At 40.3% G+C, this 66,886-nt stretch overlaps 1 protein-coding gene across 4 annotated transcripts; it reads left to right on the forward strand.

Moving 5' to 3' along the window:
• The first annotated feature begins 14,051 nt into the window (after nt 1-14,051).
• arfip1 (ARF interacting protein 1) lies at nt 14,052-45,415 on the forward strand. Of its 4 annotated transcripts, XM_021619095.3 has the most exons (10): nt 14,089-14,269; nt 16,606-17,015; nt 21,014-21,112; nt 30,329-30,428; nt 36,226-36,333; nt 37,157-37,269; nt 38,113-38,334; nt 41,104-41,261; nt 41,638-41,812; nt 43,172-45,415. In XM_021619095.3, exons 2-10 carry the CDS (start codon nt 16,608-16,610, stop codon nt 43,325-43,327), a joined length of 1,539 nt encoding a protein of 512 aa, XP_021474770.2. In that variant the 5' UTR covers nt 14,089-14,269; nt 16,606-16,607; the 3' UTR covers nt 43,328-45,415. The 4 variants fall into 4 exon arrangements, with proteins under 4 accessions (XP_021474772.2, XP_021474773.2, XP_021474770.2 ...); XM_021619097.3 differs by lacking the exon at nt 16,606-17,015 and having other exon boundaries at nt 14,052-14,269; XM_021619096.3 differs by lacking the exon at nt 36,226-36,333 and having other exon boundaries at nt 14,090-14,269.
• The last annotated feature ends 21,471 nt before the right edge of the window (nt 45,416-66,886 follow it).

Raw genomic sequence — 66,886 nt, forward strand, 5'->3', positions numbered from 1 at the left:
GGTAAATAGACAGATACGAAAAATATAGATGAAAACTCTCTTGATAAATAGTGTGGTCTACAGCTTATCATGAGATACTTTACCTCAGGCGAGCAAAACCTTGAGACTTCCTTAATATTAGATTTTGTGCACCAGCGTAAACCCCGCCAGCTGCATGTTATCCGTGTCGTCGTTCAACCACAACTCGGTGAAACGTAAGATATTACAATTTTTAATATCCCATTGGTAGGATATTCGTGATCGTAGCTTGTCTATTTTGTCATCCAATGATTGTACGTTGGCTAATAGGACTGATGGTAGAGGCAGATTACCCATTCGCCGTTGGATCCTTACAAGGCATCCCGACCTACGTCCCAGATATCTCCGTCTCTTTCTCATGCGAATGACGGGGATTTGGGCATTGTCGGGTGTCTGAAGTAAATCCTTGGCATCCGACTCCTTAAAGAAAACATCTTCATCCAGTACGAGGTGAGTAAATGCAGTCCTGATATCCAGAAGCTCTTTTTGGTCATAAAAGACGGTGGCAGAAACATTATGTACAAAATAAGTTACAAATAATGTGGGAAAAATAACACAATAGCACAATTTGTTAGGAGTCCGTAAAACGGCAGGCATCTCCTCCGGCGCCGTTCATTGCAATCGAGTGAGCTGTACTAGGTAATGACAGATTCTTCATTTCCTTAACTAGGCTTCACCCTTTAGATCCTCGTTCGTCTTCTGTGTGAATCATTTCCTGGAGGGTATCTTTTTCCGTCTCTGCCCTTGCATTCTCAGCCTTGGTATGCTTGGAGGCACGTTTAAGATCTTCTGCATCCTGAAGCTCTTACCCACATCTCAGCTTTCTCTTTCTAAACTTTCTCATGAGTATCCTGGATATCTCTGGTGGTGAGCACTGAGCAGCAGATCTTCCTCACCATCTCTCCCTGCTCCCTCTTCCAGAGCCTCTCCTGCTGGGCCCACTGGTCTGATAACCTGGCCTTGTGCTGAGTCCAGTCCAGCTCTAAGGATTTGTTCTGTTCCCATTTCACTTTCTGCCCAAACACCAGAATATTGGTTATTAGGTCCTCGTGCTTAGGTCTTCATGCTCCTTTCTCCTCTCCTCTCCTCGTCCATTGCAGTGCCTTCGGAAAGTATTTAGACCCCTTTACTTTGTCCACATTTTGTTACGTTACAGCCTTAATCTACAATTGATTAAATAAAACAAATCCTCAGCAAACTACACACAATTCCCCATAATTTATACTAAATAAAAACAGAAATACCTTTTTTACATAAGTATTCAGACCCTTTGTATGAGACTTGAAATTGAGCATGCAGGTGCATCCATCATTGAGATGAGTCCTTAACTGACAGTCCTCAACTGGCCCCGGTGCACAACTGAGCAAGAGGACAAGTACATTAGAGTGTCTAGTTTGAGAAACAGACGCCTCACAAGTCCTCAACTGGCAGCTTTATTAAATAGTACCCGCAAAACACCAGTCTCAACGTCAACAGTGAAGAGGCGACTCCGGGATGCTGGCCTTCTAGGCAGAGTTGCAAAGAAAAATACATATCTCAGACTGGCCAATAAAAATAAAATATTAAGATGGGCAAAAGAATACAGACACTGGACATTAGGAACTCATCACGGAGCATCACGGAGTCACCTCTTCACTTTTGACGTTGAGACTGGTGTTTTGCGGGTACTATTTAATGAAGCTGCCAGTTGAGGACTTGTGAGGCGTCTTTAATGAAGCTGTCAGTTGAGGACTTGTGAGGCGTCTGTTTCTCAAACTAGACACTAGACACTAGGACAAGATGAGATTTCGTCCCAGATGGTCCTGATGGCCAAAATTTGGTGGTCTGGTGAATGGACTCTTATTATTGGGCTACTTGTGGGAGGATTAGGCATATAATGCAAGGCTGATGTCGAATGAGTTTGATCATTTAGGGCAGAGGACACGCCTTGCCCCCTAGCACTGCATCACATCACAATCACATTTTTTATTTATTTAACCTTTATTATACAGAGACCCCCAAATGAGACCAGGGTCTCTTTTTCAATGGTGCGCTGTGTTACAGGAAACAAGAATTCAAACAGCTTAAAGAGATACAATTACTGTTAGGTGTGCTTTGTGCCAGCGTCCTGCATTTGCCGGGGGGAAGTGGGCATCCAGCCAGAACGGGTAGTGCCAGCTCTGCGCTCGAGACCTCCAGTGCGCCTCCACGGCCCAGTATATCCGGTGCCAGCGCCAAGAACCAAGCCTCCAGCATGTCTCCCCCAGCATGGTGAGCCCTGTGGCAGCTCCACATACCAGACTGCCCATACGTCTCCTCACTCCAGTGATGATCCATGGCAAGAAGCCTCCATTGATGATCCATGGCAAGAAGCCTCCAGTGATGATCCATGGCACGAAGCCTCCAGTGATGATCCATGGCACGAAGCCTGCAGTGATGATCCATGTCAAGAAGCCTCTAGTGATGATCCATGTCAAGAAGCCTCTAGTGATGATCCATGGCATGAAGCCTCCAGTGATGATCCATGGCAAGAGGGGGGGGGGGGGGGGGGTACTGTCACGCCCTGACCTTAGAGAGCCTTTTATGTCTCTATTTGGTTTGGTCAGGGTGTGATTTGTTTATTCCATGTGTAACTCTGTGTTGTTGTTTGTGTCACACTGCTTTGCTTTATCTCGGCAAGGTCGCAGTTTAAATGAGAACTTTTTCTCAACTAGTTACTCTGGATAAGAGCCAATCTCACTAAAGGGCCCCTGAACCTATCTATATGGTCTATAATCAATTAGCTAAGAAAATTGTATATTGGCAACAAAATTATTTTACTGTATCAGCAGGGTGTGTTCTGCAATCCAACAGTAGGAGGAGCCTTGCACAAGTGTAGAGCATGCATGCATGCTCAGTAGTATCCAGATGCAGCCTGTGAATAAAACTATGTCTCTATTTGGTTTGGTCAGGGTGTGATTTGGGATGGGCATTCTATGTTTTGTTTTCTATGATTTTGTGTTTCTATGTTTTGGCCGGGTATGGTTCTCAATCAGGGACAGCTGTCTATCGTTGTCTCTGATTTGGAATCATACTTAGGTAGCCCTTTCCCTCCTTTCGTTGTGGGTAGTTGTTTTTGCCACTATAGCCCTTAATCTTCACGGTCGTTTTTGTATGGTTTACTGTTTTGTTGGCGTCATTTTAAATAAAGGGAAAATGTACACTCACTACGCTGCACCTTGGTCTTCTTCCAGCATCGGCCGAGACACTCTTTCATATCGTCTGAGATCCCCAAAGATTGGAAAGCTGCCGCTCTAGACCCACACTGCTACAGACCTATATCTATTCTACCCTGCCTTTCTAAGGTCTTCGAAAGCCAAGTTAACAAACAGGTCACCGACCATTTCGAATCCCACCATACCTTCTCCCTTATGCAATCTGGTTTTCGAGCTGGTCATGGGTGCACCTCAGCGATGCTCAAGGTCCTAAACGATATCATAGCCGCCATCGATAAGAGACAATACTGTGCAGCTGTATTCATCGACCTGGCCAAGGCTTTTGACTCTGTTAATCACCACATTCTTATCGGCAGACTCAACAGCCTTGGTTTCTCAAATGACTGCTTTGTCTGGTTCACCAACTACTTCTCAGACAGAGTTCAGTGTGTCAAATCGGAGGGCCTGTTGTCTGGACCTCTGGCAGTCTCTATGGGGGTGCCCATTAATCTTCTGCACCTCTAGCACTCCAGGGTTTAATTGCTAAATTGAAATTATTTCGCCACTATGGCCTATTTATTGCCTTACCTCCCTTATCTTACCTCGTTTGCATACACTGTATATAGACTTTTTAGATTGTGTTATTCGACTGTACATTTATCCTATTTGATCATCGGCTGTATCCTACCTCATTTGCACACACTGTATATAGACTTTTTCTCCTGTATTATTGACTGTATGTTTGTTTATTCCATGTGTAACTCTGTGTTGTTGTTTGTGTCACACTGCTTTGCTTTATCTCGGCCAGGTCGCAGTTTAAATGATAACTTTTTCTCAACTAGTTACTCTGGATAAGAGCCAATCTCACTTAGGGCCCCTGAACCTATCTATATGGTCTTTGGAAAATATAATCAATTAGCTAAGAAAATTGTATATTGGCAACAAAATTATTTTACTGTATCAGCAGGGTGTGTTCTGCAATCCAACAGTAGGAGGAGCCTTGCACAAGTGTAGAGCATGCATGCATGCTCAGTAGTATCCAGATGCAGCCTGTGAATAAAACTAGCCTGTCACTAAAACCAATACTATCGCCATCTACTGGCTGTGGTTAATCCCTACCACATACATGTGAACTCTTCCTTTATTTCCTATATTCCTTTCCTCGCTCTCTTTCCTTTCCTCCTACCCTAGCTTCATTTTCTTTGCTCCTTTCCTAACTTCCTTTTCTTCTTCTTTTCCTTTCCTCTCTACTGGCTGTGGTTAATCCCTACCACATACATTTTCTCTCCTACATAATTTTTCTCCTTTCCTCTCTCCCTTTCTTTTCCTCCTTTTCTAGCTTATTTTCCTCCTTTTCTAGCTTCCTTTCCTTCCCTACCTCAATTTATCCTCTTTCACTATCTACCTTTCCTTATCTTCTTAACTTTCCTAGCTACCTTTTCCTGACTTCCTTCCCTTCTTCCTTTCATTTACTACTTTTCTTCCATCCCTATCACCCTTTCCCTAACCCCTTTTCTTTCCTAGCTTTCACCTCCCTTTCCTTGCTTCCTTTCCTAACTCCCTTTCTATTATTGGCTTCCTTTCCTCACTTCCTTTCCTCACCTCCTTCCCTAGCTACTTTCCTTTCTCCCTTTTCCTATGGAAGGGAGCTAATAGATAGAGAAGGTGGAGAGGAAAGGGAGGAAAATTAGCTAAGAAAGGAGGAAAGGAAAGGGAGCAAGGAAAGGAATCTAGGAAATAAAATGTGTAAAGGAAAGGAAGAAGGAAAGGAAGCTAGGGAAGTGAGCTGGGAAAGGCGGAAAAGAGGTGAGGGTAGGAGGAGAAGAAAGGGAGGTAAGAAAGGAAATGAAGATCTGTATCTCCTAGCCCCATTCTCTAGCTAGTAAAGGAGGAAAGTAAAGGAAGCTAGGGTAGTAAGTTTGGTAAGTAAGTTAATGGTAGTAAGTAGTAAATTAGGAGTAAGTTAGTAGTCTGTTGTTATCCCCTTGGTGGTGTGCTGGCTGTGCTTTGGCGAAGTGGTTGGGGTTATATCCTGCCTGGTTGGCCCTATTCAGTGGTAACACAGTGTCCTTTTCTGGATCTGGTTTGAGCTCAAACAGTGTTTCCACTAGCTTCTTTAGCCACAAAGTCATAAAACCCGCCCATCTTCTTAAAATTTGATTTGAACCCTAATAATAACCGCAACCTTAACCACACTGCTAACCTTAAACCTTAACCTTAAATTAAGACCAAAAAGCACATTTTTGTAGTCAATTTTGATATTGTGACTGTGGAATCTGACTTTGTGGCTATATAAAAGCTACTGTAGAAACCCTGAAGCAGGGTTGACACCTGTGTGAAACTAGTAGTGATGGGTTGTTCGCGAATGAGTCGGCTCTAAGAGCCAGCTCTTGTAGGTGAACGTTGGGAGCCGGTTCGCATAAGAAGAGCTGAATCTATTTATAAAAATAAATACAAAAATTAAGATATGAATTATCAAAAGTGAATGAAAAAAGTGAATGAATTGAATTAATTAACTAATTCAAAGAACGAAAAAAGAAATAAAATAATATAGGCCTAAATGCTCAAGCGCACACACTACACATTTGTTCTGACTGTCTGCTCAGACTTAACATCCTCACCTGTTCCTGTCAATCAGACACGCATTGTCAACCAATGAACCAAAGATGCGTGAGGGAGAGCCGAGCCAGCTCACTCACAGTCACACACTTAGCAGCTGAGGAGAGAGAGGAAGGACAGCTGTGAAAACAACAGCTGGAAAATGTGTCGGAAGCACAGTAGCATTTGGATGCATTTTAATAATGTTAACATAAATACCACCCTGCACACCACTGCTGGCTTTTTTCTGAAGCTAAGCAGAGTTGGTCCTGGTCAGTTCCTGGATGGGAGACCAGATGCTGCTGGAAGTGGTGTTGGAGGGCCAGTAGGAGGCACTCTTTCCTCTGGTCTAAAAAAAATGTGCCGTTTTTCGGATGGGACGTTAAACGGGTGTCCTGACTCTCTGAGGTCATTAAAGATCCCATGGCACTTATTGTAAGAGTAGGGGTGTTAACCCCGGTGTCCTGGGTAAACTCCCAATCTGGCCCTCAAACCATCACGGTCACCTAAACCCAGTTTACAATTGGCTCATTCATCCCTGTAACTATTCCCCAGGTCGTTGCTGCAAATGAGACCGTGTTCTCAGTCAACTTACCTGGTAAAATAATGGATCAATTAAAAAAAACTATGTTAGAGCACAGTGTAGAATTTGCCAAAACAAAATCTCATATAAAGCCGATTCTATGAACAACCTACACCGGCATATGCGAACTGTGCACCCAACTGTGAAGCTAGCTGTAGCTGAGCTTCGAGAAACTAGCGGGCCTGCGTGGAGATGTATCCACACAGTTTAAGTAGGCCTACTCTGCGACCCACAGCAACGCAGTCTTCTATGGACCAGTTTATGCCAAAGTCTATGTAGCAAAACAAGGCCAAATTGATATTGCATTGGCTAAAATGATTGCCACCAAATTCCAGCCATTTCGATCGTGGAGGACAGAGGTTTTAGAAAATATAGCAATAGTCTAAATCCAATGCACACTATTCCAAGCAGGAAAACCCTTTCAAAAGCACTTATTCTACAACTGTATGAGAGCACACAGGCTTCAGTGCGGGAAAGAGTCCAAAAAGCTACAGCAGTTTGCCTTACCACTGACTGCTGAACATCAAGGGTAACCACTTCTTACATGTCGGTTACATGTCACTTCATTGAAGATTTTTCGATGTCTAGCTGTCTTCTGGACTGCTTTGACTTCAGCGACAGACACACCTCAGAGAACTTGGCAGAGGAACTGGCCAGAGAATGGCAAGTAGATGGAAAAGTGGTCTGTTGTGTTAGCGACAATGCAGCTAACATTACCAAAGCCATGAAAATGTTTAAATGGATGTCACGCCCTGACCTTAGAGATCCTTTTTCTGTCTCTATTTTGGTTTGGTCAGGGCGTGAGTTGGGGTGGGCATTCTATGTTTTGTGTTCTATATTTTCTATTTTTTTGTTTGGCCGGGTATGATTCTCAATCAGGGACAGCTGTCTATCGTTGTCTCTGATTGGGAACCATACTTAGGTGCCCTTTTTTCCCCACCTGTGTTTGTGGGAGGTTGACTTTGTTTAGGGCACTTAGCCTTTGAGCTTCATGGTTTGGTTTTGTAGTGTTTATTGTTTTTGTTCGGTGTCATATTGATCATTAAAAGATAATGTACACTCACCACGCTGCACCTTGGTCCTCTCCTTTCATCAGACATGACAAAGGACCCATCCATGTCTTGCCACACAATCAACCTGATTATAAGAGATGCTCTGAAGGTGATGAAGCCCACTGTGGACAAAGTGAAAGCAGTAGGTGCTGAAAAACTAAAGTCTACACAACCCTAGATGGGGATGCCTGAGCTGAGGCCTAAACAAGACTGCACTACAAGGTGGAACTCAACATTTTATATGTTGAAGCGGTTTCTTCAGTCAAAGGATGCCATCTCTACCCTGGCCATTGTCAATGCACCTGTTGATGCTCTGACACAAGAGGAATGGAAGGTGGTGGTGGAGGAGGTGTTCAGAGTCCTGGAACCCTTTGAGCAGGTCACTGTGGAGATCATTGGAGAGAGGTACAGTAAGCAGTTATTACTACATCATTATTTAATCCATTATTATATATGTATTTGAGCAGTAGATGAGAATGTAGTATCGGTAGACAAAACCTTTCGGTTACTAGTCTAACTCTAACCACTAGGCTACCTGCCGCCCCAGTGCAATATTCTATTATGTTCAGATTGTATTCGTTTTTAGTTGTTACGTTTATATGCACTTTGTTTATATACATTTAAAAATGTGTACTTTAAATGTGCATGTCACATTCTGACCTTAGTTCCTTTGTTATGTCTTTGTTTTAGTATGGTCAGGGCGTGAGTTGGGTGGGTTGTGTATGGTCGTTTTTCTATAATTTGGGATTTCTGTGTTCGGCCTAGTATGGTTCTCAATCAGAGGCAGCTTTCAATCGTTGTCCCTGATTGAGAATCATACTTAGGTAGCCTGGTTTCACTTTTGAGTTGTGGGTGTTTGTCTTCCGTGTCAGTGCTTGTTGTTACACGGGACTGTTTCGTTTATTCATGTTTATTGTTTTGTTCCAGTGTTCTGTGTTTTGATTAAACATTATGGACACTTACCACGCTGCGCATTGGTCCTCCGATCCTTCTCGCTACTCCTCCTCAGAAGAAGAGGACGAGATCCGTTACAGAAACACCCACCACCAAAGGACCAAGCAGCGTGGTAACGGGCAGCAGCAGCGGCCGGAGTCGCAGGACTCCTGGACATGGGAGGAGATTCTGGACGGCAAGGGACCCTGGGCACAAGCTGAGGCAGCGAGGCAGCGACAGTCGAGAGGTGGTGTTATGAGGAGGCAGCGCGGCTGGAAGCCCGAGAGGCAGCCCCAAAAATATATTGGGGGAGGCACACTGGGAGTGTGGTGATGTCAGGTAGGCGACCTGCGCCAACTTCGTGCTTAATGGAGAGCGAGAGGGACCGGGCAGGCACCGTGTTATGCGGTGGAGTGCACGGTGTCCCCAGTGCGCATGCATAGTGCTAGAGTGGGCATCGAGCCAGGTGCCATGAAGCTAGCTCAGCGCACCTGGTCTCCAGTGCGTCTCCTCGGGCCGGTGTACATGGCACCAGCCTTACGCATGGTGTCCCCGGTTCGCCAGCAAAGCCCAGTGCGAGCTATTCCACCTCGCCGCACTGGCCTGGCTACGGGGAGCATTCAACCAGGTAAGGTTGGGCAGGCACGGTGCTCGAGACCTCCAGTGCGCCTTCACGGTCGGTCTATCCGGTGCCACCTCCACGCACCAGCTCTCCAGTGGCAGCCCCCCGCACCAGGCTGTCTCTCTGTCTCCTCCCTACAGGTGCTCCCGCCCGTCCGGCGCTGCTGGAGTCTCCCGTCCGTCCGGGACCCAGTGCTAGGATCGGCGGCGAGGGTCGCCGCTTGAAAGAGACCACGGAGGCGGTTGAGGAGGTGGACAAATACTATGGTGTAGTGGGGTCCACGTCCCGCGCCAGAGCCGCCACCACGGACAGACACCCACCCAGACCCTCCCCTATGGGTTTAGGTTTTGCGGCCGGAGTCCGCACCTTTGGGGATGGGGGGGGGGGGGGGGGTACTGTTACGTTCTGACCTTAGTTCCTTTGTTATGTCTTTGTTTTAGTATGGTCAGGGCGTGAGTTGGGTGGGTTGTCTATGTTCGTATTTCTATAATTTGTGATTTCTGTGTTCGGCCTAGTATGGTTCTCAATCAGAGGCAGCTGTCAATCGTTGTCCCTGACTGAGAATCATATTTAGGTAGCCTGGTTTCACTTTTGAGTTGAGTGTTTGTCTTCCGTGTCAGTGCTTGTTGCCACACGGGACTGTTTTGTTTATTCACGTTTATTGTTTTGTTCCAGTGTTCTGTTGTGTTTTGATTAAACATTATGGACACTTACCACGCTGCGCATTGGTCCTCCGATCCTCTCGCTACTCCTCCTCAGAAGAGGAGGACGAGATCAGTTACAGTGCATGTGTAATGGCATCCTTCTTTTTTACATTTATTTCAATTTGTGGGATGCTGCAATATTTATTTATTTTTTATGGTGCACTATTCTATTATGCTGTTCAGATTGTATTTGATTTGAATGGCTAGATTTATATGCACTTTTTATGTACATTAAAAAGTTATACTTTAAATGCAATTGTTTAATAGCATTCTTTTTCATATCGAACCAATGCATTTTTAAATACATTGTGGTTAAGGTAGAGTATGATTTAATTAATTGTTTTAACACCAATCATAGTTGGACTATCGCAAACTGTTTGACTTGAAAAATACAAAACATATTTTTTTAAAGAGCCATTTAGGAACCAAAAGAGCCGGCTCTTTTTGTCGAGCTGAGCCGAACTAGCAGGTTCACTGAAAAGAGAAAGAATTCCCATCACTAGAAACTAGCCACAACAAGAATGAGCCACAATAGTGGAATTTGCTGTTCAACTTCACAGTAAAAGTTGCCCATTGAAACTAATCCAAAACGGATACAAAGAGTGGAATAATGCCATATTTGGACTAGATAATGCCAAACAAGGTTTGAATGTTGAAATGTAACAAATACAATTAATTCACTAAAACTGTTTTTCAAATTCCACTGTGGATGTATTAGACTGCATAATTGCATTTGGAACATAAATATCCAGCGAATTCAGAAAGTAATCAGATCCCTTCACTTATTCCAAAAACAGGTTTAGACATTTTTGCAAATATATGTATAAAAGGAAATGTCACATATTGATCCTGATTAGTCTCCCAGTCCCTGACGCTGAAAACCATCGCCACAGCATCATGCTGCCACCACCATGCTTCAGCGTAGGGATAGTATTGGCCAGGTGATGAGCGGTTCCTGGTTTCCTCCAGACGTGATGCTTGGCATTCAGGCCAAAGAGCTCAATCTCTAGACCAAGGAATCTTGTTTCTCATGGTCTGAGTCTTTAAGTGCCTTTTGGCAAACACTGTCATGTTCCTTTTACTGAGGAGTGGCTTCCGTTTGTCCACTCTACCAATAAAGGCCTGATTGATGGAATGCCACAGAGATGGTTGTCCTTCTGGAAGGTTATCCCATTTCTACAGAGGAACTCCGGCGCTCTTTCAGAGTGACCATCGGGTTCTTGGTCACCTCTCTGACCAATGCCCTTCTCCCCCCGATTGCTCAGTTTGGCCGGGTGGCCAGTTCTAGGAAGAGTCTCAGTGGTTCCAAACTTCTTCCATTTAAGAATGATGGAGGCCACTGTGTTTTTGGGGACCTTCAATGCTGCAGATATGTTTTGGTACCGTTCCCCAGAACTGTGTCTCGATAAAATCCTGTCTCGGAGCTCTACGGACAATACCTTCAACCTCATGGCTTATTTTTGCTCTGACATGCACTGTCAACTGTGAACCTTATATAAACAGGTGTGTGCCTTTCTAAATCATGTACAATCAATTGAATTCACCACAGGTGGACTCCAATCAAGTTGTTGAAACATCTCAAGGATGATGAATGGAAACAGGATGCACCTGAGCCCCGTTTTGAGTCTCGTAGCAAAGGGTTTGAATACTTACAGTTGAAGTCGGAAGTTTACATACACCTCAGCCAAATACATGTAAACTCAGTTTTTCACAATTCCTGACATTTAATCCTAGTACAAATTCCCTGTTTTACGTCAGTTAGGATCACCACTTTATTTTAAGAATGTGAAATGTCAGAATAATAGTAGAGAGAATTATTTATTTCAGATTCAATTTCTTTCGTCACATTCCCAGTGGGTCAGACGTTTACATACACTCAATTACTATTTGGTGGCATTGCCTTTAAATTGTTTAACTGGGTCAAACATTTCAGGTAGCCTTCCACAAGCTTCCCACAATAAGTTGGGTGAATTTTGGCCCATTCCTCCTGACAGAGCAAGTGTAACTGAGTCAGGTTTGAAGGTCCTTGCTCGCACACACTTTTTCAGTTCTGCCCACAAATTTTCTATAGGATTGAGGTCAGGGCTTTGTGATGGCCACTCCAATACCTTGACTTTGTTGTCCTTAAGCCATTTGCAACCAAGCGTTAACTGACTGGTATCTTGAGATGCTGCTTCAATATATCCACCTAATTTTCCGTCCTCATGATGCCATCTATTTTGTGAAGTGCACCAGTCCCTTCTTCAGCAAAGCACCCCCACAACATGATGCTGCCACCGCCGTGCTTCACGGTTGGGATGGTGTTATTCGGCTGGCAAGCCTCCCCCTTTTTCCTCCAAACATAACAATGGTCATTATGGCCAAAAAGTTATATTTTTGTTTCATCAGACCAGAGGACATTTCTCCAAAAAGTACGATCTTTGTCCCCATGTGCAGTTGCAAACCGTAGTCTGGCTTTTTTATGGTGGTTGTGGAGCAGTGGCTTCTTGCTTGCTGAGCAGCCTTTCAGGTTATGTCGATTTGGACTCGTTTTACTGTGGATATAGATACTTTGTCCCTGTTTCCTCCAGCATCTTCACAAGGTCCTTTGCTGTTTTTCTGGGATTGATTTGCACTTTTTGCATCAAAGTATGTTCATCTCTAAGAGACAGAATGCGTCTCCTTCCTGAGCGGTATGATGGCTGCATGGTCCCATGGTGTTTATACTTACGTACTATTGTTTGTAGAGATGAACATGGTACCTTCAGGCGTTTGGATATTTCTCCCAAGGATGAACCAGACTTGTGGGGGTCTACAATTTTTTTTCTGAGGTCTTGGCTGATTTCTTTAGATTTTCCCATGATGTCAAACAAAGAGGCACTGAGTTTGAAGGTAGGCCTTGAAATACATTCACAGGTACACCTCCAATTGACTCAAATTATGTCAATTAGTCTATCAGACGAAGCCATGACATAATTTTCTGGAATTTTCCAAACTGTTTAAAGACACTGTCAACTTAGTGTATGCAAACTTCTGACCCACTGGAATTGTGATATAGTGAATTATAAGTGATTACTTGTCATGGACGAAGTAGATGTCCTAACCAACTTGCCAAAACTCTAGTTTGTTAACTAGAAATTTGTGGAGTGGTTGAAAAACGAGTTTTAATGACTCCAACCTAACTGTTTGACTTGAAAAATACAAAACATTTTTTTAAAGAGCCGTTTAGGAACCAAAAGAGCCGGCTCTTTTTGTCGAGCCGAGCCGAACTAGCAGGTTCACTGAAAAGAGAAGGAATTCCCATCACTAGAAACTAGCCACAACAAGAATGAGCCACAATAGTGGAATTTGCTGTTCAACTTCACAGTAAAAGTTGCCCCCCAAAGAAATGCCACCCCACACCATGACTGACCCACTGCCAAACCGGTCATGCTGGAGGATGTTTCAGGCAGCAGAACGTTCTCCACGGCATCTCCAGACTCTGTCACGTCTGTCACATGTGCTCAGTGTGAACCTGCTTTCATCTGTGAAGAGCACAGGGCGCCAGTGGCGAATTTGCCAATCTTGGTGTTCTCTGGAAAATGCCAAACGTTCTGCACGATGTTGGGCTGTAAGCACAACTCCCACCTGTGGACGTCGGGCTCTCATACCACCCTCATGGAGTCTGTTTCTGACCGTTTGAGCAGACACATGCACATTTGTGGCCTGCTGGAGGTCATTTTGCAGGGCTCTGGCAGTGAAAGGCGGAGGTAGCGGTCCTGCTGCTGGGTTGTTGCCCTCCTACGGCCTCCTCCACGTCTCCTGATGTACTGGCCTGTCTCCTGGTAGTGCCTCCATGCTCTGGACACTACGCTGACAGACACAGCAAACCTTCTTGCCACAGCTCACATTGATGTGCCATCCTGGATGAGCTGCACTACCTGAGCCACTTGTGTGGGTTGTAGACTCCGTCTCACGCTACCACTAGAGTGAAAGCACCGCCAGCATTCAAAAGTGACCAAAACATCAGCCAGGAAGCATAGGAACTGAGAAGTGGTCTGGTCACCACCTGCAGAACTACACCTTTATTGGCGGTGTCTTGCTAATTGCCTATAATTTCCACCTGTTGTCTATTCCATTTGCACAACAGCATGTGAAATGTATTGTCAATCAGTGTTGCTTCCCAAGTGGACAGTTTGATTTCACAGAAGTGTGATTGACTTGGAGTTACATTGTGTTGTTTAAGTGTTCCCTTTATTTTTTTGAGCAGTGTACATACACAGTGCTATTTTAATAGTTTGTTTTACTGTTTATTGTCAAATGAATGATGTATTGTATTTATTTTTAAGTTATATAACAACATTCCAAACTTGTTTCTGCATTATCTAGTAATGTTCCACTATGTGTTTCAATGGGGAACTTTTATTTTGAATGCGAACCGCAAATTCCACAGTTGTTCTTATTGTGGATAGCTTCACACAGGCCAGGGACACCAGAGACCCAATGGGCGTTGAATTACATTTTATGCTGTGAGTTGCAAACTGGCTGTATTTTCTTCCCAAATCCCGGGAGTGGAACCTTTTGTACCAAGAAACACAGAGAGATAAAGGTCCGGACAAAAGCTGCAGGTAATTTTTCGGGACCATTATCAGTTGCATATTTAAGTGTTTCAGCACAACAACAAGCAGTCAAGCTAGCTAACTTTAGCTAAGTTTAGTTAGCTAGCCAGTCACGGTCTTTGACCGTGTCTCATGAATCTGTGGTGCCATGTGACTTAGCGAGCTGTTTTTTGTTCTTATGTAACCTTTATTTAACTAGGCAAGTCATTTAAGAGCACATTATTTTTTGCAATGACGGCCTACCCGGCCAAACCCTCCCCTAACCCGGACGACGTTGGGCCAATTGTACGCCGCCCTATGGGACTCACGATCTCATTTTGTATGTAGAAAAAGTTAGCTCTCGTGTCACCGCTAGTTTCCGCGTTTGGTGATTGTACTCAGCTGGACAAATGCAGAAAGGGGCACAGCCAACGTTAAGCAACATGTTACGTTCTTCTGACTGTCGACATTGTCATTCATAGTTAACAGTAACGTTACAGCTAGCAGGCAACTGTTACTGTACCTGCTAGCTACAAGCCAGCTACGCTGCAATGTTGTCTAAGTTAATGTTTATAGCTAGCTAGTTAACTAAGAAATATCATACCTTAAGCTAGGTAGCGGTTAGGCACTATTTTAAATCAAAAGTTGGTGTTGCTTTGTTAGAGTGGGGTGCTAGGGGTAGCAGCTAAGCCATGCAACTTTTCAGGGTTTCGTTACAAACAATTATAAGTTAGCCAATAGTTTTATTTTCATTCAATAAGTGAGAGGAGAACCACATTATTGAGAACTTTATAAATGTCTACAAATTAGAATGTCCTCTTTTTTTAAGATGGTAAACTAGTGAACTCACTACCGTTTACGTGTCCATTATGACATTTAGTCCGGTTGGTGAGTTCGGTTTGCATGGCCCAGTTTGTATATATATTTTTAGACTACATTGGCGAGTCCAAATAATATCCACCCACCCGGGGCACCGGGCCATGCAAAACGAACTTCCCCAGTTTCTTATACTCTACCATATAAGTCAGACATTTAAGTCACCAACGCCCTCTGTTATGGAATCAAGTGTTAAACTTTTAAATCTTATTTGCATGCTTAAATTCTGTCACACTTGAATTGGTTGATAATAACAACCACAGTCAACATTATCAGCTTTCCTTCTGTTTACAACAGTTTCCTTCATCCTCTCATTAGTTTTTTTTGTATTTGGTTCAAGACATCATGCCAATTGTGTCCTTCACTGAACAGGATGCATCAGCACTCTCATTTTAAAGTAAAACATGACTTTAATGTTATAGTGAGTAAAATGTTGAGGAAGAGTATACTCTTGTTCAGAGGTCTAAATGGTAATATTTTTAGCTTTTTCCATGACGTATACAGTCTAATATCTGATCATCTACAGGAAGGACTGTTTTGCAGTTGGAGCCACAGTCTTGTGGTATTACCTGGAGATAAACATGCATACCACCCTGCCTCCTACTGCTGGCTTGCTTCTGAAACTAAGCAGGGTTGGTTCCTGGATGGGAGACCAGATGCTGCTGGAAGTGGTGTTGGAGGCACCCTTTCCTCTGGTCTTAAAAAAATATCCCAATTTCCCAGGGCAGTGATTGGGGACATTGCCCTGTGTAGGGTGCTGTCTTTCGGCTGGGATGTTAAACGGGTGTCCTGACACTCTGTGGTCATTAAAGATCCCATGGCACTTATCATAAGAGTAGGGGTGTTAACACCGGTGTCCTGGCTAAATTCCCAAACTGGCCCTCATACCATCACCGTCACCTAATCATTTTGTAATGACTTATGCCATGTTTTGATATCTGAGTGAGAATGACTAACAAAATCAATCGGGGCCCCCTGGCGGCTGGGGGCCCTAAGCAACCACTTATGTCTGGAATCGCCCCTGCAGACATGGGTCAAGATCCCTGCACAAACAATGATTTTGTGGTGATGAACTAGCCTATCCAGCAGCATAGCTGTCCAACCTAATTTGTCAATTGCCATTGTATGCAATGACATTTGTCTCTGGAATAGTGGCCCAGGTGCTTTATGACACCCCACCCTATGGAGTTGCATTTAAAATAGGCCTAGTATTTCTTCTTAACAATATTCAGCCTGTGTAATATCATTACACTTTTTTACTCCTTGTTAAGTCTTAGTAAAACAGAATCACCAGACGAACACGCGTGAGTTTACACGCATGAGTTTAGGCTACATTCTGTGCCCCCCCCCCCCCCCCCCCAGCAAATCAATAACTTGAAAGGACTGCTAGGACTGCCACCAATGTAGCTGCCTGGATCGATGCCCTCTTCGTTATTAAATGTGGTGGCTGATAGGGACCTATTCATGCCCTCCTATCTGTTTGTTTTCAGGAATGTCCGAAGTTAGTGTTGAGGCTGAGTCCCCAGCCCAGGACCTGCCAATGGATTCATCTAAGGAGGCTCAGAATACTGAGGACTTTCAAAGAGAGAGTGAGGAGGATGCTCACAGCTTTGATAGTACTGAATATGTACTAAACAATGATGAAGTGCCTCATGGTGACAGAGCTGAAAACGACAGTGATGTTCAAAATGACAACGATAATGCTGAGAACAGCGATGGCGCTCAAAATGATGTTCAGAGCGATAATGAGAATACGCAAAACAGTGTGAATGCTGAGCATGACGATGATGTACATTCCGACAATGCTGGTGCTAAAAGGGAAAATTGCCATACAGTGCCTACTCATAATGATACACCAAAGGAACCAAAGAAAAATGAAGATTCTCACACTCATACAAAGGTGACATATTTATCTTCAATGCAGACAACAGCTCTGGGAATCATTCATTCCAGCACTCTGGTTCATGTTGCTATATTTCACAAAAACATGGATAGTGTTACTCCATAGTTCAGGATATCACTATTATTATGATATCCAATGGTGATACAGCTTATGAACCATTTCTTAATACAACATGAACTTGAGTTAAAGCTCTGAATCAATAATTATCCATTTTTGATTTCCTTTAATCGTTGGTGCCTTCCCCTTACGTTTCAAATTTGTCTGCTTGGTGCAACTCTAGTAGGAGTACTGGCTAGTGCATTTGTGTTGTTGGTGTAACATTTGCATAACTATCTTTCTTTTACGGGGTGTACTTCCTGATTAGTTGTACTGTGATGTCTGGTAGCGCCATTGAAAATGCTGGTGATGGCCTATGCTTCCTGTGAAATCCCCTGCATGCATTCTCCACCTAATGCCAATACATTTGTTGAATTTAATTTGTATTTTTATTGCTTAACTTTAATTGAGTTGTGTTTACAGGAACATGCCATGATGTTATGTTTGCCTTTGAGTCTCAGCATACCAGCCTGTAGCCACCTTTATGCAGTGGTGACACTATTGTCCCCATCCTAGCCATGGTGTGGCCTGTATGTGTGACTGTTCCCTGCCATTATAAGAATCCAACCCAGTGTTTCCTGTGTGTGTGGATACAGCACCCTGAATTGAATAGGCCTGTCACATGGCTGGGTCATCGCTGTAGGCGGAAGAATTTGGACTGCTTCCTCAATGTTCCCAGTCAATGTCAGATCCACTGCTGTTGTGTTCAACCACTCCAAGCTGTTAGTTCGATGCAGATTCCCTTAAGTCGTTCCCAACGTCGAATGAGTGATTGTGCTTCAGGTGGTGATGCTATCCTGGAGTGTTGTGGCTTCATACCAACTGCCTCCTTTTTTATTTTGTATAGAAAGGCTGCATGAAGTAGTCATATACTCTGCAGTCACTGTACCCGTCTTGCTAGTAAGCCCTGTTTGCTTTACATTCTGCCCTGCTATTTAAGAAGCGAGACTTGGTTTCTTCCCTCAGCTCAGCTGATCAGGAGGCTGCTGTTGTTATCCTTCCCTCCCCCCACTTGTTAGCTAGTTTCCAGGCTACTGAACTCCAGGGGCCTGAGCTCTGTGTCTCTGTTATGCCAAACATTGCCCCCATGTTCACCCTTTCAGTACCTTAGAACCATTTCTGTGTCTTGTAACCAGTCTGTTTGATCTTCAGGAATTGGTAGTGCTATTGGCTTTTGCCAACGAATGTATTTAATCTAGGCCTAGATATACCGGTAGTTGTTGAGGTTGTCAGGTGTCTATCAATACAGTTGTGTGAACACTGGAATACCCAACAGATAGACGGGAGTCTGTCTAATCTACCTCAACAGTTAGACAAGCCTACCTGTGGATGTCTCTGTTGCCTGCCTGCATGTGGGCATCTTGTGGCCTTTTTAAATATTCATGTTGTGTGTTATCTGATACTTGTTGCTCTCTGCACCGTTGACACACTCTGCTGCCAAAGCAGTCCAAATAATTTTATGAAGCTTGTTGTTGCTTATGGAGCTGGTTTCTGGACAATGTTTGAAACAAGTTGAAAATACCGAGAATATCTTCATACTGAATCCTATTGAGCTATTGCAAATGCATTAGGACGTATGCTTTGTCCTAATGCAACGGAATAAAGAGAAAATATACTGGCCTACTTCTTCCCTGGATGAGCCTCCAAAATATATTGAGGCCAAAACTCCAACACAAGTATTTTTATTAGGTTTTGTTGTCTGGAGCGGTTCATGTACTCATGCACATACCAAATGACACCCACACATAAACAAAGCGGTGCTGTGTGTTTGCACTTGTTTATAGTGTATTTTCCCATTTGCTGGAGTGTGAAATAATAGTAATATTTAGGCAGCCAATAAATGAATGTGTAGCCTCCAGGTTTGAACAAGCAGATAGCTTACTCTTCGTTCATGAACTTGATCCCACCTGGTTCCCATGAAGCAGACCTGTCCCATTCTCTGGTTGATATTTTTCTCACTCTGTGATGCCATTTTGAAATCTTAAGGGCTTGGCTCATCCTCTCATTTTGATGTTCGCATTAGCACTGCTTGATCTCGTTAGCGTGGTCTGTGAATGGAGCAGTTGAAGCTTACCTGCACTTCACACATGCATTTATGCTAGCGCTAGCCTTATCTTGGCTAGCTATCCAGTGGCGGCTATCTGCATTATTTAGACAGTCCAAGTTCATTCTCGACTTTGGTATTTCCAAATAGCAATAAACCCTTGACAATGGCAGGGGACCATAGTGGTTTTTGAAACACCGATAATATAGCTGCTATCAATTAGCTTTATACGGACTGAGTGCTATAAAAGTGCTAGCCTTTCACCATAGCTATGCCAAGTTGGGTATCCTGGCCCAGAAAATGCAAAGCTTTTGTCATTCAGGCTTTTGTTTTAAGTGTGATGTGTGAACAGCATTCTACTGTGTCCAACTTTCAAGAGGAAGTTATGGTGGTGTTGTAAGCCAATGTGTCGAAGCCTGACTTAATGATGTAATACAGCTTCCTATGTCCATTACATTTTATAGCAGGCATCAAAAGGCCAATTATTAACCACCGTTACAGTAATTCCACATGGGTCTTGTCGATGATGACAATGTCATGAGTTTTTCTACCTACAGACTATAGACTAATAATAACTTTTCATTTCCTATAGAGAATTTGGAATTGTTTCAATGAATACTTATTTAATTAAAATTGTAGCTTTTCTTGACCCATGGTTTAAGCAAAGCCTTTAGACAAAAACAGATTCATGCTTAATTGCCCAACACAATTCATGCTGCATGAACAGGGTTGGTTTTGCTGCGTTAGCAAGTACGCCCATTTGTATTTTTAGCCTCTTCTGACAGTGACTCAGACAGTCAGTGTGGTTCTGTGGGAGAAGGTGTGAATGTGCTCGTCACACTTCTCACAGTCCTACATATTCTCCCTATAGGTGGCGACTTGAGACTGAAGTGTGTAAATGGCTTGAAGGGTTGCCCTTTGACTCTTCTCTTAACAATATCATACCAGACATTTAGCCCTATCTGTTTTGACAACTGGAACTTTTATTTGGTCTGGTGTGTGGACAGTTTTTTTTTTTGTATGTTGACTGACAGCAGCGTCACCCTTGTTTGTTGTGTTTTTCTTGCCCAGATTCCTTGGAGGAGTCCTAGTTTATAAATATGAAATGGTACAATAACTCTGCTTGACCCAGATAGTTCTGCTTTGTCTGAGGTAATGAGAGGCAATTTGAAAATCTGTTACTCCGTCACAGGACAGCGTCTCAATCCTAAAGGACTAAAGAGATGGTTGGATTTTTTTGCCCTGATAACTGTGGCAGACTTGGAATGGCATGGGAGAGGCCCTCATAAAAGCATTGCCATGGAGACCGATTGGATCTTTGAAACAACCGAAGGACCATGCGTTGATTCTAGTTCTATTTATGTAGAGTAGAACTTGTTAATTTGGTTGCAATAAATATTTGATACTGCTCAATCAGGGCAATGATGGCTAGTTCCAAGGCTCTAAAAACCATTTGAAGATTTCCAATTATGCTTGCTGTGTGAAGAGGTCAGGTGAGCTTGCATGTGAGGTATCTTGTGTAATTCTCTGAAGGTTGACTTATCTCCTTTTATGCAATAACTCAGCTTGAGCTTACTACACTGTTTTTAAAAACCACCCTAATACTGCAGGATGTTATTTCAATGAATTGTTCATCACTTCTGGTGGCAGTGACCACAAGATGGCAGCCCATAGTCATCAAATTCTGTTGATTGAGTCCCCTCTGCTTACTCTTCCAGACAAACGTTAGGTTAAAAGCATAGGCCTACAGCTTCACCCATGCACAGATCACACTTGGAAGAGGAAATTGAGGTAAGTCTCATTTAATGTATGAAACACTGTGTTAATCTCTTACCGTAGCCGTTTGTGATTGCAGGACAGCACTATGGATGAAGAGGTCCACAGGAGCCCTGCGGCAGAGATATCGGTCACCAGCAATGGAGACCTGGAGGAGAGCCACGAGGATGTATTCAGGGTAAGGGCTGGACAGGGCCTCCTCTTTGGCACTGCACTCATTCACTCACTACATATAATTCACTTGAATTTTTTACTTGAAAGGGAACCACATTATTGCGACAATAATGAAAACAGAATAAATTGGTAGGTTTAAGCAACTTTGCAATCGGAGCCAGTGGAACAATGCACTGTTGTGACATACAGTATGTTGCTTTATTTTATGGCTGGTTATGACACCTACATGTGTGTCAAGCTACCATACAAGGCAAAATTATTACATTGCACCATAGCGTACTGTCAACAGTATGTTTGTTATATTATTTTGGGGGAAATTGACCATATAATGTTATCATTGTTTCGGTGCACACATTGATGTCAGACATGCTCCTACCCCAATGTTCTGTTGCTGATGACTGGGATGAATACAGGAGCAGGACAAGACACCCTCTTTGTGACTGATGATTGATTTAAGGGCATGTACGTGATAGGCCTAGCTGGCGTTTATGATTGATGGTCATAATGCTTCTTGACATTGTCAGGGTGTATGTTCTTAGTCCAAGTAAAGTGACACAGGATGGTCATAATGCTTCATGACGGTGTCATAAAATGTATTTTCTACAAGTTATTTAAAATATAATGAAATAACATAACTGTATAGAGTTCATTACAACAATAAAGGATTTAACTTCTTATGGCTACAGGGGCAGTATTGAGTAGCTTGGATGAAAGGTGCCCAGAGTAAACGGCCTGCTCCGCAGTCCCAGTTGCTAGTATATGCATATTATTATTAGTATTGGATAGAAAACACTCTGAAGTTTCTAAAACTGTTTGAATGATGTCTGAGTATAACAGAACTCATATGACAGGCAAAAACTTGAGAAGAAATCCAAACAGGAAGTGGGAAATCTGAGGTTGGTTGATTTTCAACCCAGCCCCTATTGAATACACAGTGGGATATTGGTTATGTTGCACTTCCTAATGCTTCCACTAGATGTCAACCGTCTTTAGAAACTTGTTTGAAGATTCTACTGTGAAGTGGGACCGAATGAGAGAGGAATGAGTCAGGTCTGCCATGAGCTGACCATGCGCGTTCACATGAGAGGGAGCTCTGTTCCATCACGCTTCTGAAGACAATGGAATTCTCCGGTTGGAACATTATTGACGTTTTATGTTGAAAACATCCTAAAGATTGATTCCATACATCGTTTGACATGTTTCTACGGACAGGAACGGAACTTTTTGACATTTCGTCTGCAGCTAGGGAACACGCTTCATGACTTTGGATTTGTTTACCAAATGTGCTAACAAAAGTAGCTCTTTGGACACAAATGGACATTATCGAACAAAATCAAACATTTAATGTGGAACTGGGATTCCCGGTAGTGCATTCTGTTGAAGATCATCAAAGGTAAGGGAATATTTATATTGCTATTTCTGATTTCTGTTGACTCCAACATGGCAGATATTTTTTTTTTTCTGAGGGCCATCTTAGATTATGGCATGGTTTGCTTTTAGTTTAAAAAAAATCTGACACAGCTGTTGCATTAAGGAGAGGTATATCTATTAGAGGTCGACCGATTATGATTTTTAAACGCCAATACCGATTTATTGGAGGACCAAAAAAGCCAATACCGATTAATCTGACGATTTTTATTTATTTGTAATAATGACAATTACAACAATTCTGAATGAAGACTTATTTTAACTTAATATAATACATCAATAAAATCAATTTAGCCTCAAATAAATAATGAAACATGTTCAATTTGGTTTAAATAATGCAAACACAGTGTTGGAGAAGAAAGTAAAAGTACAATATGTGCCATGTAAGAAAGCTTATGTTTAAGTTCCTTGCTCAGAACATGAGAACATATGAAAGCTGGTGGTTCCTTTTAACATGAGTCTTCAATATTCCCAGGTAAGAAGTTTTAGGTTGTCGTTATTATAGGACTATTTCTCTCTATACCATTTGTATTTCATTAACCTTTGACTATTGGATGTTCTTATAGGCACTTTAGTATTGCCAGTGTAACAGTATAGCTTCCGTCCCTCTCGTCGCTCCTCCCTGGGCTCGAACCAGGAACACAACGACAACAGAGCAAGGGAAACAACCACTCCAAGGCTCAGAGCGAGCGAGCGACTTTTGAAACGCTATTTTGGCACTCGCTAACTAGCCAGCCATTTTACTTCAGTTACACCAGCCTCATCTCGGGAGTTGATATGTTTGAAGTCATAAACAGCGCAATGCTTGACGCACAATGAAGAGCTGCTGGCAAAACGCACAAAAGTGCTGTTTAAATGAATGTTTACGCGACTGCTTCTGCCTTCCACCGCTAAGTCAGATACTTGTATGCTTCTATGCTTAGTCAGATTATACGCAACACATGACACGCTAGATAATATTTAGTAATTTCATCAACCATGTGTAGTTAACTAGTGATTATGATTGATTGTTTTTTATAAGATAAGTTTAATGCTAGCTAGCAATTTACCTTGGCTTGCTGCATTTGCGTAACAGGCAGTCTCCTTGTGGAGTGCAACAAGAGGCAGGTCATTATTGCGTTGGACTAGTTAACTGTAAGGTAACGCGCCAATGTATACAGATTTTTTAAATATAAATATGCACTTTATCAAAAAAAAATACATGAAGTCCTATGAGTGTTGTCTGATGAAGATCATCGAGAAGTTAATGATTCATTTTATCTCTATTTGTGCTTTTTGTGACTCCTCTCTTTGGCTGGAAAAATGGCTGTGTTTTTCTTTGAGTTGGTGGTGACCTAACATAATCGTTTGTGGTGCTTTCGCTGTAAAGCCTATTTGAAATCGGACACTGTGGTGGGATTAACAACAAGATTACCGTTTAAAACGGTATAAGATACATGTATTTTAATTATGAGATTTCTGTTTTGAATTTGGCGCCCTGCACTTTCACTGGCTGTTGTCATATCGATCCCGTTAACGGGATTGCAGCCCTAAGAAGTTTTTAAGAAACAAACATTCAAGCGAAAGGAAACTTTTTGGCTGAATTTTAAAAAATAAATAAATGTGGGGTTTGACACATATACATATATATATATATATATATATGTATGTGTGTAGGTGTCATAACCAGCTGTACAATAATGCAATATTTGTCACAACACTTGTAAATATATTGGTCATGACCATGTTATGGCAAGTTATTTCTGCTGTTATGACATATTATGACATGGTTATGATCATGTCATAACTTGTTGACACTGGGTGTCAAGTAAAGCGTTACCAGATTATCTTCCCAGCAATGATAGTCTAACCCTATTCCTAGTGCTATACAATTATTCAATAAAGGATTGCATTTCATATAGCTTGCCACTGTAGCTACATGGTTGTAGTTGTAATCAGTAGGATCAGGCAGCAGGTATTCTCCTCTACTCTCTGAGGATGATAATTGGTTGTCAGTGAAATTCCGTTTCAGCCTTAGTTTGTCGCAGTGCGATAAGACATCTAGACTGTGATCCTTGGCATGGCTTTTAACAGGCAAGCTGTGTCCGGCTTTATTGTCGCATCAATTTACTAGACATACAATGACGTTTGGAAAGATATGTCTTTCTAAGGATTACATCGCTGCAAGACATACTCCGGATGGACCTAGGCTCGACTACATTCTGGTAACTGACAAAATAAAGGAAAAGCCAACCTACTGTAATGAGTTAAGACACTATGTCCTGTCTAAGCAGGGGAAGGGAGAGGGGGGGTTCTACTAAGCTATATGGAATTGTTTTAAGAAGGTCATACCAAGGATAATTTTGCCATTTGATTTTGAGACCCCTTGAAGTATATAGATTTTTATATACATATATAACAATTAGATAAATGTGTATTTGGCCTTATTAGTCCATATGAACAAATTGCATAACAGATTCACTAGATTGAACAAATATCAAAAGGAAGTTAGTTCTATAGTGTCTCCTATATCTGAGAGAGATGTTTTACATGTATTTAACTCCTTATTTTTGGCACTAAACAGTCTCCACATATACACAAAAGTATGTGGACACTTCTTCAAATTAGTGGATTGGCTATTTCAGCCACACCTGTTGATGATAGGTGTATAATATCGAGCACACAGCCATGCAATCTCCCTAGACATGCATTGGCAGTAGAATGGCCTTACTAAAGAGCTCAGTGACTTTCAACTTTGCATCATCATAGGATGCCACCTTTTCAAAAAGCCTGTCAAATTTCTTCCCTGCTTGAACTGCCCCGGTCAATTGTAATTGCTCTGTTTGTGAAGTGGAAACGTCTAGTGGCAAAAACAGCTCAGCCGCGAAATGGTAGGGCACAGAAGCTCACAGAAAGGGACAGCTCAGTGGTGAAGCACGTATTGTGTAAAAAGTAGTCTGTCCTTAGTTGCTACACTCCGTACCGAATTCCAAACTGCCTCTGAAAGCAACGTCAGCTCGAGCTGTTCATCGGAAGCTTCATGAAATGGGTTTCCATGGCCGACCAGCCACACACAAGCCCAAGATCACCATGTGCAATGCCCAGCATCAGCTGGAGTGATTTTATAGCTTGCCGCCATTGGACTATGGAGCAGTGGAAACGCTTTCTCTGGAGCGATGAATCACGCTTCACCATCCGGCAGTTCGAAGGACAAATCTGTGTATGGCGTAAGCTAGGAGAACGCTACTTGCCGCAATGCATGGTGCCAACTGTGCAGTTTGGTGGAGGAGGAATAATGTTCTGGGGCTGTTTTCATGGTTCGGGCTAAGCCTCTTGGTTCCAGTGAAGGAAAATCTTAATGCTACAGCATACAATGATGTTCTTGAAGATTCTGTTCTTTCAACTTTGTGGACTGTTTGGGGAAGGCCCTTTCCTGTTTCAGCATGACAATGCACCCTTGCACAAAGCGAGGTCCATACAGAAATGGTTTGTCGAGATCGGTGTGGAAGAACTTGACTGGCCTGCACAGAGTCCCATTGAATCCCTTTGGGATGAATTGGAATGCCGACTGCGAGCCAGGCCTAATCGCTCAACATCAGTGCCTGACCTCATTAATGCTCTTGTGGCTGAATGGAAGCAGTCCCCGCCGCAAGGGGGGACCTACTCCATATTAATGCCATATTAATATTGGGGCAGCAGGGTAGCCTAGTGGTTAGAGCGTTGGACTAGTAACCGAAAGGTTGCAAGTTCATATCCCCGAGCTGACAAGGTACACATCTGTTGTTCTGCCCCTGAACAGGCAGTTAACCCACTGTTCCTAGGCCGTCATTGAGAATAAGAATTTGTTCTTAACTGACTTGCCTAGTAAAAAAAAAAAAATGCCCATGATTTTGGAATGAGATGTTCAACGAGCAGGTGTCCACATGTAGTGTACTTACTTAATTTTTTAAAAAGTTTGACCATCAGACAAGTCTTTTGAGGCCCGTGGGCGTCCTAGAGCAAACAACCTACATGTATGTGTTCGTGAGTCTCACCGTTTAGTGTTTAACACAAACTGTTCGGACGCTACAGCTTGTGGAGGCGGTAGAGCAAAACGGAGATCACCTTTGTGTTCGTGAGAGTCTCATCTTTCCATAGAGGTGTCATAATAATTTTTAGGCAAAAATGTTCGGACTCTACAGATAATTTTGTGAGAAGACCGATATCCGGGATGTCTCAAATCTGTGTTTGTCAGACCATAACTCTCATCTTTCACCGCAGATGCTGAAGTGCTTGGATTGAGAAGCATCTAATGCATATCTCTAGGTTAAAATTACAGATTTTTATTGGGATTTTTTAAAATTGTACTTATTAGATTTCCACAGGTTCGCAGACATTACTCTAGGGGATAATAGGGTGTTGGGCCACGGCAAGCCGCCAGAACAGCATTAATGCGCCTTGGCATAGATTCGACAAGTGTCTGGAACTTTATTGGATAGCTGTGACACCATTCTTCCACAGGAAATTCAATAATTTGGTGTTTTGTTGATGGTGGTGGAAAATGCTTTGTCAGTCATCATTCCAGAATCTCCCATAAGTGTTCAATTGGGTCAAGATCTGGTGACTGCCATGCATATGGACATAGTTATCATGCTCATCAAACCATTCGGTAGCCACTCGTGCCCTGGGGATGTGGGCATTGTCAATGAGCCTGCCCAGCATTTTTTTTGACCCTGCTTTCAATATACTTGGTCTCCCTCATTTAAAGTAATTTGATGCCCCAGCTGTGCATTTGAAACAGTAGCAGCAGCTCTTTTTGTGGCTCCACATCATGGGATTTAATTATGGACAAACCTATACTTAGGCTATGCATCTACACTAACTCCCCATAATGACAAAGTGAAAACATGTTTTTACACATTTTTGCTAATTTTATTGAAAATGAAATACATAGATGTCTCTTGTGTAAGTATTCACACCCATGAGTCAATTCTTTGTAGAAACACCTTTGGCGGCAGTTACAGCTTTGAGTCATCTTGGCTATGTCAGTATCAGCTTTGCACATCAGGATTTGGGCATTTTTCGCCCATTTTTCATTGCAATTTTTCTCAAGCTCTGTTACGTTAGTTTGGGAGCTTTGGTGAACAGCAATCTTTACGTCTTTCCACAGACTTTCAATGGGATTCAAGTCTGGGCTTTGGCTTGACAGCTGAAGGACTTTCATATTCTTGTTCTGAAGCCATTCCAGCATGGCTTTGGCTGTATGCTTGGGGTCATTGTCCAGTTGGAATGTAAATCTTTGCCCCAGTCTAAGTTCGTTTGCGCTCTGAAGCAGGTTCTCATCAAGGATTTGCCTGCATTTGACTCTTTCATTGTTCCCTCTATCCTTACCAGTCTCCCAGTCCCTGACGCTGAAAAGCATCCCCATAGCATGATGCTGCCACCACCATGCTTCACGGTAGGGATGGTGTTGGAAGAGTGTTGAGCTGTGCCTGGTTTTCTCCAGACATAGCACTTTGCATTCAGGTCTCATTAAACCACAATCTTTTGCCTTATGATCTGAGACTTTCACATGCCTTTTTGCAAACTCCAGGCGTGCTGTCATGTGCTTTTTTCTCAGGAGTGTCTTCCGTCTAGCCGCTCTCCCATAAAGCCCAGATTGGTGAAGTGCTGTGGAGACTGTTGTCCTTCTGGCAGCTTCTCTGATCTCAGCAGAGGAACTCTGTAGTTCTGGTCATTGGGTTCTTTACAAACACGTGACTGGCTCAACTGTTCTGGGGAAATATGGTATTCTATGTATAATAATGTGATAAGTGAAAGGAAGAACGCGATATGCTTCATCTCCTAATGTATTGCACACGTTGACTGCAGGTATTTTCTTAAAGTAGCTACAAATATTAAAACGTATTGTAAAACTAAAATTCAACGGTATGGAAAAAGCAGCCTGTGGCTAGTTCCTAATACCCCAGTATACATTATACCACCCAAGCCTAACTGGTATACATGTAATCCTACATATGTAATGGATCAAACCATAGGCCTATTCTTGTCCGTTGTCCATGTGGTATTGTTGCTGCTCTCTATCTATGCCCATGTTTATCATGTATTGATTGATGAATATATCATACTTATCCAGTTTAGAAAATGCAGACCGATGGTACATGGTATTAACATGAATGTCAAGACAGACATTGTGGAAATTGGTCGCATGCAGTTCAAATCCCGCCGATCCTCTGTTTGTCACTGACGGTAAGGCTTTTGTGACCATTGTAAGCACACAGAACATCGCCGCATTGGGGTCTTGCTGTCTAATTTATGTTTAGGGATCGTGCCGTGCTTTGTTAGGCTCTATGGTGTAATAAGGGGCAAGCAATAATGCTATATTTCCCATAAGAACAGTTACAAATCTCTGACATGCGTGCCTATTTTATGATGGAATAAATTGTAATACATAGTTCCGTAGTCTGGCGCAGCAGTAACGCTCCCGACTTGGGACCGTATGTCCCCACGGCGATGGGTCTCTGCTCACCTAACTGTTTGTGCCCTTCCTTTTCTGTACCTCCTCCTTGGTTTGAGGTTACTTAGGTGTTTGGGCCACACATTCTGAACATGTGGATTTTACCCCCATCACTAAATTTTTTTTTTTTCTGTTAGCATTGGCTATAGTTAAGTTAGCAGTGGCTTTTGAAACACATCCGAATCAACCCGTAAGTGACAAACTAGAGCTAAGTATAAAAATAAATGAATGTCCTTTTAAAATAATGTCATACGAATCATGTTAATTACAGAACATTGTCATGATGTGTAGGATACATGATCATTGTCATCTCCCTTTTAAAGTGAATTCCAATGTGTTGCCCAATGGTGGCAACTTGATCTCTTACACTGGACGTCAGCCAATAGCTTTGAGGCCGCGGGTGTGATTCATGGTGATTTGAGAGGAATGCAGCAAGATATGTACTTAAAGGGAAAATCTATTCTCATAAAACCTGTACAGGACACATGTTTCTTGAAGTCCTTCAGTTGTCAGGAGTATTTTTTTTTATCTTAGTGACGATTGTAGTTCCATTTCGTGACAGTCTGTGATGCTTTCGATGTCTGTCTGTGCATGGGCACATTTTTGAAAATGAAATTCTGCGATTGTTCAGTTTCTGTAAACGGTGAGAATGCATCAACTTAGGTCGAACTCATTGGTGGTGGTGGAAAAAGTACTCGACGTTCATACTAGAGTAAAAGTAAAGATACCTTAATATAAAATGACTCAAGTACAAGTGAAAGTTACCCAGTAAAATACTACTTGAGAAAGTATTCGTTTTTAAATATACTTAAGTATCAAAAGTAAACGTAGTTGCTAAAATATACTTACGTTTCAAAAGTAAACGTATGAATAATTACATTCCTTATTAAGCAAACCAGACGGCACAATTGTCTTGTTTTTTACGGATAGACAGGGTCACACCAACACTCAGACATCATTTTAAAAACAAAACATTTGTGTTTTGTGAGTCCGCCAGATCAGAGGCAGTAGGGATGACCAGGAATGTTCTCTTGATAATGTGCGAATTGGACCATTTTCTCTCCTGCAAAGCATTCAAAATGTAACGAATACTTTTGTGTGTCAGGGAAAACATAGAGTAAAAAGTAAAGAATTTTCTTTAGTAATATATTGAATTAAAAGTTAGAATATATAAATAACAAGGTAAAGTACAGATACCCCCCAAAAAGGACTTTAGTACTTTAAAGTATTTTTACTTAAGTACTTTACACCAGTGTCGTATTCTTCAATGTGAACCCCTTTCCTCTGACCGTTGCAATTTTTCCTCCCTGACTTTAGGACCCTTCTTACGGGGACCTGAACCTGTCAGAAAGCCACATCCACTCTAGCAGCTTTGCCTCGATGACAGAGGGCATCATTGCATCAGGACCATACAAAGGTACAGTAACCAGACTATCAAGAAATGGCGTGCAGCAGCAAATTGAATGTAAAGACTGTTTCCAGTGAGTGCGGTTTTTCCTTTTCTACTCTAACCAGAGTACCTAGTACATTTTCTTTAAAAAAAACATTTTTGGTGGGGGGTGGAGTGTAGGTCAGCTTTAATATTGCAGATTGTGGCTTCCATCAGTGTTGTCTGCCTCATTTCCAATCCCCCAGATGTACAAAAAAATACATTATACTGGCAGTACATCTTACAATTGTTATCTTTTGGTTTTAACTCCATCTTTCAGCTACCCTCAACCCCTTCCATCTATCTCTGAAGACCATCTAGTTTTGTTTTTTTATTTTTCAACTGTGCTGTTTCACAAAAGTTCTTAACCTACATACAGTTGAAGTTGGAAGTTTACATACACTTAGGTTGGAGTCATTAAAACTTGTTTTTCAACCACTCCACAAATTTCTTGTTAACAAACTATAGTTTTGGCAAGTCGGTTAGGACATCTACTTTGTGCATGACACAAGTCATTTTTCCAACAATTGTTTACAGACAGATTATTTCACTTATAATTAACTGTATCACTATTCCAGTGGGTCAGATGTTTACATACACTAAGTTGACTGTGCCTTTAAACAACTTGGAAAATTCCAGAAAAGGTCATCGCTTTAGAAGCATCTGATAGGCTAATTGACATCATTTGAGTCAATTGGAGGTGTACCTGTATATGTATTTCAAGGCCTACCTTCAAACTCAGTGCCTCTTTGCTTGACATCATGGGAAAATCAAAAGAAATCGGCCAAGACCTCAGAAAAAAGAAATTGTAGTCCTCCACAAGTCTGGTTCATCCTTGGGAGCAATTTCCAAAAGCCAGAAGGTACCACATTAATCTTTACAAACAATAGTACGCAAGTATAAACACCATGGGACCACGCAGCCATCATACCGCCCAGGAATGAGACACGTTCTGTCTCCTAGATATGATCATACTTTGGAGCGAGAAGTGCAAATCAATCCCACTGTCCTTTAGTAGTGGTTTCTTTGCAGCAATATGACCAAAAAGGCCTGATTTCAAGCAGTCTCCTCTGAACAGTTGATTTTGAGATGTGTCTTACTTGAACTCTGAAGGATTTATTTGTGCTACAATTTCTGAGGCTGGTACTCCATTGAACTTAAACACTGCAGCAGAGGTAGCTCTGGGTCTTCCTTTCCTGTGGTGGGCCTCATGAGAGGCAGTTTCATCGTGGCCCTTGATGGTTTTTGCGACTGCGCTTGAAGAAACTTTCTAAGTTCTTGAAAAGTTACGTATTGACTGACCTTGTCTTAAAACCTCTTATGGATTGGACCCTTAAAAAAAAAAAAAAGAATCCACCTAAAATGACACACCCATATCTAACTTCCTGTAGCTCAAGACATTAAGCAAGGATATGCATATTCTTGATACCATTTAAAAGGAAACACTTTGAAGTTTGTGGTAATGTAGAATATAACACATTAGATCTGGAAAAAGATAGTACAAACAAAAACACATGTTTTAATTGTTGTTGCGTCTTTGAAATGCAAGCGAAAGGCCAGACAGTGATGTAGAATTCTAGGTGTAATTTAGATATTGTCCACAAGATGGCAGCAGTGTGTGCATTGTTTCAGACTGATTCAGTGACAAATTACATCACAACACAATATTTTGTATAAAGTCTGCCAGGAGTTTGCTCAAATGTGCCAAATTGGTCCATTTTATACTTTTTCAAGTATAGAGAACATACAAAAATGCTATGGTAATAAAAATAAAAAAATCCCTGGAATGAGTAGGTGTATCCAAACTTTTGACTGGTACTTTTGACTGGTACTGTGTGTGTGTGAGTATTGATTAAATAAAATAAAAATGTCTATTTTTTGGACTGTATTGAAAATCATACTGTCGGTATTTCAAAATACCCCAGTATGGTATACTGCCCAAGCCTAGTTTGCGTTATTCCTGTGTTTCGACCCTCCACACTCGCCCTCCTCATTCAACCCCGGTGTTCAGGTTGCAAAATGCAAGGTACTGTTTGTGTCGCCCTAACAAGCTGCCCTTCTGTCCAGCGCCAGAGATATGGATAGATGAGGATGACATTTTAATTTATAAAGGAGGAGTCCAATTGAGTTTTAATGAATTGCCTCTGATCTCCGTTTGATTTTCTCCTGGCTCCCCTTTCTTTCATTATCGCATCCTCGTTACACATGCAAATAAATTAACTCTCTCCCCCTTGGCAACGGACTGGAGGCGCTGGCGTCCGGAGGTTGCTGCGGACTCGTGAGTGTCCGCCGTCCCCTCTCAAGTCATGTAGATATCGTTTATTACTCGGAATTAATCAAGACCTATTGGAAAATTATTAACACAAGCTGTATAGATTTCAGGCTGTGGTGGGAACTGGAAAATACTTACCTTGGCATGCCCATTCAAGGGAGGCAGGTGAAGTCACTGAACACAGAGACTTGACGTTTGTATCAATTGACTCTTGTGACTGTAATTAACGGAACCAAAGTTTCACTTCAATGATACAGTATTTATGCAACAATATTCAACACGACAGCCCTTTTGTCCAGGTCCACATAATGTCTTTTTAATACATTTGTTTTCTCTTTTCAGTGTAAATTATTATGTAACATTCTTACAACCTGGTGTGTGTGTGTGTGTGTGTGTGTGTGATACAACCATCCTAGCTCTGCAGATTTTGTTGTGAAGAGTCAGAATCATTTGATCACTTGTTTTGGTACTGTAGCTTGTTTTTGGTCGCAGGTTCAGGAATGACTGAAGATTTACAACATTTACTTGGAGCTAACTTTGCAAATAGCACTGCTGGGGAATTAGAAAAGTCATAGTAAATCGATCAATAATATAATAATTTTAACAAAACATTTTCTTGAATTTATAATCTGTAGAAACTATGAGAAAGGTTCAGGATTTTTGTGACATATCACAGTACAGTTGAAAAATATGGCGACGAGCAATCCCGTAACCGGGAGCGTAATTATAGCCTCAAGCTCATTACCATAACGCAACGTTAACTATTCATGAAAATCGCAAATGAAATAAATATATTGGCTCTCAAGCTTAGCCTTTTGTTAACAACACTGTCATCTCAGATTTTCAAAATATGCTTTTCAACCATAGCAAACAAGCATTTGTGTAAGAGTATTGATAGCTAGCATAGCATTAAGCCTAGCATTCAGCACGCAACATTTTCACAAAAACAAGAAAAGCATTCAAATAAAATAATTTACCTTTGAAGAACTTCGGATATTTTCAATGAGGAAACTCTGTTAGATAGCAAATGTTCAGTTTTTCCAAAAATATTATTTGTGTAGGAGAAATCGCTCCGTTTTGTTCATCACGTTTGGCTAAGAAAAAACCCTGAAAATTCAGTCATTATAACGCCAAACTTTTTTCCAAATTAACTCCATAATATCGACAGACACATGGCAAACGTTGTTTAGAATCAATCCTCAAGGTGTTTTTCACATATCTATTCGATGATATATAATTCGTGGAAGTTTGGTTTCTCCTCTGAACGACATGGAAAAATGCATGCAGCTGGAGATTGCGCACCAATTTCGACGGAGGACACCAGGCGGACACCTGGTAAATGTGGTCTCTTATGGTCAATCTTCCAATGATGTGCCTACAAAAACGACAGAAAGTGTAGGCTCATTCCTGGCGCATTCACAGCCATATAAGGAGACATTGGAACACAGCGCCTTCAAAATCTGGGACATTTCCTGTTTGAAATTTCATCTTGGTTTCGCCTGTAGCATCAGTTCTGTGGCACTCACAGATATCTTTGCAGTTTTGGAAACGTCAGTGTTTTCTTTCCAAAGCTGTCAATTATATGCATAGTCGAGCATCTTTTCGTGACAAAATATCTTGTTTAAAACAGGAACGTTTTTCATCCAAAAATGAAATACTGCCCCCAGAGTTTCAAGAGGTTAATTGAAACCAAACCTGGATGGTGGTAGGGGTTGGGGGGAGCTGAAGGGAGGAACAAAAAAAAACAAGGCGACTAATATACTGTGTCAGTAAAATGTATGTATAAGCAGGAAGTAGAAGCTTAGGTATTGTTGTCCATTAGGTTACTCCAATTAGAGGAGGGAGGATCGGGTTAGGGGAAAAATAATAAAGAAGGAAAATATACACTACCGGTTAAAAGTTTGGGGTCACTTAGAAATGTCCTTGGTTTTGAAAGAAAAGCAATTTTTTTTTTGTCCATTTAAAAAAACATCAAATCAGAAATACAGTGTAGACATTGTTTACGTTGTAAATGACTATTGTAGCTGGAAACGGATGATTTTGAATAGAATATCTACATAGGTGTATAGAGGCTATTATCAGCAACCATCACTCTTGTGTTCCAATGGCACGTTGTGTTAGCTAATCCAAGTTGATCATTTTAAAAGGCTAATTGATTTAGTTTGGGAAACGGGCACCTCACAAGCCTTCAACTGGCAGCTTCATTAAATAGTGTCCGCAAAACACCAGTCTCAACGTCAACAGTGAAAAGGCGACTCTGGGATGCTGGCCTTCTATGCAGAGTTCATTTGTCCAGTGTCTGTGTTCTTTTGCTCAATCTTTTCTTTTTATTGGCCAGTCTGATATGGCTTTTTCTTTGCTACACTGCCATTGGAACACAGGAGTAATGGTTGCTGATAATGGGCCTCTGTACGCCTATGTAGATATTCCATTTACAATCTGCCATTTCCAGCTACAATTGTCATTTCCAACATTAACAATGTCTACACTATCTTTCTGATCAATTTGATGTTATGTTAATGGACAAAAAAATGTGGACATTCCTAAGTGACCGCAAACTTTTCAACAAACAATACATGGGCAATAATAATGATAATGCAGTGGGTACACTTTGAAAGTTGTAGTCCTTTCCGACATAGCTAGCGTACAGTAGTGTTGGTTGATAGTAGCCACATACTTAGCATCAGAGGTTTTGCGTGATGTGCTGAAATGCCCAGTCATCACCAGCAAGGCGGCGGTGGGTCGAACCGTGTCCCAGGCAACAACTTTGAACTCTGTTTGTTGTATACCTTTCTGTTTGTGGGTATGTGGTGTGCATAAGGACACATCAACACACTGAGAAGGTTCCTGACCTGACCTGGGCCAGTGTTCACAAAGCGTCTGATCTGGGATCTGTCCATGTGATATTTCATTCATTATGGTCTAAACTTATCTTAGATCAGCACTCCTACTCTGAGACACTTTATGATTACAGACTCAGACCTGATATGTCACTTCTCAACTGGCTAACCCATAAAAGCATCCAAAGGCAAGTCTACAAAGACAGAAAGGGTTCTATCATTGCGGCCTGTCATTTTACAGCAACATCTGTGCTTTTCATTAAAGGTCGAGCATAGGCTTAAATGGCAAGTACAGAACGTTTGTTCCATGGAGGTTTCACTGACAAGTAACATCAAACCAAAAGCAAGGTGCAGGCATAGTACATTGTGTCCAATGTGGTGTCAGGTAGTCCAATTGCTTTAGGAGTCTTTACTTGGTACGATATGAACCTAGTTGTGCCACTAATCCCCTTTTAGTCCAGTGGGACTGTTCTGTGCCTGTCATCTCAAGATTACACCTCTTATTCGGTCTTTAGTGGTGGACCACCCCATCCATAGTGCCATTCAGACCCAAAGGAACACCCAAGGAAGATCTGTGGGAGATTCCATTTGACAGCTCTAGATAAGGGGGGGGGGGGGGGGGGTTGTTGAATTGACTTACTAATCAATCGCCACTGTTGCCTGCTGTTTCCAGTGTCAGCAAGCCAGCCCACGTCTCCCGTGGCACCTGTAGCTCCCAGCTCAGCCGCGGCTAGCCGTCTGGCACGACCCATCAGCGATAGTCAGACTGAGATACAGAAAGGTACCCGCAGCAACAGAGACAGTATATATATATATATACAGACTTGCTTTCTGCTCCTTCTTATTTCTGGTTGGGCTTCTCTCCCTTGCTCCTTCCTTTGTATCAAGGCTCTGTGTCATTCCTTCAAAATCCATCGTCCACGTCCTTCTTCATCGACTTCTACTGCCGTTTCTCTTCTGTCTTCGCGTCCTTCCCCTCTCTCTCTTCGTTCAATTTCACCTTTGGCTTTTAGCTGCGAAGGATGCAATTACCTGAAAGCTTGACGGTGGTGTCTGGTTTGTAACAGCTGAGGTTAGGCCACTGGAAACTAATTATGTCGGTTGTCTGCATTTCTCCCATAGCTGGTTATAGGGGTCCTCATCTTGTTTTAACATTTCACAAACATACTTGCTAGGACCTTACACAGCTTCACCTGAGTTTTAATCAGCATCCCTGCTTAACTCCTGTGTCCTCCTTGCATCACTGGGCTCCCATAGTTCCTTGCCAGACCTCCCTCAAATGGAAAAACCTCCCTTCTACTCTAAATGAAACTCCTTGCTGTTGCTTGTTACTAATTTATTTTCCCTGCAGGTAAACATATATACTTTAGTATTTCACCTGTAGATGATAATCGTCAAAGTATCATAGTCGCCATCTAACTTTTACTCAGTGTTTCCATGTTCCAGTCTGATGACATGACTGGAAATGGTATATCAATCCTATGATTGATTCACCGTAGTCTCACATCTACATTTTATATTCTCCAACACTGTATCTTCCCAGAGCCCCAAGCTAACAGATACAGCCTCTCTCGACCATTCATGACAGTCGCCTTTCTCTTCAGGCACTATGCAAGGGCAGCCACAGAGCGGGCCGGTGGTCCTGGCAGACGACCTGAAGAACCCGGCCATGGAAAAACTGGACCTAGTGAGGAAGTGGAGCATCAACACGTACAAAGTAATATTTGCCACCAGTACTTACTGCCTCTCTTTCTTTTCTAACTCCCACTCACTCATTCTCAACCTTGCTTTTTCACACCCCTATCTCCTTAGTACCTTTCTCCTCTCACAATCCGGTTCCCACTTTGCAGGTAGACTACCCCTTTTTTCCTGGCATCGCACAACACACACACACACACACACACAGCTTTTCATAGCCAGGGTTGGATTGGTGAGCTACCTATGATCTCATCTGTCCATAATTCCCCAGTGTGCTGTGAATGTTTACTTCTGGCTCCCCTGCTTTATTGTACGCTCACAAAAGAACAAGACAAAAGGGTTGCTGTAGAACATCTGATTTAGCCAAACTGTTTCTCAGTGATAATACACGGCACTACATACTTTTAATACCCATTAAAGATATTGCTTTGAATGTGATCAGAGATTTAGGTAAAAATTTAAATAAAATCTGTCTGTTCCCAGAGCCAACATACAGGCTTTAGCTTGGAGGGCTAACATGGTATTGAGACATGTCGATGACCTGGGTTTGATACCTGGGGTTGGTTACACTAGGATCCTAACTATGTGTCTGATGTTGGGTTCTCAACCCAACATCAGATTCACTAGAATTCTAACGATGTTGGCGCTATCTCATTTGAAACCATGGTCAGCTACTCTCGGATGCTAACTATGCTAACACTAATTTGTTTGAAACCCCAGGTCAGTTACATTGGGATAATATATGTCAACGCTAACTTGTTTGAAACGCAAGGTCCGTTATTCTCAAATGCTAACAATGCTAATGCTAAATCATTCCATTTGGTCAGTTACACTAGGAATGCTAACACTTCTCTCCCCGCAGTGCACCAGGCAGATCTTGTCGGAGAAGCTGGGCCGCGGCTCACGGACGGTGGACCTGGAGCTGGAGGGGCAGATCGAAGTGCTGCGCGACAACAAGCGCAAGTACGAACACGTGGTCAAGCTGACCCAGACTCTGGCCAACCAGCTCACCCAGATGATGCAGACTCAGCGGCAGCTTGGCGACGCCTTCGCTGACCTCGGCCTCAAGTCGCCAGAGCTCCATGTGAGTCAGTCACTATTTTTTAACTCTGACCTAAACGAGCAACCTGAAGCTGGAGTAGGTTGAAGTAGTTGAAACGAATACAAGATCAGTTTTTTTCTTCATGCCTGTAATGTTAATGGAAGGTTAGGATTGGGAGTAAAGTAACCTCCTCCTAGATCTGTGGTTTGGGACATACCTTTTAAGGATGGCCGTTTCTGGCTCTGGTTTGTTATCAGTACTCTGAGATTACTTCTATTCCTCATCACTTTTTTTCCATAACCACTGATAGCTAGGTGAAAGGACTGGGTAGGTTAACACTATTCTGCTTTCACCTGTCAGATCAGTCAGTGATTTTCTCCCTTTTTTTACTCGAGCTGCTTCAGGTTGCCTCATTTCGGATGATGCTGAGTGGGTTCACTTGTGTTGAATTCTCAAATGCACTAAAAGCCTTTGATAAATTGGTTTAATTTGTATCTATATAAAATGGATTTAAAAGACAGACCGCTTAATGTAAAGAGGGACCTATTTTATGTGACTTAGCTGTTTTATACATGATGCATAATTTATTATTTGTAGTAAATGTATTATTGATGTACCCTGAAATAATAAACAAATGTCCCTCGCACTAACTCTCTTGCACTGGCTCTATGCATACTCACACATACTACACTGGCTTTCCAACACACACACACACACACACACACACACACACACTGCATACGCTCACACACACAAAACACGCCTACATGCATATTGACCCTAAACACAGACACACTTTCACCCTCTTCACATACGCTGCTTCCACTCTGTTTCCTGACAAGGGGTTGGAACAAATGATTTCTCAATCATTTCATTCTGAACAGAACCGTCATTTCCACCCCACCCACTGTTCCAAACAGCAAAGTGAAGTTCTGAACCGGTTCGAACCCCCAACAAGTAATGGTTTATATAGTTTCTTTCTCTTCCATTTTAAACCTCAAATAATGGTATAATTTCTTTTTTTTTTTTTACATTTAGCTCTACTTTAAATTACTTCACCAATGGATAGAGCAGCTTGCTATGGAGTAGGCAAGATATGTACATGCATTGGACAGACAAGTGTAGGGTGCGGCAGAAATTTTCCGGGGTGAGAAGAGTGCTGGGCATGAAGGCATGGGCATGTTATGGCATGCATGATCTGAATTAGGCCCACAGAATTAGATCTATGAAGGAGGGGCTTCGATGAGGAAACTTTTGAATGTCTTTGAACTTCGGAGTTTGCTTAACTGACATTGGACCAGGGATAGCCCTTGATCATGACTCTCAGTTCCATTACATTACACATAATGAGGCCGTTAGTTTTAAGAGCTAGACCACAGCTAGCTGGTATGTGTAGAGCGGCACCAGAGTTAAAGTAAAGACTTTTGTAGTTAATAAATCCAATGTGAAACGTGATATCGATAGTAACCTTAACCAGAATTGATAAAGTTCATCCATTGTTCTCTTAATTAAAAAAATCCCTCTTGCTAATTTTTAAATCACGCTTGTAACGTCAGTAGCTACAGTAGACTGCATGCTTCGGAGGGAGGGGAAGGTAGCCTACATACACACCTGGCAAAGATTTTCAGCTGGTGGGCAGCCAGACACTGGAAGTTTGAGTGACAGTGAGGGCTTTGCATAGGCGCTTTGAGTTTTTTTGTGGGACTGGAACAAACTGCACGGAACATAAAATAACGTTATTAACCGTTTCATATGCTTTTAAAATAACACGGCTCTGTTGCGGAAAAGTATAGATAACTTTCGTTCTGGTTCCGTTCCTCCCAAAAATGTTATTTTCCGGTTTTGTTATGTTCGCTGAACCGTTTCCTATCTCCTGATTGCCTGGTCCCTTTTATCCCTACCTACATGTACATATTACCTCAACTACCTCGTTATTTTGTGTTACTATTTCCTTATTTTTTTGTGCACATTTTTCTTTATAACTTTATTTTTCTTTATAACTTATAATGGTTGGGAAAGGGCTCATTAGTAAGCATTTTACGGTGAAGACCACCTGTTTTTATTCTGCGCATTTATTTGAAATGCATGTTTTGTAAGTATTTGCTTATGCGTAAATGATAGCTAGTTTTTATAGCCACCTAAAACCCTTTTCAGATCTATAGGCAATTATGAACAGTAAACTGGGTGGGACCTGTACTTCATGTTCTATCTTTATTGTAATGGGATTTATGCACATCCCCCCCACCTGCTGCCTAATGAAAGGGTTGTGTGTGTGTGTACATGTTTGTGTTTCAATGTTCTGTTTATAAGATGGTAGCACTGCCATGTTTCGTGTTAGATTTACTTCTGTTGCATGATGAATAAGCCTGTCCAAAATGGTTTATTTGCTGTGACATTTGGGCCTAGACGTTCATGGTTTGTTAAGAGTTAAGACTTCCATTTTGTATTAAAGGTTTAAATAAACATGTATCGAGATTTAAGAAAGCACAGCTCGTGGTTGGAAGTTAAATGTGACTGTCTGAATTGTCATTGGATGTCAAAATGATCTATGAGCTCTCAATTGGAAACCCTTTAAGGGAATTCTATAATGATTCAATATATGTAATTGTGTCCTCACTCTAAAAGCAATTTTCCCATGACATTGATGGGTCACTCAATATCCATTCATCTCTTTAGGAAATAAAGACCTTTTGCCTCATATTTTAGGGAAGTAGTATTTTGATCATATTCAACGATGCTATGCTTGCTCAGATAATACAATTGTTCTATGGTAGTCATTATATAAATGTGTGATGCAATCTTGTCTTTCAGGAGGAGTTTGGCTACAATGCTGACACTCAAAAACTTTTGTCCAAAAATGGGGAGACCCTACTGGGAGCTATCAACTTCTTCATTGCCAATGTGAACACACTGGTGGACAAAACAATTGAGGACACTATGATTAACATCAAACAGTATGAAACTGCCAGGTAATATGAGAATATCAGTTTAAATTGGTTCACTGTTACTTATTGACTGACTTGCATCCTCTTATTGAACATTTTGAGAGCATATGTTATTCCTAGTCATTTTCTGAAATGGACTCAGTTTAGGAAATTGCCATGGCCGATTAAGTGTTTTGGGGAGGTTTCATCAATGTTTTGTAGGATTTTGTTTGACTCTTGGACGTGTTATTTTCCCTAGCCTGGTCGCAGATCTGTTTGTGCTGTATAATCAACTCCTCTGGTCGTTGTCTGGCAAGACGATGACAGCTGGAGTTGTCAAGACGGCTATAGTACCCGAAAAATGTAAGTGAAAAAAATAGTATGTAGTTGACCTCCGTCTGCTCTTTGACATCCCGTGTAGGGTTGAGTTCGATGCGTACCGCACAGACCTGGAGGAATTGAACCTGGGGCCGCGGGATGCCACCACTCTGCCCAAGATAGAATACTCCCAGCAGCAGTTCCAGATCCACCGCGAGAAATACGAGAAGATGCGCAACGACGTCTCCATCAAGCTCAAATTCCTGGAAGAGAACAAGGTATTTCCGATGCTAGTTTTAGGCTACTCCTGATATGGCAGCTAAGTCTTTTTTCAGCATCAAGGGCTAGGACAGAATACATGTGACCAGATTTTGTGTCCTTACTAGGATGTAATTGTCTTGGAACCTTTGCTGTCAACTAGGGATTAACATGGGCAACCAGCATCCCGGGAACACTTCACATTTCCCGAAATAATAACATTTTTCCCCAATGTCGCACTAATGCAATTCCAAAAATTCTCAACATGCGCAGCGGCAGATGAGCCAAAAATAAAATAGCACATTGTCCAAACAGGTTGTTGCATGGAAGCCTTTAGCCAAGTGTATTTACTTCACACAAAGTAACCATAAATTCAAAGCACATGCCTAATTGACACTGCACATGCAACCCGAATGCAGTTAAACACTACACCAGGGGTGGGCAATTCCAGTCCTCGGGGGCCTGATTGGTGTCACAGTTTTGCCCCAGCCCCAGCTAACACACCTGACTCCAATATTCGCCTAATCATGATCTTCAGTTTAGAATGCAATTTGCTTAATCAGGTGTGTTTGCTACGGACGGAGAAAGTGTGACCAATCAGGCCCCCAAGGACTGGAGTTGCCCACCCCTGCCCTACACTATAGCCTATAAAATGTGTGCTTCTTTGAGCTGTCATTGTGACTCTTCAGACAGTCACAAATTGTATAGGCCCATACCTAATTCACTGTTCAAGAGTCGTATGGCTTGGGGCTAGAAGGCCTCTAGGCCTTTTGGACCTAGACTTGGCGCCCTGGTACCACTTGCCATGGTAGCAGAGAGAACAGTCTATGACTAGTGTGGCTGGAATATTTTACCATTTTTAGTGACTTCCTCTGATACCGCCTGGTATGGAGGTCCTGGATGGCAGGAAGCTTGGCCCCCGTGATGTACTGGGCCGTACGCACTACCCTTTGTAGTGCCTTGCGGTCGGAAGCCAAGCAGTTGCCATACCAGGCAGTGATGCAATCAATCAGGATGCTCTCGATGGTGCAGCTGTAGAACTTTTTGAGGATCTGATTACCCATGCCAAATCCTTTCAGTCTCCTCTGGGGGAATAGGTTTTGACGTGCCCTTTTCACGACTGTCTTGGTGTGCTTGTATATGGACTTGGTCTTTTACCCAAATAGGGCTATCTTCTGTATACTGAAATGCTCTGAGACCAGGTTGGCCAAATCTAAAACTGACCAGTGTTGCTGTTTGAAAAGTCTGGTGGGATATTTGCTAAATAAATAAAAAACTGGTCCATTACACAGTTGTTCAACCGGCATTAAATGCAACTGTGTTGTCTGACTCTGTGAGTGCTTATGTCTTTCTGTTCTTTCTCCTCCTTCCTCTCCCAGGTGAAAGTGTTGCACAACCAGCTGATCCTCTTCCACAATGCCATCGCAGCATACTATGCAGGAAACCAGCAGCAGCTGGATCAGACGCTCAAGCAGTTCCACATCAAGTTGAAAATGCCCGGCGGGGATACACCATCTTGGCTGGAGGAGCACTAATCAACCGATCCACCCCTCCCAAAAAATCCAGTGGTTTGGTCTGGAGAGGCATGAGCAAATGCTCTCCCCTCCCTGTCTGCCTCTGTTCCTCCCACTTTTCTTCAGGATTGTAAAAGTTGTTACACTAAGCAACACTAAGACAAATAAATAATAAAAAAACAAAGAAATATTTATCAATCTCTTGGTTGATAAACTGTACGTTCTGTTTTCTACTATGCTCTTGTTCTTCCTGTACAAGGAAATCCATTGACCGTTCTAATCGTGAAGTGGCCATCTCTCTTTTTCTCTCGTTCTCTTCTTTTTTACATGGAACTGCTGCAGTTCTTTTTGAATCATGGGAAATTCACTTTTTGGGGTTGATTTGACAAATCTAGTGAGAAGCACAGAGATGCTAAATACATTTTGGAAAGTGTAAAAGGACTTTTTACTCCAGCTTATGAATGTTGTATCTCGACACTGTAGAGACGTTTTGGGACAAATGGCTGTCATCTTCTTGACTCTGCATCCAGTTGGTTAACTTATCTCCACTTTTTGTAAAACTCTGGCCACCTATTGATGGAGTAACACATGATAGGCATCATTAAATGTACATGATGCATCATAAGCTAGATGTGACACCTGTTATACTCAGTGTATGACTGTAGGAAATGGATTACCACCTTCTTGGAATTAAATACAGTAGATTGGATGGTTGGTTTTCACTGTTTGAGTCATTGCATTGTACTGTAATGAATAGCCATTTTATAACAAGCGTCAATGTCAAGTTTAAGGTGCTATTATGTTGCAATAATGATGTTCATTAGTGTTAACCATTTTGTGTTTGTCTTTGACTTTAATCATGGGTATATGATAGACAATATTAATTATTGAATTGAACATTTTGTAATTCCAGAGAAATTGAAGGACCAGCCTTACCACGTGAACTTGATGTGCCTTGTTTTATGTCTGTACAAATCTCTCGCTCTGTCTGATGTTTCAACTAAACACAGACCCCTCACACTGCCAGCTTCAGGACCACATAGCTGTAGATGGATAGATAAAGAATGGACCAAACATACCTACATCACATACACTCCATACCAACATAAACCACTCAATTATCCTATTTCACGATTACCTCGCCGTGTGAATAGAATCCTTTTTGCTGCATTTGAGAAGCGGGGTAAATATGAGTTAAATCTCTAATTAGCAGCTGTTATCTGCTTTAAAGCTAACCTATATGCTAAACGTGAGCGTAAATGTTTGCATTTTAGAATGAGCAACAAAAGTTCAGTCTTAGCATTGGACAATGACAATCTCTATGCTAGTTAATGGAACAAGAAGCATGTTGATTCCCTTGACTTTCCAATTGCAGTGATTTAAAAAAAAAAAACGATATCTTCCTCTCAAATATATATATATATATATATATATATAATACTGCACATTTATGTGCATGAGACAAAAAACACTTGTAAGAACTGTGTATATGAGTTGAAAGTGGACCTGAAAAACATTTGTACATAGGAAAGACCAGCATCCTCTGCCTGAGCTTCTAACCATTTGAATAGTTATTTTCTGAATACTATGGTTATTTCCTTCGAAAGGACCACAGGTATTCTAGCCAGCTGTCTCGTCCCCGCGGGCAAATTATAGGATGTCATAATGACGTTATATTCTGGTTGAAATGTTAGCCAGATGACAACCAGGTGAATACATCTTTTTCATGGTGCCATATTTTGGTTATCTGGTAAAATGACATTAAACACCTTCCCTTTAGAACCTGACCATAATATTCACAAAATAATGTTATTGCAACCACTTTTGCCCACGGGTTCCTCTGTCTTCTATTTGCACCTACAGTACCATTCCTGCTGTACAACAGCATGTGTGCATTGTACATCAATCTGTTCAATGAATTGATGTAAGCATAGATAAATATATATTTGTAATTTCCTCTATTTTACCTTAGATATTTTATAGGGTATATGAATGAAGCGATGGGGCATTTTTCTCATGGTGATTAACAGATGTTGAGTTCAAAAACAGGTTTCTGAATGTTGTGTAAAGTCTTTTGGGGGAAAATAAAATGTTTTCTTTGTGAATGTCTCATTTGGTGTTTTGGTATGTTTCCAATAATTGAGTGAAGGTGTTTTTATATTTTCACAACTTCTTTGCATTTTTGCCTTTGTTATATGATTTGTGTGTACATTTGGGTGTTTTAGCCTCATTTTGTGCTGCCACCAGGGCCTGCTATGCGAAGGCTTAGCTACAGTATATAAATAAAGATATTTTCTGGTGTCCCCTTTTTTTCTTTTTTTTTTAACCGAAAATGCACATTGATATGGCCTGTTTTCTATTGATAAAGAGATGCATTCATTATGGAAGCATATTTTATGACTAAAGCACATCCTAAAACTGAGTGGAATATATATATATATATATATATATACAGTGCCTTGCGAAAGTATTCGGCCCCCTTGAACTTTGCGACCTTTTGCCACATTTCATGCTTCAAACATAAAGATATAAAACTGTATTTTTTTGTGAAGAATCAACAAGTGGGACACAATCATGAAGTGGAACGACATTTATTGGATATTTCAAACTTTTTTAACAAATCAAAAACTGAAAAATTGGGTGTGCAAAATTATTCAGCCCCCTTAAGTTAATACTTTGTAGCGCCACCTTTTGCTGCGATTACAGCTGTAAGTCGCTTGGGGTATGTCTCTATCAGTTTTGCACATCGAGAGACTGAAATTTTTTCCCATTCCTCCTTGCAAAACAGCTCGAGCTCAGTGAGGTTGGATGGAGAGCATTTGTGAACAGCAGTTTTCAGTTCTTTCCACAGATTCTCGATTGGATTCAGGTCTGGACTATGACTTGGCCATTCTAACACCTGGATATGTTTATTTTTGAACCATTCCATTGTAGATTTTGCTTTATGTTTTGGATCATTGTCTTGTTGGAAGACAAATCTCCGTCCCAGTCTCAGGTCTTTTGCAGACTCCATCAGGTTTTCTTCCAGAATGGTCCTGTATTTGGCTCCATCCATCTTCCCATCAATTTTAACCATCTTCCCTGTCCCTGCTGAAGAAAAGCAGGCCCAAACCATGATGCTGCCACCACCATGTTTGACAGTGGGGATGGTGTGTTCAGCTGTGTTGCTTTTACGCCAAACATAACGTTTTGCAGTGTTGCCAAAAAGTTCAATTTTGGTTTCATCTGACCAGAGCACCTTCTTCCACATGTTTGGTGTGTCTCCCAGGTGGCTTGTGGCAAACTTTAAACGACACTTTTTATGGATATCTTTAAGAAATGGCTTTCTTCTAGCCACTCTTCCATTAAGGCCAGATTTGTGCAATATACGACTGATTGTTGTCCTATGGACAGAGTCTCCCACCTCAGCTGTAGATCTCTGCAGTTCATCCAGAGTGATCATGGGCCTCTTGGCTGCATCTCTGATCAGTCTTCTCCTTGTATGAGCTGAAAGTTTAGAGGGACGGCCAGGTCTTGGTAGATTTGCAGTGGTCTGATACTCCTTCCATTTCAATATTATCGCTTGCACAGTGCTCCTTGGGATGTTTAAAGCTTGGGAAATCTTTTTGTATCCAAATCCGGCTTTAAACTTCTTCACAACAGTATCGCGGACCTGCCTGGTGTGTTCCTTGTTCTTCATGATGCTCTCTGCGCTTTTAACGGACCTCTGAGACTATCACAGTGCAGGTGCATTTATACGGAGACTTGATTACACACAGATGGATTGTATTTATCATCATTAGTCATTTAGGTCAACATTGGATCATTCAGAGATCCTCACTGAACTTCTGGAGAGAGTTTGCTGCACTGAAAGTAAAGGGGCTGAATAATTTTGCACGCCCAATTTTTCAGGTTTTGATTTGTTAAAAAAGTTTGAAATATCCAATAAATGTCATTCCACTTCATGATTGTGTCCCACTTGTTGTTGATTCTTCACAAAAAAATACAGTTTTATATCTTTATGTTTGAAGCCTGAAATGTGGCAAAAGGTCGCAAAGTTCAAGGGGGCCGAATACTTTTGCAAGGCACTGTATATTTTTAAGACAATTCTAGTGCATCATCCATCTCCTTTGATTTGAGGCTTTTCCAAGTATTTTATAGTCACCTACCTGCAACATCCAAAAGTCTTAAGCGTCACAGGATCTAGCTGATTAGTTAAGAACCAGAATGGATGTGAAGTTTAACGTCGGGTCTTCTCAAAGCCATAACAACATAAAAGCAAGTGCTTGTGGAACTGATTTGTCGGTGCTTAATAAATTGTTGTCGCTCCGAAATTTGTCAACAATTCAACTTTCCTCGCTCCTGGTCAGTTTTCAACGATTTCATTCCTCAGATTCTATTGTTTGTCATTTTTTCTGATTGTACCATTTCAGAACGTCAAAGCCTATCAGTTTTAACAGTCCATTTGTAGTCATCAGACATTAACAGTGTAAGTGGTCACTCACGGGATATATTATTCATAAGCATAGAATGTATGGTATATGTTATTTATGTTTGCCTGGATCACTGTTACTGTAATATAGAATGATCTGTTTTGTATACATGTTTGGCATGTAAAACACCTGCATAAAGTCATGTGTGCCTCAAAGTGTGGCACATAAAACATGTAAGTGTATCCTAGCTCATCCCAGGCCTAAACACACTAATAACAACAGTAACCATAAAATCTAGGCAGCATAAAACAAACCTTCACACCAACAAATCTGTCACCATAGTGAGGGTGACAAAGTGGCTGTATTGTAGTAGCAGTCCCCTTGAGCGAGTGGTGAATTCTGGAAGGGCTCTAAGTTGTTTATGTGCCCCACTCCTCCCACCACCCTTGGGAAGTAAAAGAAGCTTGTAGAAACCGATTGGATTAGCCATTTACACAACAGCCACCGTCCTCAGAGCATGCGCAGACCAGCTGGTGTGTTTACATGTTCAATTGCTCCCTATCCCAGTCTGCTGTCAACACATGCTTCAAGATGGCCACCATTGTTCCTGTACCCAAGAAGGCAAAGACAACTGAACTAAATGACTATTGCCCCTGTAGCACTCATTTCTGTCATGTAGTCATGAAGGGAAGAGAGAGACTAGTCAAGGATTACCTTCCACCCTAGACCCACTTCAGTTTGCATACTGCCCCAACAGGCCCACAGACAATGTCATCGCCATCATGAATGGCTAATTTGCCCTATCCCATCTGGACAAGAGGAATACCTATGTAAGAGTGCTGTTCATTGACTTCAGCTCAGCATTCAACACCATAGTACCCTCCAAGCTCATCATTAAGCTTTCAACCCCGCCTTGTGCAATTGAGTCCTGGACGGGCCGCCCCCAGGTGGTCAAGGTAGGAAACAACATCTCCAATTCACTGATCCTCAACACTGGGGCCCACAAGAGTGCATGCTCAGCCCCCTCCTGTACTTACTGTTCACCCATGACTACGTGGCCATGCACGCCTCCACCTCAATCACCAAGTTTGCAGATGACACAACAGTAGTGGGCTTGATTATCAACAACGACGAGACAGCCTACAGGGAGGAGGTAAGGGCACTCGGAGTGTGGTGTCAGGAAAACAACCTCTCAATGAACGTCAACAAAACAAAGGAGATGATCGTGGAGTTCAGGTAGGGGAGCACCCCCCTATCCACATCGACGGGAGAGTAGTGGAGAAGGGGGCAAGTTTTAAGTTCCTCGGCATACACATCACGGTCAAACTGAAATGGTCCACCCACACAGACAGTGTGGTGAAGAAGGCGCAACAACACCTCTTCAACCTCAAGAGGCTGAAGAAATTTGGTTGTGACCTAAAACAGTTTACATCACAGCCTGCTACGGCAACTGCACAGCCATCAACCGCAAGGCTCTCCAGAGGGTGGTGCGGTCTACACAACGCATCACCAGGGGAAAACTACCTGCCCTCCAGGACACCTACAGCACCCGATGTCACAGGAAGGCCAAAAATATCATCAAGGACAACAATCAGCCGAGCCACTACCTGTTCACCCCGCTACCATCCAGAAGGCGAGGTCAGTACAGGTGCATCAAAGCAGGGACCGAGAGACTGAAAAACAGCTTTTATCTCAAGCCCATCAGACTGTTAAACAGCCATCACTAACTCAGTGAGGCTGCTGCCTATATACAGACTCAAATCATTGGTTGCTTTAATAAATGGATCACTAGTCACTTTAAATAATGCCACTTTAATAATGTTTACAAATCTCACATTACTCATCTCATATGTATATACTGTATTTTATACCATCTATTGCATCTTGCCTATGCCGCTCGGCCCCCACTCATCCATATGTTTACATGTACATATTCCTATTCCTTCCCTTTACATTTGTGTGTATTAGGTAGTTGTTGTGGAACTTAGATTACTTGTTAGATATTACTGCACTGGCGGAACTAGAAGATCAAGCATTTCGCTACACTCGCATTAACATCTGCTAACCATGTGTATGTAACCAATAACATGTTATTTTATTTGATCATCAGCTAGCCTAGCCAGGCACATTAATGAATTAGCATAGAGTCCAGTACCGCATTGGCATGATGGCTAGGCTAATTATCCCCAAGTCTATATGGGGGACTTAAGTGAACGGTAGGCTCAAAATAGGATTTTGCATGAATGTAATCATGAGTCTGAGGTGGGCAGTCTGGAGAGGAACCTGAAGGTATAGGCCCTGAGAGAGATGCCTGCTTGTGCTTGAGAGGATGTGGCTGTCAATGTCATTTATGTACAGGCGGTTGACTGAGCATATGTTTTAGCACACACACACACACACTTCAGGTGCTTCTACACCTGCATTGCTTGCTGTTTGGGGTTTTAGACTGGGTTTCTGTACAGGACTTTGTGACATCAGCTGATGTAAGAAGGGCTTTATAAATACATGTGATTTGATTGACTTCAGGGAAAGTTTGTGTATGTGTTCACATGTTGTGCTGCTATAACACATGGGTCCAAGGCCCATGTAGCAAATGGCTCACTTAACAATTACACAGCACACTCACAGTATGTCTGCCTCCCAGAGGGTGTCATAGAAATGGATTGATATTTGTCATTAAGACTAACCAGCAGCTGATGTGTATCTGGTGTTTTTGGTCACCTTTGATTTGTTTTATTTATCCGTTATTTTACCAGGTAAATTGACTGAGAACACGTTCTCATTTACAGCAACGACCTGGGGAATAGTTACAGGGGAGAGGAGGGGGATGAATGAGCCAATTGTAAACTGGAGATTCTTAGGTGACCGTGATGGATGGAGGGCCAGATTGGGAATTTAGCCATGTTATGTTTGCTAAGTCTAGATTTAAAAAAACTGAGCACTGAGTAAAGGTGAAATGGTGTCACTATGACATGTATAAGCCTACTGCATAACAGTTTAGTTTCATTGTTATTATATTACATTTATGGCCAGTTTCCCAGATACAGTGGGGCAAAAAAGTATTTAGTCAGCCACCAATTGTGCAAGTTCTCCCACTTAAAAAGATGAGAGAGGCCTATAATTTTCATCATAGGTACACACAACTATGACAGACAAAATGAGGAGAAAAAAATCGAGAAAATTACATTGTAGTACATAAGTACTTGGTCACCTACAAACAAGCAAGATTTCTGGCTCTCACAGACCTGTAACTTCTTCTTTAAGAGGCTCCTCTGTCCTCCACTCGTTACCTGTATTAATGGCACCTGTTTGAACTTGTTATCAGTATAAAAGACACCTGTCCACAACCTCAAACAGTCACACTCCAAACTCCACTATGGCCAAGACCAAAGAGCTGTCAAAGGACACCAGAAACTAAATGCACTTTCAATGGGGATTCTCCACTGAGCAAGGTTTCTAGTCCAAGACTGGGCTTAATCAGTGTATGGGAAACCGGCCCTTAGTTTCATGCTGTGACACCCCTGACATAGCACGGCTGGAAAGCAACCTCCCGATGTAAGTACAGTCATCATAATGCAAACTGCTACTACATCTGTCAAGACAATTGGAATTATCATGACAGATGTAGTTGCAGTTGGCATTATGATGACTGTATTGTAGTAGCAGTTTGCATTATGATGACTGTATTGTAATAGCAGTTTGCATCATGATGACTGTATTGTAATAGCAGTTTGCATTATGATGACTGTATTGTAATAGCAGTTTGCATTATGATGACTGTATTGTAATAGCAGTTTGCATTATGATGACTATATTGTAAATGCAGTTTGCGTGATGACTGTATTGTAGTAGCAGTTTGCGTTATGATGACAGTATTGTAATAGCAGTTTGCATTGTGATGACTGTATTATAGTAGCAGTTTGCATTATGATGACTGTATTGTAATAGCAGTTTGCATTATGATGACTGTATTGTAATAGCAGTTTGCATTATGATGACTGTATTGTAGTAGCAGTTGGCATTATGATAACTGTATTGTTGTAGCAGTTAGCATTATGATGACTGTATTGTAATAGCAGTTTGCATTATGATGACTGTATTGTAGTAGCAGTTTGCGTTATGATGACTGTATTGTAATAGCAGTTTGCATTATGATGACTGTATTGTAGTAGCAGTTTGCTTGATGATGACTGTATTGTAGTAGCAGTTTGCATTATGATGACTGTATTGTAGTTGCAGTTGGCATTATGATGACTGTATTGTAGTAGCAGTTTGCATTTTGATGACTGTATTGTAGTAACAGTTTGCATTAGGATGACTGTATTGTAGTAGCAGTTGGCATTATGATGACTGTATTGTAATAGCAGTTTGCATTATGATGACTGTATTGTAATAGCAGTTTGCATTATGATGACTGTATTGTAATAGCAGTTTGCATTATGATGACTATATTGTAATAGCAGTTTGCGTGATGATGACTGTATTGTAGTAGCAGTTTGCGTTATGATGACTGTATTGTAATAGCAGTTTGCATTGTGATGACTGTATTGTAGTAGCAGTTGGCATTATGATAACTGTATTGTAGTAGCAGTTTGCATTTTGATGACTGTATTGTAATAGCAGTTTGCATTATGATGACTGTATTGTAATAGCAGTTTGCATTACGATGACTGTATTGTAGTAGCAGTTTGCATTTTGATGACTGTATTGTAGTAGCAGTTTGCATGATGATGACTGTATTGTAGTAGCAGTTTGCATTATGATGACTGTATTGTTGTAGCAGTTTGCATTATGATGACTGTATTGTAATAGTAGTTTGCATTATGATGACTGTATTGTAGTAGCAGTTTGCATTACGATGACTGTATTGTAGAAGCAGTTTGCATTACGATGACTGTATTGTAGTAGCAGTTTGCATTATGATGACTGTATTGTAGTAGCAGTTTGCATTACGATGACTGTATTGTAATAGCAGTTTGCATTATGATGACTGTATTGTAGTAGCAGTTTGCATTATGATAACTGTATTGTAGTAGCAGTTTGGTTTATGATGACTGTATTGTAATAGCAGTTTGCATTATGATGACTGTATCGTAGTAGCAGTTTGCATTATGATGACTGTATTGTAGTAGCGGTTTGCATCATGTGGACTGTATTGTAGTAGCAGTTTGCATTATGATGACTGTATTGTAGTAGCAGTTTGCATTACGATGACTGTATTGTAGTAGCAGTTTGCATTATGATGACTGTATTGTTGTAGCAGTTTGCGTTATGATGACTGTATTGTAATAGCAGTTTGCATGATGATGACTGTATTGTAGTAGCAGTTTGCGTTATGATGACTGTATTGTAATAGCAGTTTGCATTATGATGATTGTAGTAGCAGTTTGCTTGATGATGACTGTATTGTAATAGCAGTTTGCTTGATGATGACTGTATTGTAGTAGCAGTTTGCATTATAATGACTGTATTGTAGTTGCAGTTGGCATTATGATGACTGTATTGTAGTAGCAGTTTGCATTATGATGACTGTATTGTAATAGCAGTTTGCTTGATGATGACTGTATTGTTGTAGCAGTTTGCATTATGATGACTGTATTGTAATAGCAGTTTGCATTATGATGACTGTATTGTAATAGCAGTTTGCATTATGATGACTGTATTGTAATAGCAGTTTGCTTGATGATGACTGTATTGTAGTAGCAGTTTGCATTATGATGACTGTATTGTAGTTGCAGTTGGCATTATGATGACTGTATTGTAGCAGCAGTTTGCATTTTGATGATTGTATTGTAGTAACAGTTTGCATTAGGATGACTGTATTGTAGTAGCAGTTGGCATTATGATGACTGTATTGTAATAGCAGTTTGCATTATGATGACTGTATTGTAATAGCAGTTTGCATTATGATGACTGTATTGTAATAGCAGTTTGCATTATGATGACTATATTGTAATAGCAGTTTGCGTGATGATGACTGTATTGTAATAGCAGTTTGCATTGTGATGACTGTATTGTAGTAGCAGTTGGCATTATGATAACTGTATTGTAGTAGCAGTTTGCATTACGATGACTGTATTGTAGTAGCAGTTTGCATTATGATGACTGTATTGTAGTAGCAGTTTGCATTATGATGACTGTATTGTAATAGTAGTTTGCATTATGATGACTGTATTGTAATAGCAGTTTGCATTATGATGACTGTATTGTAGTAGTAGTTTGCATGATGATGACTGTATTGTAGTAGCAGTTTGCATTATGATGACTGTATTGTAGTAGCAGTTTGCGTTATGATGACTGTATTGTAATAGCAGTTTGCATTATGATGACTGTATTGTAGTAGCAGTTTGCATTATGATGACTGTATTGTAGTAGCGGTTTGCATTATGTGGACTGTAATGTAATAGCAGTTTGCATTATGATGACTGTATTGTAGTAGCAGTTTGCATTACGATGACTGTATTGTAGTAGTAGTTTGCATGATGATGACTGTATTGTAGTAGCAGTTTGCATTATGATGACTGTATTGTTGTAGCAGTTTGCATTATGATGACTGTATTGTAATAGTAGTTTGCATTATGATGACTGTATTGTAGTAGCAGTTTGCATTACGATGACTGTATTGTAGTAGCAGTTTGCATTATGATGACTGTATTGTAGTAGCAGTTTGCATTATGATGGCTGTATTGTAATAGCAGTTTGCATTATGAAGACTGTATTGTAGTAGCAGTTTGAATTATGATGACTGTATTGTAGTAGCAGTTTGGTTTATGATGACTGTATTGTAGTAGCAGTTTGCATTATGATGACTGTATTGTAGTAGCGGTTTGCATTATGTGGACTGTATTGTAGTAGCAGTTTGCATTATGATGACTGTATTGTAGTAGCGGTTTGCATTACGATGACTGTATTGTAGTAGTAGTTTGCATTATGATGACTGTATTGTAGTAGCAGTTTGCATTACGATGACTGTATTGTAGTAGTAGTTTGCATGATGATGACTGTATTGTAGTAGCAGTTTGCATTATGATGACTGTATTGTAGTAGCAGTTTGCATTATGATGACTGTATTGTAGTAGCGGTTTGCATTATGTGGACTGTATTGTAATAGCAGTTTGCACTATGATGACTGTATTGTAGTAGCCGTTTGCATTACGATGACTGTATTGTAATAGCAGTTTGCTTGATGATGACTGTATTGTAGTAGCAGTTTGCATTATGATGACTGTATTGTAATAGCAGTTTGCTTGATGATGACTGTATTGTAGTAGCAGTTTGCATTATGATGACTGTATTGTAGTTGCAGTTGGCATTATGATGACTGTATTGTAGTAGCAGTTTGCATTATGATGACTGTATTGTAATAGCAGTTTGCTTGATGATGACTGTATTGTAGTAGCAGTTTGCATTATGATGACTGTATTGTAATAGCAGTTTGCTTGATGATGACTGTATTGTAGTAGCAGTTTGCATTATGATGACTGTATTGTAGTAGCAGTTTGCGTTATGATGACTGTATTGTAATAGCAGTTTGCATTATGATGACTGTATTGTATTAGCAGTTTGCTTGATGATGACTGTATTGTAGTCGCAGTTTGCATTATGATGACTGTATTGTAATAGCAGTTTGCTTGATGATGACTGTATTGTAGTAGCAGTTTGCATTATGATGACTGTATTGTAGTAGCAGTTTGCGTTATGATGATTGTATTGTAATAGCAGTTTGCATTGTGATGACTGTATTGTAGTAGCAGTTGGCATTATGATAACTGTATTGTAGTAGCAGTTTGCATTTTGATGACTGTATTGTAATAGCAGTTTGCATTATGATGACTGTATTGTAGTAGCAGTTTGCATTACGATGGCTGTATTGTAGTAGCAGTTTGCATTATGATGACTGTGTTGTAGTAGCAGTTTGCATTATGATGACTGTATTGTAGTAGTAGTTTGCATGATGATGACTGTATTGTAGTAGCAGTTTGCATTATGATGACTGTATTGTAATAGCAGTTTGCTTGATGATGACTGTATTGTAGTAGCAGTTTGCATTATGATGACTGTATTGTAAAAGCAGTTTGCTTGATCATGACTGTATTGTAGTAGCAGTTTGCATTATGATGACTGTATTGTAGTAGCAGTTTGCATTTTGATGATTGTATTGTAGTAGCAGTTTGCATTATGATGACTGTATTGTAGTAGCAGTTTGCGTTATGATGACTGTATTGTAGTAGCAGTTTGCATTATGATGACTGTATTGTAGTAGCAGTTTGCGTTATGATGACTGTATTGTAATAGCAGTTTGCATTGTGATGACTGTATTGTAGTAGCAGTTGGCATTATGATAACTGTATTGTAGTAGCAGTTTGCATTTTGATGACTGTATTGTAATAGCAGTTTGCATTATGATGACTGTATTGTAATAGCAGTTTGCATTACGATGACTGTATTGTAGTAGCAGTTTGCATTACGATGGCTGTATTGTAGTAGCAGTTTGCATTATGATGACTGTATTGTAGTAGCAGTTTGCATTATGATGACTGTATTGTAGTTGCAGTTGGCATTATGATGACTGTATTGTAGTAGCAGTTTGCATTATGATGACTGTATTGTAATAGCAGTTTGCTTGATGATGACTGTATTGTAGTAGCAGTTTGCATTATGATGACTGTATTGTAGTAGCAGTTTGCATTTTGATGACTGTATTGTAGTAGCAGTTTGCATTTTGATGACTGTATTGTAATAGCAGTTTGCGTTATGATGACTGTATTGTAATAGCAGTTTGCATTATGATGACTGTATTGTAGTAGCAGTTTGCGTTATGATGACTGTATTGTAATAGCAGTTTGCATTATGATGACTGTATTGTAGTAGCAGTTTGCGTTATGATGACTGTATTGTAATAGCAGTTTGCATTATGATGACTGTATTGTAGTAGCAGTTTGCATTATGATGACTGTATTGTAATAGCAGTTTGCATTGTGATGACTGTATTGTAGTAGTAGTTTGCGTTATGATGACTGTATTGTAATAGCAGTTTGCATTATGATGACTGTATTGTAGTAGCAGTTTGCATTATGATGACTGTATTGTAATAGCAGTTTGCATTATGATGACTGTATTGTAGTAGCAGTTTGCATTATGATGACTGTATTGTAGTAGCAGTTTGCGTTATGATGACTGTATTGTAATAGCAGTTTGCATTGTGATGACTGTATTGTAATAGCAGTTTGCTTGATGATGACTGTATTGTAGTAGCAGTTTGCATTATGATGACTGTATTGTAGTAGCAGTTTGCGTTATGATGATTGTATTGTAATAGCAGTTTGCATTGTGATGACTGTATTGTAGTAGCAGTTGGCATTATGATAACTGTATTGTAGTAGCAGTTTGCATTTTGATGACTGTATTGTAATAGCAGTTTGCATTATGATGACTGTATTGTAGTAGCAGTTTGCATTACGATGGCTGTATTGTAGTAGCAGTTTGCATTATGATGACTGTGTTGTAGTAGCAGTTTGCATTATGATGACTGTATTGTAGTAGTAGTTTGCATGATGATGACTGTTTTGTAGTAGCAGTTTGCATTATGATGACTGTATTGTAATAGCAGTTTGCTTGATGATGACTGTATTGTAGTAGCAGTTTGCATTATGATGACTGTATTATAAAAGCAGTTTGCTTGATCATGACTGTATTGTAGTAGCAGTTTGCATTATGATGACTGTATTGTAGTAGCAGTTTGCATTTTGATGATTGTATTGTAATAGCAGTTTGCTTGATGATGACTGTATTGTAGTAGCAGTTTGCGTTATGATGACTGTATTGTAGTAGCAGTTTGCATTATGATGACTGTATTGTAGTAGCAGTTTGCGTTATGATGACTGTATTGTAATAGCAGTTTGCATTGTGATGACTGTATTGTAGTAGCAGTTGGCATTATGATAACTGTATTGTAGTAGCAGTTTGCATTTTGATGACTGTATTGTAATAGCAGTTTGCATTATGATGACTGTATTGTAATAGCAGTTTGCATTACGATGACTGTATTGTAGTAGCAGTTTGCATTACGATGGCTGTATTGTAGTAGCAGTTTGCATTATGATGACTGTATTGTAGTAGCAGTTTGCATTATGATGACTGTATTGTAGTTGCAGTTGGCATTATGATGACTGTATTGTAGTAGCAGTTTGCATTATGATGACTGTATTGTAATAGCAGTTTGCTTGATGATGACTGTATTGTAGTAGCAGTTTGCATTATGATGACTGTATTGTAGTAGCAGTTTGCATTTTGATGACTGTATTGTAGTAGCAGTTTGCATTATGATGACTGTATTGTAGTAGCAGTTTGCATTATGATGGCTGTATTGTAGTAGCAGTTTGCATTTTGATGACTGTATTGTAGTAGCAGTTTGCGTTATGATGACTGTATTGTAATAGCAGTTTGCATTATGATGACTGTATTGTAGTAGCAGTTTGCATTATGATGACTGTATTGTAGTAGCAGTTTGCATTATGATGACTGTATTGTAGTAGCGGTTTGCATTATGTGGACTGTAATGTAATAGCAGTTTGCATTATGATGACTGTATTGTAGTAGCAGTTTGCATTACGATGACTGTATTGTAGTAGTAGTTTGCATGATTATGACTGTATTGTAGTAGCAGTTTGCATTATGATGACTGTATTGTTGTAGCAGTTTGCATTATGATGACTGTATTGTAATAGTAGTTTGCATTATGATGACTGTATTGTAGTAGCAGTTTGCATTACGATGACTGTATTGTAGTAGCAGTTTGCATTATGATGACTGTATTGTAGTAGCAGTTTGCATTATGATGGCTGTATTGTAATAGCAGTTTGCATTATGAAGACTGTATTGTAGTAGCAGTTTGAATTATGATGACTGTATTGTAGTAGCAGTTTGGTTTATGATGACTGTATTGTAGTAGCAGTTTGCATTATGATGACTGTATTGTAGTAGCGGTTTGCATTATGTGGACTGTATTGTAGTAGCAGTTTGCATTATGATGACTGTATTGTAGTAGCGGTTTGCATTACGATGACTGTATTGTAGTAGTAGTTTGCATTATGATGACTGTATTGTAGTAGCAGTTTGCATTACGATGACTGTATTGTAGTAGTAGTTTGCATGATGATGACTGTATTGTAGTAGCAGTTTGCATTATGATGACTGTATTGTAGTAGCAGTTTGCATTATGATGACTGTATTGTAGTAGCGGTTTGCATTATGTGGACTGTATTGTAATAGCAGTTTGCACTATGATGACTGTATTGTAGTAGCCGTTTGCATTACGATGACTGTATTGTAATAGCAGTTTGCTTGATGATGACTGTATTGTAGTAGCAGTTTGCATTATGATGACTGTATTGTAATAGCAGTTTGCTTGATGATGACTGTATTGTAGTAGCAGTTTGCATTATGATGACTGTATTGTAGTTGCAGTTGGCATTATGATGACTGTATTGTAGTAGCAGTTTGCATTATGATGACTGTATTGTAATAGCAGTTTGCTTGATGATGACTGTATTGTAGTAGCAGTTTGCATTATGATGACTGTATTGTAATAGCAGTTTGCTTGATGATGACTGTATTGTAGTAGCAGTTTGCATTATGATGACTGTATTGTAGTAGCAGTTTGCATTTTGATGACTGTATTGTAGTAGCAGTTTGCATTATGATGACTGTATTGTAGTAGCAGTTTGCGTTATGATGACTGTATTGTAATAGCAGTTTGCATTATGATGACTGTATTGTATTAGCAGTTTGCTTGATGATGACTGTATTGTAGTCGCAGTTTGCATTATGATGACTGTATTGTAATAGCAGTTTGCTTGATGATGACTGTATTGTAGTAGCAGTTTGCATTATGATGACTGTATTGTAGTAGCAGTTTGCGTTATGATGATTGTATTGTAATAGCAGTTTGCATTGTGATGACTGTATTGTAGTAGCAGTTGGCATTATGATAACTGTATTGTAGTAGCAGTTTGCATTTTGATGACTGTATTGTAATAGCAGTTTGCATTATGATGACTGTATTGTAGTAGCAGTTTGCATTACGATGGCTGTATTGTAGTAGCAGTTTGCATTATGATGACTGTGTTGTAGTAGCAGTTTGCATTATGATGACTGTATTGTAGTAGTAGTTTGCATGATGATGACTGTATTGTAGTAGCAGTTTGCATTATGATGACTGTATTGTAATAGCAGTTTGCTTGATGATGACTGTATTGTAGTAGCAGTTTGCATTATGATGACTGTATTGTAAAAGCAGTTTGCTTGATCATGACTGTATTGTAGTAGCAGTTTGCATTATGATGACTGTATTGTAGTAGCAGTTTGCATTTTGATGATTGTATTGTAGTAGCAGTTTGCATTATGATGACTGTATTGTAGTAGCAGTTTGCGTTATGATGACTGTATTGTAGTAGCAGTTTGCATTATGATGACTGTATTGTAGTAGCAGTTTGCGTTATGATGACTGTATTGTAATAGCAGTTTGCATTGTGATGACTGTATTGTAGTAGCAGTTGGCATTATGATAACTGTATTGTAGTAGCAGTTTGCATTTTGATGACTGTATTGTAATAGCAGTTTGCATTATGATGACTGTATTGTAATAGCAGTTTGCATTACGATGACTGTATTGTAGTAGCAGTTTGCATTACGATGGCTGTATTGTAGTAGCAGTTTGCATTATGATGACTGTATTGTAGTAGCAGTTTGCATTATGATGACTGTATTGTAGTTGCAGTTGGCATTATGATGACTGTATTGTAGTAGCAGTTTGCATTATGATGACTGTATTGTAATAGCAGTTTGCTTGATGATGACTGTATTGTAGTAGCAGTTTGCATTATGATGACTGTATTGTAGTAGCAGTTTGCATTTTGATGACTGTATTGTAGTAGCAGTTTGCATTTTGATGACTGTATTGTAATAGCAGTTTGCGTTATGATGACTGTATTGTAATAGCAGTTTGCATTATGATGACTGTATTGTAGTAGCAGTTTGCGTTATGATGACTGTATTGTAATAGCAGTTTGCATTATGATGACTGTATTGTAGTAGCAGTTTGCGTTATGATGACTGTATTGTAATAGCAGTTTGCATTATGATGACTGTATTGTAGTAGCAGTTTGCATTATGATGACTGTATTGTAATAGCAGTTTGCATTGTGATGACTGTATTGTAGTAGTAGTTTGCGTTATGATGACTGTATTGTAATAGCAGTTTGCATTATGATGACTGTATTGTAGTAGCAGTTTGCATTATGATGACTGTATTGTAATAGCAGTTTGCATTATGATGACTGTATTGTAGTAGCAGTTTGCATTATGATGACTGTATTGTAGTAGCAGTTTGCGTTATGATGACTGTATTGTAATAGCAGTTTGCATTGTGATGACTGTATTGTAATAGCAGTTTGCTTGATGATGACTGTATTGTAGTAGCAGTTTGCATTATGATGACTGTATTGTAGTAGCAGTTTGCGTTATGATGATTGTATTGTAATAGCAGTTTGCATTGTGATGACTGTATTGTAGTAGCAGTTGGCATTATGATAACTGTATTGTAGTAGCAGTTTGCATTTTGATGACTGTATTGTAATAGCAGTTTGCATTATGATGACTGTATTGTAGTAGCAGTTTGCATTACGATGGCTGTATTGTAGTAGCAGTTTGCATTATGATGACTGTGTTGTAGTAGCAGTTTGCATTATGATGACTGTATTGTAGTAGTAGTTTGCATGATGATGACTGTTTTGTAGTAGCAGTTTGCATTATGATGACTGTATTGTAATAGCAGTTTGCTTGATGATGACTGTATTGTAGTAGCAGTTTGCATTATGATGACTGTATTGTAAAAGCAGTTTGCTTGATCATGACTGTATTGTAGTAGCAGTTTGCATTATGATGACTGTATTGTAGTAGCAGTTTGCATTTTGATGATTGTATTGTAATAGCAGTTTGCTTGATGATGACTGTATTGTAGTAGCAGTTTGCGTTATGATGACTGTATTGTAGTAGCAGTTTGCATTATGATGACTGTATTGTAGTAGGAGTTTGCGTTATGATGACTGTATTGTAATAGCAGTTTGCATTGTGATGACTGTATTGTAGTAGCAGTTGGCATTATGATAACTGTATTGTAGTAGCAGTTTGCATTTTGATGACTGTATTGTAATAGCAGTTTGCATTATGATGACTGTATTGTAATAGCAGTTTGCATTACGATGACTGTATTGTAGTAGCAGTTTGCATTACGATGGCTGTATTGTAGTAGCAGTTTGCATTATGATGACTGTATTGTAGTAGCAGTTTGCATTATGATGACTGTATTGTAGTTGCAGTTGGCATTATGATGACTGTATTGTAGTAGCAGTTTGCATTATGATGACTGTATTGTAATAGCAGTTTGCTTGATGATGACTGTATTGTAGTAGCAGTTTGCATTATGATGACTGTATTGTAGTAGCAGTTTGCATTTTGATGACTGTATTGTAGTAGCAGTTTGCATTATGATGACTGTATTGTAGTAGCAGTTTGCATTATGATGGCTGTATTGTAGTAGCAGTTTGCATTTTGATGACTGTATTGTAGTAGCAGTTTGCGTTATGATGACTGTATTGTAATAGCAGTTTGCATTATGATGACTGTATTGTAGTAGCAGTTTGCATTATGATGACTGTATTGTAGTAGCAGTTTGCATTATGATGACTGTATTGTAGTAGCGGTTTGCATTATGTGGACTGTAATGTAATAGCAGTTTGCATTATGATGACTGTATTGTAGTAGCAGTTTGCATTACGATGACTGTATTGTAGTAGTAGTTTGCATGATGATGACTGTATTGTAGTAGCAGTTTGCATTATGATGACTGTATTGTTGTAGCAGTTTGCATTATGATGACTGTATTGTAATAGTAGTTTGCATTATGATGACTGTATTGTAGTAGCAGTTTGCATTACGATGACTGTATTGTAGTAGCAGTTTGCATTATGATGACTGTATTGTAGTAGCAGTTTGCATTATGATGGCTGTATTGTAATAGCAGTTTGCATTATGAAGACTGTATTGTAGTAGCAGTTTGAATTATGATGACTGTATTGTAGTAGCAGTTTGGTTTATGATGACTGTATTGTAGTAGCAGTTTGCATTATGATGACTGTATTGTAGTAGCGGTTTGCATTATGTGGACTGTATTGTAGTAGCAGTTTGCATTATGATGACTGTATTGTAGTAGCGGTTTGCATTACGATGACTGTATTGTAGTAGTAGTTTGCATTATGATGACTGTATTGTAGTAGCAGTTTGCATTACGATGACTGTATTGTAGTAGTAGTTTGCATGATGATGACTGTATTGTAGTAGCAGTTTGCATTATGATGACTGTATTGTAGTAGCAGTTTGCATTATGATGACTGTATTGTAGTAGCGGTTTGCATTATGTGGACTGTATTGTAATAGCAGTTTGCACTATGATGACTGTATTGTAGTAGCCGTTTGCATTACGATGACTGTATTGTAATAGCAGTTTGCTTGATGATGACTGTATTGTAGTAGCAGTTTGCATTATGATGACTGTATTGTAATAGCAGTTTGCTTGATGATGACTGTATTGTAGTAGCAGTTTGCATTATGATGACTGTATTGTAGTTGCAGTTGGCATTATGATGACTGTATTGTAGTAGCAGTTTGCATTATGATGACTGTATTGTAATAGCAGTTTGCTTGATGATGACTGTATTGTAGTAGCAGTTTGCATTATGATGACTGTATTGTAATAGCAGTTTGCTTGATGATGACTGTATTGTAGTAGCAGTTTGCATTATGATGACTGTATTGTAGTAGCAGTTTGCATTTTGATGACTGTATTGTAGTAGCAGTTTGCATTATGATGACTGTATTGTAGTAGCAGTTTGCGTTATGATGACTGTATTGTAATAGCAGTTTGCATTATGATGACTGTATTGTATTAGCAGTTTGCTTGATGATGACTGTATTGTAGTCGCAGTTTGCATTATGATGACTGTATTGTAATAGCAGTTTGCTTGATGATGACTGTATTGTAGTAGCAGTTTGCATTATGATGACTGTATTGTAGTAGCAGTTTGCGTTATGATGATTGTATTGTAATAGCAGTTTGCAATGTGATGACTGTATTGTAGTAGCAGTTGGCATTATGATAACTGTATTGTAGTAGCAGTTTGCATTTTGATGACTGTATTGTAATAGCAGTTTGCATTATGATGACTGTATTGTAGTAGCAGTTTGCATTACGATGGCTGTATTGTAGTAGCAGTTTGCATTATGATGACTGTGTTGTAGTAGCAGTTTGCATTATGATGACTGTATTGTAGTAGTAGTTTGCATGATGATGACTGTATTGTAGTAGCAGTTTGCATTATGATGACTGTATTGTAATAGCAGTTTGCTTGATGATGACTGTATTGTAGTAGCAGTTTGCATTATGATGACTGTATTGTAAAAGCAGTTTGCTTGATCATGACTGTATTGTAGTAGCAGTTTGCATTATGATGACTGTATTGTAGTAGCAGTTTGCATTTTGATGATTGTATTGTAGTAGCAGTTTGCATTATGATGACTGTATTGTAGTAGCAGTTTGCGTTATGATGACTGTATTGTAGTAGCAGTTTGCATTATGATGACTGTATTGTAGTAGCAGTTTGCGTTATGATGACTGTATTGTAATAGCAGTTGGCATTATGATAACTGTATTGTAGTAGCAGTTTGCATTTTGATGACTGTATTGTAATAGCAGTTTGCATTATGATGACTGTATTGTAATAGCAGTTTGCATTACGATGACTGTATTGTAGTAGCAGTTTGCATTACGATGGCTGTATTGTAGTAGCAGTTTGCATTATGATGACTGTATTGTAGTAGCAGTTTGCATTATGATGACTGTATTGTAGTTGCAGTTGGCATTATGATGACTGTATTGTAGTAGCAGTTTGCATTATGATGACTGTATTGTAATAGCAGTTTGCTTGATGATGACTGTATTGTAGTAGCAGTTTGCATTATGATGACTGTATTGTAGTAGCAGTTTGCATTTTGATGACTGTATTGTAGTAGCAGTTTGCATTTTGATGACTGTATTGTAATAGCAGTTTGCGTTATGATGACTGTATTGTAATAGCAGTTTGCATTATGATGACTGTATTGTAGTAGCAGTTTGCGTTATGATGACTGTATTGTAATAGCAGTTTGCATTATGATGACTGTATTGTAGTAGCAGTTTGCGTTATGATGACTGTATTGTAATAGCAGTTTGCATTATGATGACTGTATTGTAGTAGCAGTTTGCATTATGATGACTGTATTGTAATAGCAGTTTGCATTGTGATGACTGTATTGTAGTAGTAGTTTGCGTTATGATGACTGTATTGTAATAGCAGTTTGCATTATGATGACTGTATTGTAGTAGCAGTTTGCATTATGATGACTGTATTGTAATAGCAGTTTGCATTATGATGACTGTATTGTAGTAGCAGTTTGCATTATGATGACTGTATTGTAGTAGCAGTTTGCGTTATGATGACTGTATTGTAATAGCAGTTTGCATTGTGATGACTGTATTGTAATAGCAGTTTGCTTGATGATGACTGTATTGTAGTAGCAGTTTGCATTATGATGACTGTATTGTAGTAGCAGTTTGCGTTATGATGATTGTATTGTAATAGCAGTTTGCATTGTGATGACTGTATTGTAGTAGCAGTTTGCATTTTGATGACTGTATTGTAATAGCAGTTTGCATTATGATGACTGTATTGTAGTAGCAGTTTGCATTACGATGGCTGTATTGTAGTAGCAGTTTGCATTATGATGACTGTGTTGTAGTAGCAGTTTGCATTATGATGACTGTATTGTAGTAGTAGTTTGCATGATGATGACTGTTTTGTAGTAGCAGTTTGCATTATGATGACTGTATTGTAATAGCAGTTTGCTTGATGATGACTGTATTGTAGTAGCAGTTTGCATTATGATGACTGTATTGTAAAAGCAGTTTGCTTGATCATGACTGTATTGTAGTAGCAGTTTGCATTATGATGACTGTATTGTAGTAGCAGTTTGCATTTTGATGATTGTATTGTAATAGCAGTTTGCTTGATGATGACTGTATTGTAGTAGCAGTTTGCGTTATGATGACTGTATTGTAGTAGCAGTTTGCATTATGATGACTGTATTGTAGTAGCAGTTTGCGTTATGATGACTGTATTGTAATAGCAGTTTGCATTGTGATGACTGTATTGTAGTAGCAGTTGGCATTATGATAACTGTATTGTAGTAGCAGTTTGCATTTTGATGACTGTATTGTAATAGCAGTTTGCATTATGATGACTGTATTGTAATAGCAGTTTGCATTACGATGACTGTATTGTAGTAGCAGTTTGCATTACGATGGCTGTATTGTAGTAGCAGTTTGCATTATGATGACTGTATTGTAGTAGCAGTTTGCATTATGATGACTGTATTGTAGTTGCAGTTGGCATTATGATGACTGTATTGTAGTAGCAGTTTGCATTATGATGACTGTATTGTAATAGCAGTTTGCTTGATGATGACTGTATTGTAGTAGCAGTTTGCATTATGATGACTGTATTGTAGTAGCAGTTTGCATTTTGATGACTGTATTGTAGTAGCAGTTTGCATTATGATGACTGTATTGTAGTAGCAGTTTGCATTATGATGGCTGTATTGTAGTAGCAGTTTGCATTTTGATGACTGTATTGTAGTAGCAGTTTGCGTTATGATGACTGTATTGTAATAGCAGTTTGCATTATGATGACTGTATTGTAGTAGCAGTTTGCGTTATGATGACTGTATTGTAATAGCAGTTTGCATTATGATGACTGTATTGTAGTAGCAGTTTGCGTTATGATGACTGTATTGTAATGGCAGTTTGCATTATGATGACTGTATTGTAGTAGCAGTTTGCATTATGATGACTGTATTGTAATAGCAGTTTGCATTGTGATGACTGTATTGTAGTAGCAGTTTGCGTTATGATGACTGTATTGTAATAGCAGTTTGCATTATGATGACTGTATTGTAGTAGCAGTTTGCATTATGATGACTGTATTGTAATAGCAGTTTGCATTATGATGACTGTATT

Source organism: Oncorhynchus mykiss, chromosome 10 (assembly GCF_057628025.1).
Source record: "Oncorhynchus mykiss isolate SJ-2025 chromosome 10, ASM5762802v1, whole genome shotgun sequence".
Lineage (NCBI taxonomy): Eukaryota > Metazoa > Chordata > Actinopteri > Salmoniformes > Salmonidae > Oncorhynchus > Oncorhynchus mykiss.

What these genes read in the sequence shown, in the direction of transcription:
- arfip1 (XM_021619095.3), top strand. Translation starts at nt 16,608, where the DNA reads ATGTCCGAAGTTAGTGTTGAGGCTGAGTCCCCAGCCCAGGACCTGCCA. An exon ending in ATTCTCACACTCATACAAAG is followed by an intron (nt 17,016 to 21,013) that starts GTGACATATTTA and finishes TTGTGATTGCAG; the next exon opens with GACAGCACTATGGATGAAGA. An exon ending in TCAGACTGAGATACAGAAAG is followed by an intron (nt 36,334 to 37,156) that starts GTACCCGCAGCA and finishes CTTTCTCTTCAG; the next exon opens with GCACTATGCAAGGGCAGCCA.